The sequence below is a fragment of the Schistocerca americana genome, chromosome 5, assembly GCF_021461395.2.
Source record: "Schistocerca americana isolate TAMUIC-IGC-003095 chromosome 5, iqSchAmer2.1, whole genome shotgun sequence".
NCBI classification, from domain to species: Eukaryota; Metazoa; Arthropoda; class Insecta; order Orthoptera; family Acrididae; genus Schistocerca; species Schistocerca americana.
The window spans coordinates 581,064,920-581,137,008 of NC_060123.1; the positions used below are offsets into that span (position 1 = coordinate 581,064,920).

The 72,089-nt window shown below is 44.2% G+C and overlaps 1 pseudogene; it reads left to right on the forward strand.

Annotated features, from left to right (window-relative positions):
• The first annotated feature begins 26,516 nt into the window (after window positions 1-26,516).
• LOC124617139 lies at window positions 26,517-26,634 on the forward strand (annotated as a pseudogene).
• The last annotated feature ends 45,455 nt before the right edge of the window (window positions 26,635-72,089 follow it).

The window sequence follows — 72,089 nt, forward strand, 5'->3', positions numbered from 1 at the left end:
GTTTTTGGGGCTGTAGACAGGAATTTTCCGGAAAAGCATTTAAAATTTCAACTACCTCTAAAATTTTAAGAAGTGTAGTGCAAAGCTAAATTCAAATGAACAGATCAAATCTAAGAAATCCTTAGCTTTAACAGTGACAGTGGCTTTCCCGAGCTCATGTTCCTGGGAAAACCAAATTAACTCTTTGTTATTCCGGAAAATACTTTCCAACTTACCTATTCTGCAATACAATCTGACAAGGCAAAAAGGCCGAAGAGCTACAGGACGAATTAAGCTACCACCTTGGGCAGCTTTCAGAGACTCAAATATTACTATTGGCTTCGGGGACCCACGTACAAATTTGGTGATTTCTTTCACATTTGTACCTTAGTCTCACACAGTGGTCTCATTATGGGTTGCCTCTTTGACCACTGGGTTTAAAGAATGCGCCAAACAGCGAACATGCAGAAATCGCGGCCCAATTTGTTTGATTTTTGTTTGAAACCCAGAAAAAGCATCTGCCGCTCCATCAGCAGGAAGACTTCTGCATGTCTTGATATCTAGAGAAAAACGAGTTAGAACATCCCTTAACAACGTCATAAGTACTTCATCTGTAGTAGATTCCGTATTGCGGAAACAAAAGCCGGCCGGGGTGGCCGAGCGGTTCTAGGCGCTACAGTCTGGAACCACGCGACCGCTACGGTCGCAGGTTCGAATCTTGCCTCGGGCATGGGTGTCTGTGATGTCCTTAGCTTAGTTAGGTTTAAGTAGTCCTACGTTCTAGGGGACTGATGACCTCAGAAGTTAAGTCCCATAGTGCTCAGAGCCATTTGAACCATTTTTGGAAACTAAAGAATAATGTTAATTAATTTGAAAACTATCACCACTGACGTACGTTGTGCGGAAACCATCTGTGCCTTCTACGCTGGAGGTAGTAGGACAATTCGAAGCTCGTCTGTGTGACAACAGATTGCTAACAGCTGCACCATGACATTTTCAACAGAGTTAGTCTTGCAGCTCTCATTGCGCCCTCCTACCCCTTAGACATTAAACACTGCACGTTCACACCTTTATCCGTTCGGTACCTCTCTTGCTATATCAAGACATATGATGATTCAAATTTTCATGGCAAGCCAACTGTTTAACGCTCTGTTAAAAGAAGAAAACCCGACTTCAAATAACGATTTTGTCATCTCTTCGTCTCGTTTAGTTTTCAGATTGAAATTTACGCTCTGCAGCGGAATGTACGGTTAAATTGTTTTCCGGACCGAGACTCGAAGGCTTCACCTTTGCATTTCGCGGAAGTACTCTGCTGACTGAGCTACCCAAGCAGGAGAGCTTCTATGTAGTTAGGAAGGCAGGAGACGAGGTGCTGGCGGAAGTAAAGCTGTGAGGACGGGTAGCGAGCCGTGCTTCGGTAGCTCAGTAGGAAGAGCAAAGGTCACGCCTTCGAGTCTCGGTCCGGCACACACTTTTAATCTCCCAGGAAGTTTCAAGTTTCGTTCTTTAGTTTTCTTCGAAAGAGGCCTGCTAGAGGAACTCATTTCCTTACATACAGAGCAAAATACTTTACCCCGCTCCTCGTCGTATAACGTCCAATTATATTTGTCTTTTGTTCTAAGGGAACGGCAACCACCAACATGACCAGTTTTCTTTGTTTCATTCCATATGCTACAGCAGTTGATCTTGGGCCACAAAGCTGTATCTGCGTATGTCGTAGCTGAATTACTTTTCCTCGTTGAGAAGCGAAGAATGAATTTATCCGTTACAACAAACTACTAGAACAAAGAAATATACAAAATATATTCTGTAAGCGTACGCTTCCGAGGACATTGTCACAGTCAATCAAAATCTTCTGGGAATGTGTGATCGCATTGTCAATGTCTAAAGACTTCTGACGTTTTGGCCACTACTGTAATATTGTCTGTAAAGCCGGATGTTTTATTCACTAACAATGCGGTTACACACCCGAAAGAATTTTAGTGACTGAAATAAATTCCCGTTAAAAGAATTGTACATCACATGTAATCCACCCCCTCCTTTTTACTTACATCTATAGTCCACACTACACAGTGTCTTTTACGAGATTTGACGGGAGCAAAGATTACAGTAAACATTCTAGTTTACTTAGCTTGTCATGCTGAGGTGGCTCCAGTTCTTCTTGTCTAGAGGTCTTTTTCTTGAAGCTGAAAATTTCACATCTTAGGTCTTCACGGTTGGATTGAACTAAACAAAATTGAAGATTGCTCTCGCAGAATTTTTGTTTTTACGTAAAAGTATTTTCTCACATTTTCGTATAGCGTACAATATTTTGAGTTTACGCATTAACAAAGCCGAAATAACATTCTTCGCACAAAAATACGTCAGATCATACCAGAGGCATGCTTACGAATCCCACACTCTGCGGAAAAAACAATATTCGAAAGGGTTTACAATTTTTCTTAACAAAAGAATTTTCACTAGTTTCAGTTCCATTGTTGATTTGGTAAACTGTACAGGATTACTTAATTAATAATAGAAACTTTCTACACCTGCATGGTTACTATGCAATTCACACTTAAGTGCCTGGCAGAGGGTTCATCGAACCATTTTCATACTGCTTCTCTACCATTCCCTCCTCGAATGGCGCGTGGGAAAAAGGACCACGTAAATCTTTCTGTTCGAACTCTGATTTCTCTTATTTTATTATGATGATCATTTCTGCCTACGTAGGTGGGTGTCAACAGAATATTTTCCCGTTCGGAAGAGAAAGTTGGTCATTGAAATTTCGTAAATAGATCTCGCCGCTAAGAACACCGCCTTTGTTTCAGTGACTGCCACCCCAACTCTCGTATCATATCTGTGACGCTCTCACCCCTATTGCGCGATAACACGAACCGAGCTGTCCTTCTTTGCACTTTTTCGAAGTCCTCCGTCAATCCTACCTGGTAAGGATCCCACACTGCGCAGCAATATTTCAGTAGAGGACGGACAAGTCTAATGTAGGCTGTCTCTTTAGTGGGTTTGTCGCATCTTCTAAGTCTTCTGCCAACAAAGCTCAGTCTTTGTTTCGCCCTCCCCACAATATTATCTATGTGGTCTTTCTAATTTAAGTTGCTAGTAATTGTAATTCCTAGGTATTTAGTCGAACAGGCAGTCCTTAGATTTGTGCGATTTATCGTATACCCTAAATTTATCGGATTTCTTTTAGAACCCGTGTGAGTGACCTCGCACTTTTCTTCGTTTAGTGCCAGTTGCCACTTTTCACCCCATACAGAAATTCTCTGTAGATTATTTTGTAATTGGAATTGATCGTCTGATGATTTTACTAGACGGTAAATTACAGCGTCATCTGCAAACAATGTAAGGGGGCTGCTCAGATTATCACCTAGATCATTTATGTAAATCAGGAACAGCAGAGGGCATATGACACTACCTTGCGGAACGCCAGATATCAATTTTGTTCTACTCGATGATTTACCGTCTATCACTACGAACTGTGACCTCTCTGAGAGGAAATCACGAATTCAGTCAAAGAACTGAGATGATACTCAATATGCACGCAATTTGATTAACAGTCGCTTGTGAGGAACGGTATCAAAAGCCTTCTGGAAATCTAGGGACATGGAATCGATCTGACACAGATCCTTTGCTACAGCACTCATTACTTTTAAGTGTGCAAATATTTCGTAATTTCAAATGTTTCAAAAATATTTTTAACTGTACATTCAGAACTAGTCCCTATCGATTATAACATAGAAACTAAAATATTTTATAAAGTAATTCCTTTTCAAAAATTTTAGTTTGAAATATAACATACTGCATACAAAATTGTATGAAAATTTTCAGAAAAGTAATTGGGCTGATACTGAACTGTTCAAAAATCGAGGTACTGCTAGAGGAGGCTGTCCCGTTTATTACATAAAACAAGTAAAACTAACAATACTGCTCTACAAAGAACGGCACTGAGGGAGTGACTATCTATCGACGCGAAGCAGACGGTTTAAGTTCGTGTCCGCTGTTGCCCGTTGGGCGGAACACAGAGAAACTTTCTTGACGTTTCCGCGGGAGTAACGCTGAGTACATGTCAGTTGAAACTTCTTGGCGGATTAAAACTGTGTGCCGGAGCGAGACCCGAATTCGGGACCTCTGCCTTTCGCGGGCAAGTGCTCTACCAACTGAGCTACCGAATCACGACTCAAGCCCGGTCCTCACAGCTTCACTTCCGCCAGTACCTCGTCTCCTACTTTCCAAACTTCACAGAATCTCTCCTGCGAACCTTGCAGAACTAGCACTCCTGGAAGAAAGGATATAGCGGAGACATGGTTTAGTCACAGCCTGGGGGATGTTTCCAGAATTAGATTTTCACTCTGCAGCTGAGTGTGCGCTGATATGAAACTTCCTGGCAGATAAAAACTGTGTGCCGGACCGAGACTCGAACTCGGGACCTTTGCCTTTCGCGGGCAAGTGCTTTGCAAGGTTCGCAGGAGAGCTTCTGTGAAATTTGGAAAGTAGGAGACGAGGTACTGCCGGAAGTAAAGCTGTGAGGACGGGCCGTGAGTCGTGCTTGGGTAGCTCAGTTGGTAGAGCACTTGCCCGCGAAAGGCAAAGGTCCCGAGTTCGAGTCTCGCTCCGGCACACAGTTTTAATGTGCCAGGAAGTTTCATATCAGCGCACACTCAGCTACAGAGTGAAAATCTCATTCTGGATACATGTCAGTTGTTTCTGGCCGACTGAGAAGCGCTAGGCAACGCTTGCGTGTCTCGACAACAGAAGGTGACGCCAATATTGGCATAATTGACAGCTTTGAAATTTTCCTCTTTTTTTTTTTTTTATTCTGTGTTTTCCTTCCCCATTTTGTGTCGGTGCTGCGCACTCCAACAATTCTGGGGATGCGCGAGCATAGGAGCACCCAAGAAGCGCAGCACCGCTGCATGAACTACTTGCCATCGTGACTTTCACAATAACTTTGGTATCGAAACGGATTTTTACATTGTAAGACGTGTATATTTCTATTGTCTATTGTCAAACCACAATTTATGAAAGATGTTTATATTTTATTAATAGGATTAAGTAGGAATAATTAATATTTGTCATGTTGGAAATGATTGTGGTAGCAGGGAATGTTTGCACCAAAGTATTGTTGCCAGGAGTGACCGCACATTGATATAATTTTAAAAAGGGCGGGAGAGACCGCGTATGGATACATTATAAGAAAAGAGCGGGAAAGACCGCGCATTGATACATTTTATAATGGTAGCAGGGATTGTCTGCACCAGAAAGCATTGTTGGCGGGAGAGACCGCACTTCAGTGTTCGTAGAAGTCAGTAGTAAGCTTGGTGTGAAGCGAGTCGGTAGCAGGTCTGAAGCGAGAGGTTGCCAGCCAGCAGCTACGCTGTACAAGAGATTATAAACGGATGTACACAGACATCAGCTAACTATTATCATAAGAGGAACTAATATTATTGAATAATTTTTTTGAGAGACTCAGGTCTACTGAAGGTATGATTGCGCAATGCTAGTTGTAAGATTATTGTAAAAAGCTAATCCCCTTTTGAACGTTTGTAAAATCATTTCATTCAGGATATAATTAATTTTTGCCAGCAATATTGCATTACTGATTATAATCCATCCTAAACACCATCAACGTAAAACTCTGCAAAATTTTATTGTTTTCAAGAAAAAGTTTAACTATGAATTACGTAACTTCAGTCAAATTAATTAAAGAATAACGGCAGCTTTGCTATTAAAGAATAACGTCAGTTTTGGTAATAAATATGGCCACTTATTATGACTCCCACCAGCAGCTAATAGGGTATAGTAAAACAGAGTAAGTATATTCATGTCGCAGTTCAATGTAGCAGTCAGATGGCGATCCAGTAAGAGTGAAAAAGGTAAGGAACAGTTTTGGGTATGGAATGGGAATGTCGTGTGGCTAGGGCCTCCCGTCGGGTAGGCCGTTCGCCTGGTGCAGGTCTTTCGATTTGACGCCACTTCGGCGACCTGCGCGTCGATGGGGATGAAATGATGATGATTAGGACAACACAACAACCAGTCCCTGAGCGGAGAAAATTCCCGACCCAGCCGGGAATCGAACCCGGGCCCTTAGGATTGAGAGTCTGTCACGCTGACCACTCAGCTACCAGAGCGAACAGTTTTCGGTTATTGAGGGCCACGACGACGACATTTCCTATGTTTCGTCGAAATAATCAGAAAATCACTTTTAATAAGCTGCATTTAAATTTGTATGCGAAGATTGAGAAAGAGAATTAATTTCAAAGGGAAGATTTCATTTGTTATTATTAAGCAGGAGAAAGAAATCCTAAGGGAAGGTTTCATTGGTTATTGTAGAAGGGGAGTTGCGTAACAAAAGAGATATTGAGGAGACTGGAAGGTTTCCACATCTGTCATGGGATTATGGTTCTGAGCTTAATATTTGGGGACATTCATGTTCAAAATTCGGTAGTTTGATTCCTTCAGGGCCAGATTCGTTACACTACCCTCTTCCAGTTTCAGTCACTCCACGGTGCTAGGTACCAAGATGGTGTATAGCGGTCACATTCGCGTCCACGCAGCCGCGATTTGGCAGCTACCTGGCGGTCTGTAAGGCCAGCAGGGGTAGGGTCAAGAGGTCCCAGCGCTGCCGCCGCTGCCGCCGCTGCCGCTGCTGCTGCTGTACAAACGATATCGCGGCCGCATCCCTCGGCGACGCGGCGGCGAGGGCGGCCGCCGCCTTTGATCAGCGGAATTGCTTGTTTCCTGCGACGGGCGGACGCGCGCCGAATTTTAATTAACTTGCAGTCACTCTGTCGTCCGCCGACTAACGAAACTGCGCGCCCAACAGAAACTCGCGCGTCGTGTATTTGAGACCCCCGTGTCGCAGGGGCGGCGAGCGAACACGTTGCGCCCAGATGAACCCTCTGCACGAGCATTTCGTTAGCTGAAATGAGCAGCTGAACATTCTCGTCAGGAATGGGCGAGGGGTTGGGCAAAGAGAAGCAGACGCCCTCTTTCCAGTTCTTCTTTCCTAACAAATTCGTATTTTACCTGGAAGGTGCGAAAGTTTCTGTCTATACAAAACCAATTTTTCCACGTGTTACTCACACGAGTTAACAACGCAACGGCAGCTAGCACTAAGAAATTACGTTAATGGTTCTCGTACTATCTGATAAAACGGAAGAGTGTGATTCAGCGTCCCCTCACTAATGGTAGAGCACAATATCGCAGAGGGGACGGATGTGGTGGGAAATCGACTCCAGACCCTACATTTGACTTAAACCAATTTAGGAAAATGTCAGGAAAACTGAACATGAATGGCCAGACACAGATTTGAACCAACACCCTCATTCATTAGCATAATTATCGAAAAGTTCTTGAACGATTTTTACACAATATTCTAATAAGCATTTGGATGGACATCGGCTACATAATTTTAAATGTATAGTTTACGATTACGTACAAAAATTTATAAAATTTCTACTCATTGTGAAACAGTCTCGATTAGGTCTTGACTAATTCACTTCAAATGGTTATATATACCTTAGTAAAAGATCTGGCAGAGAACCCTAGAAAATTCTGGTCGTATGTCACATCGCTAAGAGGCCTAAGGCTTCCGTTCAGCCGGCTGATGTGGCCGAGCGGTTCTAGGCGCTTCAGTTCGAAACCACGCGGCTGCTGCGGTTGCAGGTCCGAATCCTGCCTCGGGCATGGATGTGTGTACTGTCCTTAGGTTAGTTACGTTTAAGTAGTTCTAAGTTCTAGGGGACTGATGACCTCAGATGTCGAGTCCCATAATGCTTAGAGCCATTTTTTTGGCTTCCGTTCAGTCACTTGTTGACCAGTGTTGTGTGATAGTTGAGGATACCAAAATGAAGGCAACAGTTTTAAATTTCACTTTGAAGGAATCATTCATACGGGAGAACTGACAAACTTATCGCCATTTCACCATAGGGCAGACTCCCGTATGGACGACATAGAAATAAGCATACCTGGCGTAGAGAGACAACTGAAAAATTTGAAAACAGATAAAACATCAGGTCCGAATGGAATGGAATACCAGTTAGATTTTACAAAGAGTACTCTATGGCATTGGCAATTTACCAAGCTTGCATTTATCTTGAATCTCTCACCCAGCACAACGTCCGAAGTGACTGGAAAGAAGGGCAGGTGACTCTTGTGTATAAAAAAGTTAACAGAACGGAACCGCAAAATTACAGTTCAATATCTCTAACTTCTGTTTGCTGCAGAATCCTTGAGGATATTATCAGTTCGAATATGATAAACTTTCATGAGACTAAGTATGTTAAGTCCAAGAATCAACATGGTTTTAGAAAGCATAGCTCGCGAGAAACTCAGCCTATCCTTTCCTCAGATGATATAGTGAGCACTATGGATTAAGAAAACAGGCAGATTCCATATTTCTAGATTTCGGGAAGTCATTTGACACGGTGCCCCATTACAGGCTGTTAGCGAAAGTATCAGAATATGGAATAAGTTCACAGACATGTGAATGGCTCGAAGACTTCTTAAATAACAGAACCCAGTATGTTGTCCTCGACGGCGAGAGTTCATCAGAGACAAGCGTACCGCCTGGAGTTCCCCAGGGAAGTGTGAGAGGACCGCTGTTGTTCTTGAAATTCATAAATGACTCGTCGGACATGGTGGGCAGCAATCCGCGGTTGATTGCTGATGATGCTGTGGTGTACGGTAAGGTGTCAAAGTTGAATGACTGTAGGAAGATACAAGACGACTTAGAAAAAATCTCCAGTTTGTGTGATGAATGGCAGCTAGCCCTAAATGTGGAAATACGTAAGTTAATGCGGAATAACAAACCTGTAAGGTTTGGATACAGTATTACTAGTGTCCTGCTTGACACAGTCGAGTCGTTTAAATATCTGGGCGTAACGCAGAAAAGCGATATGAGCATGTGAGAAATATAGTAGGGAAGGCAAATGGTCGACTTCGGTTTATCGGGAGAATTTTGGGAAACAGTAGTTCACTTTTAAAGGAGACCGCATGTAGGACGCTGGTGCGAGCTGTTCTTAAGTAATGCTCGAGTGTTTGACACCAGTAGCAGGTCGGTTTGAAGGAAGACATCGAAGCAGTTCAGTGGCGGACGGCTAGATTTGTTACCGTAAGTGTTACGGAGATGCTTCGGGTTTTTTCACTTTTAAAGGAGACCGCATGTAGGACGCTGGTGCGAGCTGTTCTTAAGTAATGCTCGAGTGTTTGAGACCAGTAGCAGGTCGGTTTGAAGGAAGACATCGAAGCAGTTCAGTGGCGGACGGCTAGATTTGTTACCGTAAGTGTTACGGAGATGCTTCGGGAATTCAAATGAGAATCCCTGGAGGGAAGGCGACGTTCTTTTCGAGAAACACTATTGAGAAAATTTAGAGAACCGGCATTTGAAGCTGACCGCCAAGCGATTCTACTGCCGTCAACATTCATCACGCGTAAGTACCACAACGATAAGACACGAGAAATTAGGGAGGCATACAGACAGTCGTTTCTCCCTCGCTCTGTTTGAGAGTGTAACAGGAAGGGAAATGACAAGTAGTGGTACAGGGCACCATCCGCCACGCAGCGTAAGGTGGCCTGTGGAGTATGTATGTATATGTAGGTGTAGATGTAGCTGTAGTCGTCTTCTTTCTTATCAACATGTTCTGTTATGAGGATAAACCAAATGAAAACTAAAAAGGTATAACGAAAAGCGAAAACGACTCTCTTTGCCTCTGAATTGGTATATATCTTCCTAACAACTAATGTTGTACTTGCGCTTGTACGTTAAATTATTGAATAGAGCGATGTTATCCTGCAACATCTTCTTCTCGGCGCCTATAACGCGATGCACCATAGCGACCGATACATCTGTGACCGACTCATTGATCATGCTAATGCACATTATTTTTAAGACTGTGAGCGTTACATACAGGGTGCAGGACACATTTCTCACACTTATGGCTGTCCATAGATCCGTAAGAGTACGAGGGGGTCGAGATGTCTTCTGAACAGCACGTTGCAAGGGATCCCACATAAGCTCAATAATGTTCATGTCTGGGGATTTTGAAGGGCAGCAGAAGTTTTTAAACGCGGAAGAGTGTGCCCGGAGCCACTTTGTAGCATTTCTGGACGTGTAGGGTTGTCGCATTGTCCTGCTGGAATTGCCCAAGTTCGTCGGAACGCACAATGGACATGAATGGATGCAGGTGATCGGACGAGATGGTCACGTACGTGACACCTGACAGAGTCGTATCCAGACGTATCAGGGGTCCCACATCACTCAACTGCACACGCCCCACACCATTACAGAGCGTCCACCAGCTTGAACAGTCCCCTGCTGGCACGCAGCGTCCATGGATTCATGATGTTGTCTCCATACCCGTACACGTCCATGTGCTCGATACAATTTGAAATGAGACTCGTCGGACCAGGCTACATGTTTCCTGTCTCCGACAGCCCACTGTCACTACTGCGGGCCCAGGCAAGGCGTAAAGCTTCGTGCCGTGCAGTCAGTGAGAGTACACGAGTGGGCCTTCGACTCCCAAATCCCATATCGATGACGTATGGTTGAACGGTTCTGACGCTAACACTTTTTGACGGCCCAGCATTGAAATCTGCACCTATTTGCCAAAGGGTTGCACTTCTGCCACGTTGAACGATTCTCTCCAGTCGTCGTTGCTCCCATTCTTGCAGAATATTTTTCTGGCCGCAGCGATGTCGGAGATTTGATATTTTACCGAACTGCTGATGTTCGTGGTACACTCGTGAAATCGTCGTTCGGGAGAATCGCCACTTCATCGCTATCTCGGAGATGCTGTGTCCCATCGCTCGTGCGCTGACTTTAACACCAAATTCAAATTCACTTAAATCTTTATTACCTTCCATTGTAGCAGCAGTAACCGATGTAGCAACTGCACCATACACTTTTTGTGAGACTTTGCCGACCACAGCGCCGAATTTTGCCTGTTTACGTTTTTCTGTATTTGAATACACATACCTATACAAGTTTCTTCTTCGCTTCAGTGTATGAGCATGGGTCTGGAAATGCTTTGTTTCCGTGTTACAATTCATTTTCTCCAACACATTTATCATGGGAAACACATACGAACAAAACGCACCAGCATACCACATGCAGCTCTTTCTCACAGAGATGTTCAAAATGCCCTCCGTGACTTTGATACATGCATCAATCCGACGTCATGAATCACGAAAGCGCTGATGTCTCCCTGGAGTATTGCGTGTGGTTTTGCAGCCTTCCATAATTTGGGCAAGGAGACTCTGAACTTCTTGTACTGGAGTTTCATACACAAGAAATTTTAAATGCGCCCACAAACAAAAGTCCTGTGGGTTTAGGTCCGCAGAGCGTGGAGGCCACGCAATTGGTCCGTTTCTATTCATCCATATAAATGTCACCGAATATGTTACTTCTAAGCCAACGGACGTGAATTCTTAAATGAACAGGTGCTCCGTCCTGTATGAAGTAAATGTTTTGTCGCGCATTTATAGGCCATCTGCCAACAGATCATTTGTAGCATTTTCTGCGGAATTATGATAACTTCATCCGTTGAGCCTGGTTGGAAGGAAGTGAGGGCCTACCAAACAGTCACCTACAATACCGGGCCAAACGTTGACAGAAAATCTTTGTTGATGACTTGCTTCAACTACTAGGACTGACAAATCGTTCAAATGCCTCTAAGTACTATGAGACTTAACATCTGAGGTCATCAGTCCCCTAGACTTAGAACTACTTAAACGTAACTAACCTAAGGACATCACACACATCCATGCCCGAGGCAGGATTCGAACCTGCGACCACAGCAGCAGCGCGGTTCCGGACTGAAGCGCCTAGAACCTATCGGCCACAGCGGCCGGCGAGGACTGACATCTGCCCATACATACGGATTGTGAAAATTTACAATATCTCATGATTAATGAGTTGGAGAGAATGCGGTGTAACATGGAAGCAAATCGTTTCAAGACCGGTGTTCATATAACATGATTTCTTTGTCTACGTGTTACACGCTGTATACTAACATGGCTATTTACACAACGACATTTTAAATGTTAATGTTTTATTTTTGACAAACCTCTGCATGATGTGCTACATTTTATTCATTAATATAAGAACATGGCATAATAACGTCGTGTGACTGGGGCCTCCAGTCGGGCAGCAGACCGTTCACCGGGTGCAAGTCTATCGATTTGACGCCACTTGGCGATTTGGGTGTCGATGGCGATGAAATGATGATGATTAGGACAACACAAGACCCAGTCCCTGAGCGGAGAAAATCTGCGACCCAGCTCTTAGGATGAACATTCTGCCGCGCTGACCACTGAGCTACCGGGGGCGGACACAACTTGGCATGAGGTTCCAACTGACTATGGACACACTGCGTAACAAAAATGTTTGAAGATCGGAAGGTCGCCCGCATCTCGTGGTCGTGCGGTAGCGTTCTCGCTTCCCACGCCCGGGTTCCCGGGTTCGATTCCCGGCGGGGTCAGGGATTTTCTCTGCCTCGTGATGGCTGGGTGTTGTGTGCTGTCCTTAGGTTAGTTAGGTTTAAGTAGTTCTACGTTCTAGGGGACTTATGACCACAGCAGTTGAGTCCCATAGTGCTCAGAGCCATTTCGGAAGGTCACAGCAGAGTCTGTCGAAACTGGTGATCAAAATTAAAGAATTATTTATGGGATCGTGGCTAGAAGGTCAGTTTCCGGACGTCTACCAGGTAGCGGCGTCCTCTAGGTCGTAAACATCAGAGCATGACGTGAAAGAACCTGGCTGCCTTACTGGCAATTAGCACCTAGGACAAACAGTTTTCTGGTATTAGATTTCTACTTAGGGAAGATGTGATATCAATTGAAGTCCATAGCAGAACGAAAGTCCAGCATGGTGATATATGTTTGTCACAACCAGTGAACGTATGATTGGAAAGGAATTTCGAAAGTTGTGTGATGTCTACGGCTGATGCTACCGTATGTTTTAGGTCCTAACCGACCACGATATTACGGCACTTAGCCTCCTGTGGCCGCTACCGGGACACGCAATGACGTTACAGTAAACTAGTACAGTGGTGAGTGAGCAAAACGCATCGCACTGTGAATGCTATGTCGACAGTTATGCATATAATATCTACACTCCTGGAAATGTAAAAAAGAACACATTGACACCGGTGTGTCAGACCCAACATACTTGCTCCGGACACTGCGAGAGGGCTGTACAAGCAATGATCACACGCACGGCACAGCGGACACACCAGGAACCGCGGTGTTGGCCGTCGAATGGCGCTAGCTGCGCAGCATTTGTGCACCGCCGCCGTCAGTGTCAGCCAGTTTGCCGTGGCATACGGAGCTCCATCGCAGTCTTTAACACTGGTAGCATGCCGCGACAGCGTGGATGTGAACCGTATGTGCAGTTAACGGACTTTGAGCGAGGGCGTATAGTGGGCATGCGGGAGGCCGGGTGGACGTACCGCCGAATTGCTCAACACGTGGGGCGTGAGGTCTCCACAGTACATCGATGTTATCGCCAGTGGTCGGCGGAAGGTGCACGCGCCCGTCGACCTGGGACCGGACCGCAGCGACGCACAGATGCACGCCAAGACCGTAGGATCCTACGCAGTGCCGTAGGGGACCGCACCGCCACTTCCCAGCAAATTAGGGACACTGTTGCTCCTGGGGTATCGGCGAGGACCATTCGCAACCGTCTCCATGAAGCTGGGCTACGGTCCCGCACACCGTTAGGCCGTCTTCCGCTCACGCCACAACATCGTGCAGCCCGCCTCCAGTGGTGTCGCGACAGGCGTGAATGGAGGGACGAATGGAGACGTGTCGTCTTCAGCGATGAGAGTCGCTTCTGACTTGGTGCCAATGATGGTAGTATGCGTGTTTGGCGCCGTGCAGGTGAGCGCCACAATCAGGACTGCATAAGACCGAGGCACACAGGGCCAACACCCGGCATCATGGCGTGGGAAGCGATCTCCTACACTGGCCGTACACCACTGGTGATCGTCGAGGGGACACTGAATAGTGCACGGTACATCCAAACCGTCATCGAACCCATCGTTCTACCATTCCTAGACCGGCAAGGGAACTTGCTGTTCCAACAGGACAATGCACGTCCGCATGTATCCCGTGCCACCCAACGTGCTCTAGAAGGTGTAAGTCAACTACCCTGGCCAGCAAGATCTCCGGATCTGTCCCCCATTGAGCATGTTTGGGACTGGATGAAGCGTCGTCTCACGCGGTCTGCACGTCCAGCACGAACGCTGGTCCAACTGAGGCGCCAGGTGGAAATGGCATGGCAAGCCGTTCCACAGGACTACATCCAGCATCTCTACGATCATCTCCATGGGAGAATAGCAGCCTGCATTGCTGCGAAAAGTGGATATACACTGTACTAGTGCCGACATTGTGCATGCTCTGTTGCCTGTGTCTATGTGCCTGTGGTTCTGTCAGTGTGATCATGTGATGTATCTAACCCCAGGAATGTATCAATAAAGTTTCCCCTTCCTGGGACAATGAATTCACGGTGTTCTTATTTCAATTTCCAGGAGTGTATTTTCTCATGTAATATCACGAGAAGATATCTCGATAAGCCGAACGAAGTGCCTTCACTAGCAGGTGCCACATAATGTGGTCGACTAATACATACCATTGTGGCTGCAGTAAACATAGCAGCTGTTGAAAACATTGTGACAAGAAACCGAAGATTGACGGAGGATAGCATTGCAGATGTAAATATTGTTGATTGTCTTGCAAACCGCACCACATTGTGGGTGATGGGCCCCGCTTCACAGATGTAAGTACGATAAGGGTCTCTGACACCATAATAGGCTCAGTGACACTATTATACATATAAACAACTCGCGCGACACAGCGAAAAAGGCAGATCTTCCTTCATTCCTAGAATCCCTGAATGTAATCGCAGGTGCCTTGTGTTATTAAATTCTGAATACATGTTTAAAGGTAATTGTCATCATTAAAATTCTCTGTCATAATTTGTATATATCACCTATAAAAATTTTCTGAAACTTTATCTGAGCTTCTATTACGAAAATGTTATACATGCAACATTTACTTTGGGCAATGGTTAATCTGCGGGCATAAACGAACGTTTAAAAATGCATTAATATTCACACGACTTGCGAAATTTGTAAAAGACCCCTAATGTTGACAAAGCATGTGCGATGAGCATACCTAGCTCCTAATTGTTATTTAAATATTTCTCCACACAAAGATTGAAATTATTGAACAATACAATAAAAACTGAATGGGTCCTGAGTTATGGATGTCTGCTATGAAGATTTCGACGCAACTCACCTTCAGAAGCTGAATGAATCAAGCGAAGACTCTAATAATAATACCGTTGCTGAATAAATGAGTGCAGACTGAGCAAACAGCCCATAGAGAATAAACACGTTTGCTGAAGGCAAACAATCTCTTCAGAGGTTTAATTTCCATAGCGTAAGACCACATGGCATAGTCTACTAAACGCAATCGTCTAATTTCAGCTATCAGTTTAATACTGGCAACGAACATTAATAAATTATGAGACAATATGATCAAATTACTGATTATAAAACTCAAAACACAGCTCATAGTACGCGTAATAACAAAGTTACCTCTACATCAACCACCTGGCATATTATAACACTGCATAACAAAAAATTTACCCACTACGTACGTAAGAAAGGTACGAAAATATCAATATCGCTAAATGAATAATGCACTGATTTTTTAGTTCATCTGTAATTCGGATGGGCTATAGAGAAGCCAGTATCGACCCATGTAGATCGAAACTGTGTACATCACTGTTGAATCTTACTACTCGTAATGACTCAGTGCAGATACGAATTCGTTGCACTGAAATTAAGAGATTAGCTGCATTATTCAGTGGATTACCTCATAATAAATCGTAACTCTTAACAAGGGAATCCACGTAGCAAACCTCATTTCAAATTCGCACATCAACACGGCCCACAAGGTACGTGCTAGCACAAAGCATGCACATACAGCCGCAAACATTAACCTTCAACCAGTCTCTCCTTTCGATCTCCGCACTACAACTACGTTCTTTCGAGCAGGCTGTATAAAGACTACTTGTTCCCATTTGAACACAGGCCACGCTGGCCTGCACACATAAAAAAGTTTTGCATCGCCTCAGTTCCGGGAATTCCGGAATCTGTACAGAAGACTGGAATAGAGATTAACATAAACATTATGTCCGCCCTTTTTATTGCTCATGAAAGCCACACATTGCATGCTGTATCACCATACAGCGAGACTTTCAGAGGTGGTGGACCTGACTGCTGTGGACACCGGTACCTCTAATACCCAGCTGCACGTCCTATTGCATTGATGCATGCCTGTATTCGTCGTGGTATACTATCCACAAGTTCATCAAGGCGCTGATGGTCCAGATCGTCCCACTTCTTAACGGTGATTCGGCTTAGATCCCTCAGAGCGGTTGGTGGGTCACGTCGTCCATAAACAGCCCTCTTCAATCCATCCCAGGCATGGTCGATACGGTTCATGTCTGGAGAACATGCTGACCACTCTAGTCGAGCGATGTCGCTATTCTCAAGGAATTCATTCACAATATGTGCACGGTGGGGGCGTGAATTGTCGCCCATGAAGACGAATGCCTCGCCAATATGCTGCCGATATGGTTGCACTATCTGTCGTAGGACGGCATTCACGTATCGTACAGCCGTTACGCCGCCTTCCATGACCACCAGCGGCGTACGTCGGCCCTACATAATGCCGCCCCAAACCAAAAGGGAATCTCCACCTTGATACACTCGCTGGAGAGTGTGTCTAAAACGTTCAGCATGGCTGGGTTGCCTCCAAACACGTCTCCGACGATTGTCTGGTTGAAGGCATACGCGACACTTATCGGTAAAGAGAACGTGATGCCAATCCTTGGCGGTCCATTCGGCATGTTGTAGGGCCCATATGTACCGTGCTGCATGGTGTCGTGGTTGCAAAGATTGACCTCGCCATGGACGTCGGGAATGAAGTTGCGCATCGTGCAGCCTTTTGCACACAGTTTGAGTCGTAACACGACGTCCTGTGGCTGCACGAAAAGCATTATTCAACAAGGTGGCGTTGCTTTCAGGGTTCCTCCGAGCCATAATCTGTAGGTAGCGGTCATCCACTGCAGTAGCGGGCTGAGCGAGGCATGTCATCGACAGTTCCTGTTTCTCTGTATCTCCTCCATGCCAGAACAACATCGCTTTGGTTCACTCAAAGACGCCGGGAGAGTTCCCTTGTTGAGAGCCCTTCCTGGCACAAAGTAACAATGCGGACGCGATCGAACGGCGGTATTAAACGCCTAGGCATGATTCTGTAGATAACACGAGCGGTGTACCTTCTTCCTAGTGGAATGACTGGAACTGATCGCCGGTCGGACCCCTCCGTCTAATAGACGCTGCTCGTGCATGGTTGTTTACATCTTTGGGCGGGTTCAGTGACATTTCGGAACAGCCAAAGGGACTGTGTCTATGATACAGTACCCACAGTAAACGTCTACCTTCAGGAGTTCTGGGAACCGGGGTGATGCAAAACATTTTTTGATGTGTGTACTATTGACCGAGATACTGCTTCGCCAAAGGACGTCGCTCAGACTATCCAGTTCATCTGAGAATAGACGGTCTTCAACAAAGACATCGAATACTGAGCACATAATATGTTAGCAAAATTTCTCTGGTGTTATCAAACGCAGAAAATAGTAAAAGGTGAAAGTATAGATATGTGTCAAGCAACTTTCGAAGTCGTTCGACAAATTACGGAGAAAAACATTTATTGCGGTGATCGGAATTTCGACATTCGGTCTTTGCCAAGCATTGTGTCATATTAAGGCCCACTTTACAACGTTACGTTGTGACATACTGGAACACACCCCCCTGCAATCTGAAATAAATAAATTTGGTGGTACTAGTCTACCGCTGTTCGACCCACCATGTAAGAACACGTCTTGTTAGTACAATAACAGCATTAAGCTAGTAGAAACCCTTTCACAATATACTGATGTGACAAAAGTCACGAGACAGCAATATGCACGTATACAGATAGCGGTAGTATCGCGTACACGTGGTATAAAACGGTAATTCATTGACGGAGCTGTCATCTGTATTCAGATGATTCATATGAGAAGGTTTCCGACGTGATTATGGTCGCACGACTGGTGTTAACTGACTTTGAAGGCCGAATGGTAGATGGAGCAAGACTCATGGGACATTCCATTTCGGAAATCGTTAGGGAATTAAATCTTCGAAAATCCTAAATGTCAAGAGTGTGCCGAGAATACCAAATATCTTTCACTACATCTCACCACAGACAATACAGTGACGGACAGCCTCCACTGCCTAGAGTTGCCAGTGCTACCGGACAAACAGCAGACCGTGAAATGACTGCAGAAATTAACGTGAGATGATCGAGGAACGTGTACATTTGAACACTCATCTTACTATAAGAAAAACCTCGTAATCTACCGAGACGCCTCACAGGTGCCGTCACCCTTAGAAAACTCCAAACCAAAGGAGATATTACTGAATACATGGATGCCATGTTTAAATTATGGCACTGTAGTCTATGGATCAGCCTGTCCTTCCTACCTCAAGATGCTAGACGCTATCGAGCATGAGGGAATTCGGATATCGACTGGAGCCTTTCGCACCAGCCCAGTCTCTGCGTGCAGAGGCTCGTGAACCACCACTCTGGATTTGGCGATATATCCTTTTGGCTTGACAGGCACTGAAAATCTCAGAGTCACCACAGTGATTGTCATTTATTGCAGCGTTGCGACCCACCTTGGAATTGGACCCATGTGACCAATGCATTTGGGATATGTGCTACAGATTGCCTTAAGGATCTGGTTCTACAAGACATCAAAATACACAGCCAGGGATGGAACGCATTGCCGCATTGGTTTCTTCAGAGACCCAAAGTGATTTTAAGCTTGACACAGTAGAAGAAAACTTGCACTCCAGAACACGCTTTTAGAACTTCGTTTTCTTCCATTTTAAGTATATACCACAGTTTCATCGTTGTTTATACCGATGGATCCCACCAAGAAACTCTCCTTGGTTGTTCTGCTGCTTTCCGTCATAGGGTTTTTAAACTGCATCTTCAGGAACAATTTGCAAATTATGATGTGGAATTACATGACACTCTGATGGCACTGGAGAGGATTCACAGACAGCACCATACAAGATTTCTTGTCCGTTCTGACTCGCTCAATGCACTACAGACACTTCACCAAATGTATCCAGTAGACCAGCTGATTCACCTCACCCATGACTCCTTACAGCGGCTCCAACACTGTGGCAAGGAGGTGACCGTTTGCTGGGTACCTGGCCACATGAGGATTCAGGGAAACGTCATAGCCGACAAAGCCGCCCAGGGAAGCATGTTGGGATGGTGCTGTCCATCAGTGTTCCATCCCGTTGCACGCCATCATCTCATTTTCTGACAAACGCATCATGCGTCAGTGGGAGACGGAATGGTTGCAGGTGACAGAAAACAAACGGCAGTCAATCAAATCGACCACACAGGCACTGCAGACTTCATGTCAGCCTCACTGCTGGAAGGAAGTTCTGCTTACCAGACTGCCCTTTAACACATGGTTTCCTCCTACTGCAGGAGGATCCACCACTCTGTGAAGTTTGTGGTGCGCCACTTTCAGCGCAGCATATTTTGCCAACGTAGGTCCTATATACTGATATTAGAGCAGTCCTCAGTCTCGGTGGAGATCTGCTCACCATCCTCAGAGATACTTATTCCAGTGTTGTAAAAGTGGTGAAACTTTGTAAACTGTCAGGCCTCATCCCAAAATTGGTTGGGGATGGAGGAAGGTCTAAACACATTATAAATTGTTCCCCATGTGTGGACAGCCTTCGTCTCCACCCATGAGATTTCCATGCTGACTTCTCGTCAAGGCGCTGATGACCATGACGTTGAGCGCCCCTCACCTCAAATCATCATTATCATCTCATCACTGTCTGCAATCGAGCACATACGGGACATCATCGGATGAGAGCTCCAGTGTGTTGCATAACCAGCATTACCCCACCCTTTTTTGACCGACCAAGAGCAACAGACCTGAAACGCCATCCCGCAAACTGACATCCGTTATGTGTATAATACAACGCATGCACGTATGCATGCTTGCATTCAGCATTCTGGCAGTCACATCAGTTATAAATATACCAGCAGTTCACATTTGCAGTGGCTTATCTCGCACTTACATTAACCTGTGATCTTGCAATGTTAATCACTTAAATACGTTCCCTAGACAAGAGTATTCCCGAAACTTATTGCTCTACATTTATCATTTCTTTGTGTTGGTATTTTTTCCGTCAGTGTACTTTTAATCTTACAAGGCGAGCAGCGTTTGTACTGTCATAACTCTTTCTCGTGTTTTATTGGATGTATGGCTCTATGAATAACCTACAACTAATTTTGGAACTATTTATCATTACAGATGACGCAGATGGAGTCACTTGTCACGGATAAATATTTGGAGTGTTAGGTAACTTACTAAAACAATCAAGAAGGAAATGGACAATACAAAAATAAATTAAAAAGTGTCTCAACCTTCCGTAGCTGTAGCTTGGCAGTGAGAACAACAGTAGCTGGGGAACCGCAAAGAAATATCCCATTTCGGCCTGCGGCATCATCTGAGAAATCGCGGCCACAGATTTACGGCGCGAGAAGAAGCGGCACGGCGGGTGTTTATAAAGCGATCGGCGGCGGGGGCCGGCAGATAGCGGCGGCGCGCCCTCCGCCCCCGCGTCTAATCGGCGCACAGTGGGGGCTGCCGGGGGCGGATTGATTTGCTGGTGTCCGCGCCGGCGCTGGCACGCGGCCAGCAGATAACCGGCGTACGCGGCGGAGGCGGAAGCCGTCCTGCTGGAATAAAAACGTCGCGCCGCCCGGAACGGAACTCACAAGTCTGCGGCCGCCACACCAGCGGAGCGAAAATCCCGCCGGACCGCGTTCCGCGAAACGAGGTCGGCCATCGGCTATTAATTCCTTACGCTCTGTTTTGGCAAACTCAGGTTAACTATACTGTGTTCATCGCAAAAACATTTTGGCTATCCAATGTGCAAATTTGACACAGTTTGGCACGATATACCTTAGGAGGAGAACCTACCAGCTCGAATAACTGCTTGTATAGGGCATGAAGTTGTACCAACGCGTTGTAGACTTTGTCAATTGGTGGATCTCTCTCTCTTGAATAAATCATCCAATTCTGTGAAGTTATGATCATTTATTAGTCTGTACATGTACGTCACATACCGCTTCACGTCCCATTCGGATAACTCTTCGTTGTCTGTCGTTTTCTTTCTTACAGTGTAATCGGGGGGATAGGTTTGTGCACCCTTGTCTCTTTTGGAAAAGGTAACTGATTGTGCAGCTTTCCCGCTATGTGTTTCTGTATGAAATTTAATCCAAATTTACCTCTCACTTTATAAACAGTCTCCGTACTACCAAAACTATGTGCCCACAAACTGTTATACAACTTAGCCTCCTATGCTAAACTTTGACTAAATAAACCTAACATGAATTGAATTCTAACTGGTCCAAATACAGTTTATCTTTATATTAAATGTGCAACTGAAATAAAACAATTATATCGCCCAAATCAATATTTCCACTTACTTCGCTTCTTGGCAATATTGTTGCAGATTCAGGGAAAGCTTAACAGCAAACAGCAAGGAGGCAGCGGCTAACCTAGATTTCTATTTTTAAATAAAATTTCCAAACAATACTCAAACTGTTGCACACCATATGGTGCAGTATGGTAATGCGTTATGACAAACCTTCTTTGAACAGTGGGAACAATAGTTTAAAAAGGGTACAATGTTAACAGAGAATTTCTATAAAAGCCAGACAGCTTAATCAGTTGCTATTTTAATGCATGACTCAGGGAAGTGCGGCTGTCTTTCTGTCAGCTCTGACCAAGAAAACAAAGTTAGCTTGCTGACAATAATCATTCCAACAAAATAGATTCGCAGTGCTGAGTCTTACCTCATCACTTCTGCTTTTCCAAAAAAGTAACATTATTTAAAATTTATATTCTCTTCGCCTTTCAATATATACATCATATTCATGCTTTCTGTCCTTTACTATAACTTATTCTTCACCTAACAGAAGTCAACACAGCGCTAGTGACTACGCTCATCACCTGCCACACATCAACTACGAATGTATTGGACTGCGCAGGGGCAAAGACTGTGCCATAACAAGACCAAAGATTGTTTAACGGTAACATGCTCTCTGTCTCTCTGACGTGCACATCGAAACTTCACAAAAATGCAGTTAACATGCTCACCTTACAATGCTTGTGTGTGTGCCTTGGTTACAAGCTGTTATGCATACCCTTTGAAGAATTGCAAATGACATTCATACCTTTTTATTGTAAATTAAATGCTGGTGTACAGCTGCATCTACATTTATATTCTACAACTCACGTAGTGATGTGTGCCGGAAGGTAAACCATATACTAACGTCACTTTGACATCCGCCTGTACCTTCGCGAATTGTGGTGGAGACAACGGCTCTCTCCTACTTTGCGCTCATAATTATTCTGAGTGATATAGTAATGTAGTGTGACTTGCGGAATTTTAGCAATAAACGTTTTCGTAATTCACAGCACTAGTCTTGTAGAGTCAGTGACTGGATCTGAATGAGAATCTGAGGGACATTCTCACGTTACCCAAACTAACGTGTTACAAAACGATCATGTCTTTCTCCGTTAAGCTGCGACATATAGTGACCACTTGAGATCCACGAAAACTATAATATTATAATGAATACATGTGTGGACAAAAATGTATATTACAAACAATAACAATTTAACTGACATAAGAACAGTGTTTTCCCAAAAATAATAATGATCGAAGCCCAAAAAGCATAACCATACGTGAAAAGAAACAGACTGAATACATTTTAAATAAAATCTAGATTTAAATAAACTAACACTTTACCTATCACAACATTTTATTATTACTACCGGTTTCATTATGAGCTACAGGTAATCTTCAAGCATGGTAGTTCTATGTGCAGTTTGTCAACAACAATGTAAAACTATCCAATAATGCAACGATGCGGTGAGACAAAAGTCTGGGTATGAGAAGAAGTGATGAAGAACATAATGTGATATTTAGACGTTATCGAATGAATTAATTACAGTTTTATTCATATAAAAAATAGCCGAAATAGAAAGATCACACAAAATTGGTGCACATATGTACTTATAATACAAATAACTTCCTTCCAATCACACCTTTACAAAATATTCTCACCTCTGACATGGAGACGAAAAGAATAGTGTTTTCTGCCACTGTTAATCATTGTCAGGTGACAACATTTGCTTTGCATCTGATACATTGAAATAAACGACACTTTCCAAGTTAACACAATAGTTCAAATAGCGCCACATATACTGTAAATTGCAGGTTGTTCGCTTTGATTGGCAATATTTGAAGCTGTGAAACACATCTAACAAGGAAATGGACCAATCCGATATGACGAAACCTATTCTGAATACATGAAGGAAATACCAAAAGAGCACTATGTCTAAATTTTAGCTGCTAAGGCGCTTTGCATGATGTTTTAGAAAAAAAAACGTAAAAGTTTCTTATGACAGCGGTTTTTACAGCCCTTCCTGCGTAAACCTCCAATCAGCAAATACGCAGACGCAGCCATGAGATGAGAACATAGCTCCGCGTGACTCGCAGTTCAAAGTGCACACACACGAATTTTAAGCATTTAAGCCATACCAAAAATGTCTCAGATCATTAATTTTTTTGAATAATTTTCAGTTCATGTCGACAGCTGAGCTGTCTCAGATGTGATTGTTACGTAAATGACCAGCAGAGGTAAGAATATCAAGTGAGAGTATGGCGTTACATTACAGACAGCTTTCATCAATCGTGACTTACAAAATTTGTCGGCATTAAATGTTTTATAACCATTCCTGTAGCATAGTTTTTACGGATGACGGAAACAAACATTTTCCTCACACCGGGCACACCTGATAAAAGAAAAATTAATGCTTTCAGACACTTCACATTTATTACTAGTTTTATTCAGCCAGAATTGGGATGGAGGAAGAAATGGCCGTGACTTTTGTACAGCATGTTGTGCTGAACACCAGGGAAGTTTGTGGTGATTGAAACCGACAGTGTTGAAATGGTTGAAGTTTAACAATGTCGTTCCGTTAATAAACTTGAAATGAGAAAGAGTTATCGGAAATTAAACTAACCGAAATTTTTTTGAAAAATGCTTTACAGTTTTGTTGTTGACTGGTCGAATCGCATTATTAGTTCCGGATCAATTTCGAATTATATTAACAGTCTTTTCATCTCTTCCTAAAGATAGAAGTGTTGCTATGTGCGGGCCAAGAGATCCACAAAAGCTAAGAAATACTTTTTGAAAATGGTAAGAAGACGTTTTTGTTGTAGCATTGAAAATTATTGTCTCACATTTTTCCACATTCTGTTATACTGGCGCTGCAGTCTGGGACTGTGCGGCTGGTCCCTGCGGAGATTCGAGTCCTCCATCGGGCATGGGTGTATGTGTTTGTCATTAGGATAATTTAGGTTAAGTAGTGTGTAAGCTTAGGGACTGATGACCTTAGCAGTTAAGTCCCATAATATTTCACACATTTTTTGTTTGTTATACTGATTACAATATTTTTACAAGTAAACAGCCCATTTTTTTAAAAATTTTTTGTTCTAATCTGCCTTGGGCGTCATGAAGACGGAACGAAATCTGCGGACACAGTAATGCACTGATACTTGTCACTGGCATTGTTGTGTACCATTGTGTTTTAGCATACATCGACTGCGCAAACGGTCCTCTCTTCCGCTCACAATGATGAAGCGCGGTTTGCAGGCAGCTATTCCCCGAACCTGACTGAATGGCTTCATACAAAACATTTTAGCATATAAGAAGAAGCCTCGTTTTCACAACAGATAGGAATTTCTCTGCAATTCGCCTTTTAACGACATCTCCTGTACCCGTTTACATGAGTAAGCTTTATAATTTTCAATCTTCCTTTTCCAGATAGTTTCTTGAATCTGTTTAACAACGTCGAAAAAGCCTGGACATCAGTAATGTTCATCTCACTTGCAATTCAGAATTCCCAGTCTCGTAGATGTCCATCAGTAATGGTGCACTGACTCACGAGCAGTTCCATATTTTTCGAATGGTTCTTGCTTCACACTTTTGCGAGTTTAATTTTGCTGTAAATTTCGTCCTTCGTGTAAATATTTCTTCCATTCATGTAGTTCATGTCAGATTTTATGAAACGACACTGCACACTGCTTAAGTTTAAGCATTTCCTCCCTCCTTCTTTTAGCCAAAAAAAATTTCAGCCTCATCTTTATCACTGAAGACTGTTTCTTGTGGGGTTGGATGGTACCCTGTTTTCGTTCTGGACACTAATTAGCATAAAAAATGGTTCAAATGGCTCTGAGCATTATGGGACTTAACATCTCAGATCATCAGTCCCCTAGAACTTAGAACTACTTAAACCTAACCAACCTAAGGACATCACACACATCCATGCCCGAGGCAGGATTCGAACCCACGACCGTAGCAGCAACGCCGTTCCGGACTGAAGCGCCTAGAACCGCTCGGCTACAGCAGCCGTCCATCATTTAAACCATAATTCAGGTAATCGTCTGAGTCGTTGGCAGTTTATTCTGATGTTTCGACAATATCTAACGAAATATCGACAGTATCCAAATAAAGTTCTCAAGGATTTAAGTAATAAATAACATACATGTAAGTATCTAAGAGAGGTGGGTGATTCTGATCGCATACCACGTTCTTTGTATTTCATCGTTTGAAGGTTGAAAACAATTAACTAGATTCTACATTACTGTGAAACTCAGGAACTTGCATAACTACAAATGATGTTAGCAAGCAATTACGAAGAAACTGTAAAGAAAATTAATGCAGTTTTATCTGCATTCGTAACAGCGATACCATAAAGGCAACTGCTGCTAATTATTATGGGTATAAAATAAGTCCCAAGTCAGAACGAATAGTAACTGTGAACAATCATGCCAGAGAAACTATCAACGGAAATAGAAATTCGCTTTATAAACTACGATCGCACTTTGCCGTGTTATCGGTTTCCCGATGTGCGGTCAGTCAAGAATATGTGCCTGCCATGTTGGGCAGACTCTATCTGTTACAGCTACAGATGTGATGTACATTTCTTCAGTCCCATAGCGAGCTACGAACTTGGCAATCTTCAACATCTTTTCAAAAATATTTGCAGTGCGCCTTACTAAACAAAATTTTTGCTGTGCATTTCTTTCAGTGTATTCTTGCTGTGTAAAAAATTTCAGTGTAGGGATCGACATGACGGATTGGCCATTTCCTCGTCAGTTCATTCATCTGTAATGAACGTTAATTGGAACTCTATGTCGGCCAGTAAGTGTTGTGGCCAGGCTCTCGGCATATTGGCAAGATGTTACCAAAAGTATTGTCCATGTACCTATCCTTTATAGATATTACTCTCTTTACAGTCTAAAACAGGCAACGGCCTTGCCGCAGTGGATACACCGGTTCCCGTGAGATCACCGAAGTTAAGCGCTGTCGGGCAATTTTGGCTCTTGGATGGGTGACCGTCCAGGCGGCCATGCGCTGTTGCCATTGTTCGGGGCGCACTCAGCTTTGTGATGCCAATTGAGGAGCTACTCGACCGATTAGCAGCGGCTTCAGTCAAGAATACCATCATAATGACTGGGAGAGAGGTGTCCTGACTCCATGCCCCTCCTATCCGCATCCTTCACTGAGGATGACACGGCGGTCGAATGGTCCCGGTAGGCCACTCGTGGCCTGACGACGGAGTGCATTTTTTTTTTACAGTCCAATACACTCTTTATTACACACAGTACAGAATAAATGGATACACAGTGTCGGGTGCTACCTACCGATGTGCTTTTGTTGATGCTGAGTGGCTAGGTCATAATTCACCCAACCCCGATACATACTTGGAAGTGCGTTGTTAGACTCATCGATCCAAGTCGACGCTACAGAAAGGGGCATAAAGGCATAGACGCGACAGTGTTGTCTACCTCCACTAACCAGCCCTGAAATATCTGAGGTAGTGACTACTTATCTAAGGTTAGAAAGAAAATTACGACTAATGCCGGTGCTAAAAACTGCAGCCTCCGTGGAACCTATTGTTCTTTCTAAGATTAAACAAATTGTCACTCACGTAATATTTTCTTGCACAGTAGAAAATCTAACTGATCAGCAACAAACTCCAAGGGCAAGTTCAAGTAAATCAGCATTTCAGATAATAATAGTTCCACAAACACTACCTACTAATCACATAGTCACGTAATTCGATGACTTGATATTGATATAGTGATGAACATTAACAACCATATAACTACACAGTGACAATTATTGAACTATATGAAATAAAAGCATCAAAACTTCAGAACGGTTTGCGTTAGGACGTTAAAGCTGCACTGTTGGTCGCTGGGCATGATGGGAATTAGTATGCGCCTGGTTTGGTTTAATCCACCTTCTCAGGGACTGGGAATTTGCATTTCGCAATCGGGAAGTCTCTTCACCCTCAACGGGTGGCTGTGTGGTGTGCCATGTCCAATCACGTAATAATCGGTGCCATATTCCTTATGACACGGTGATTACCGGACGGTACGTGAAGATTTTGTAAGATGATTTCATCCCAGCTATCCAAAGTGACCCCGCTTTCGACCAGATGTAATCATGCAAGACGGAGCTCGACCCCGTCGAAGCAGCAGAGTGTTTGATGTCCTGGAGGAACACTTAGGAGCCGCATTCTGGCTCTGGAGTATCCAGAGGCCACTGGAATGGGCCTCGATCGGCTGCTATATTCTTCGGATCTGAAAACAAACGGCTCCCTTTTGTGGGGCTACATTAAAGACAAGGTGGACAGCAATAACACCAAAATCATTGATTAGCTGAAAACAGCCATTCAGGTCTCGACAGTACCGATGCTCCGACACTTCAGCGGGTCATGCAGAATTTCGCTATTCGTCTGCGCCACATCATCGCCAATGATGGCAGGCATATCGTACATGTCACAACAGAAATCGGAATATCTGTAGTGATGTTTACATGTCGAAAGGTGCGTAAATTTTTGCCATATAGCTCAATAGTAGTCACTCTAAAATAGCCGGTATATCCACCTTTAGCACAGATAACAGCGGCGACGTGTCTTTCCATGGAAGCAATGAGGCTTGGCAGTTCGCACACAAAAGACACCTCATTCCAGTAAATAGTGGGGAGGAGCGTGATAAGCTCTGAGGCCACGTTCAATCACATTCCAGATCTGTTGGGGGTTCAGCACATCAACTGGAACTCACCACTATGTTCCTAGAACCACTCCTTTCACACCTTTGGCCTTTGGACGTGGCGCATTATCTTGTTGAAAAATGCAACTTCCATCGGGAAACTTGATAGTCATGAAGGGGTGTATATGGACTGCGTCCAACTTGGCTGTCATGGTGTCTTGCACAATCTCCACTGAATCCATGGATGCTCACATGAATGTTCCCAAGAGCATAAGGGAGCCGTCGCCAGCGTGTGTCTGTTCTGCAGTTAAAAATGGTTCAAATGGCTCTGAGCACTATGGGACTTAACATCTGTGGTCATCATTCCCCTAGAACTTAGAACTACTTAAACCTAACTAAACTAAGGACATCACACACATTCATGTCCGAGGCAGGATTCGAACCTGCGACCGTAGCGGTCACGCGGTTCGAGACTGAAGCGCCTAGAACCCCATGGCCACACCGGCCGGCTGTAGTTCAAGTGTGAAGGAGCTGTTACCCTGGAAGAGGACGGATTCGTGCGCTCCCACTGGCATAATGATGAAGCTATCGGGGTTCATTAGACCATGGAATGCTTTGCCACTGGGACAGCATCCATTGCCGATGGTCTCGTGCCCATTTCAGTCGTAGTTCCCGATGTCATGGTGTTAACTGTGGCACACGCATGGCTCGTGGGCTGCGGAGGCAAATCTTTAGGAGTGTTTGGTGCACTGTGTGTTTAGACGCACTTGCACTCTGCCTAGCTTTAAACCCTGATGTCAGGTCCGGCGCAGTTGGTCACCGCCTGTCCTGCTTCACCAGTCTGCCCAGCCGACGACGTCAGACATCCGTAATTGGTGGTGACTGCCCAACACCGTGACGTCTGGTCGTGGTTTCACTTTGGTTTCTCCACCTGTTGAAAACTCCCACCATGGCACTCCTAGAACACTCCTGCACTTTCTGAAACACTGTTGCAGAGCCTCCGGGCAATCACAATCTGCCCTCGGTCAAACTCAGATACACTCCTGGAAATGGAAAAAAGAACACATTGACACCGGTGTGTCAGACCCACCACACTTGCTCCGGACACTGCGAGAGGGCTGTACAAGCAATGATCACACGCACGGCACAGCGGACACACCAGGAACCGCGGTGTTGGCCGTCGAATGGCGCTAGCTGCGCAGCATTTGTGCACCGCCGCCGTCAGTGTCAGCCAGTTTGCCGTGGCATGCGGAGCTCCATCGCAGTCTTTAACACTGGTAGCATGCCGCGACAGCGTGGACGTGAACCGTATGTGCAGTTGACGGACTTTGAGCGAGGGCGTATAGTGGGCATGCGGGAGGCCGGGTGGACGTACCGCCGAATTGCTCAACACGTGGGGCGTGAGGTCTCCACAGTACATCGATGTTGTCGCCAGTGGTCGGCGGAAGGTGCACGTGCCCGTCGACCTGGGACCGGACCGCAGCGACGCACGGATGCACGCCAAGACCGTAGGATCCTACGCAGTGCCGTAGGGGACCACACCGCCAGTTCTCAGCAAATTAGGGACACTGTTGCTCCTGGGGTATCGGCGAGGACCATTTGCAACCGTTTCCATGAAGCTGGGCTACGGTCCCGCACACCGTTAGGCCGTCTTCCGCTCACGCCCCAACATCGTGCAGCCCGCCTCCAGTGGTGTCGCGACAGGCGTGAATGGAGGGACGAATGGAGACGTGTCGTCTTCAGCGATGAGAGTCGCTTCTGCCTTGGTGCCAATGATGGTCGTATGCGTGTTTGGCGCCGTGCAGGTGAGCGCCACAATCAGGATTGCATACGACCGAGGCACACAGGGCCAACACCCGGCATCATGGTGTGGGGAGCGATCTCCTACACTGGCCGTACACCACTGGTGATCGTCGAGGGGACACTGAATAGTGCACGGTACATCCAAACCGTCATCGAACCCATCGTTCTACCATTCCTAGACCGGCAAGGGAACTTGCTGTTCCAACAGGACAATGCACGTCCGCGTGTATCCCGTGCCACCCAACGTGCTCTAGAAGGTGTAAGTCAACTACCCTGGCCAGCAAGATCTCCGGATCTGTCCCCCATTGAGCATGTTTGGGACTGGATGAAGCGTCGTCTCACGCGGTCTGCACGTCCAGCGCGAACGCTGGTCCAACTGAGGCGCCAGGTGGAAATGGCATGGCAAGCCGTTCCACAGGACTACATCCAGCATCTCTACGATCGTCTCCATGGGAGAATAGCAGCCTGCATTGCTGCGAAAGGTGGATATACACTGTACTAGTGCCGACATTGTGCATGCTCTGTTGCCTGTGTCTATGTGCCTGTGGTTCTGTCAGTGTGATCATGTGATGTATCTGACCCCAGGAATGTGTCAATAAAGTTTCCCCTTCCTGGGACAATGAATTCACGGTGTTCTTATTTCAGTTTCCAGGAGTGTAGATAGCGCGCCTTCCCCATTCTACACAGGCTCACTGATATACCGTGCGTGTGTCTGACTAGCAATCATTCCTCGCCAGGTGACGCTGCTATCGCCTGGTCGGGTTTATATCGATAGTAGGTCGGTGATTACAATGATCTGGCTGACCAGTGCATATTGTTCATCAAACTACAGATGTTGTGTCGCGCTTATATTATATAAGCCTTTGAGTGACACAATGATGCCTGCCGGGGTGGCCGAGCGGTTCTAGGCCCTACAGTGTTAGGTCCGAATCCTGCCTCGGGCATGGATGTGTGTGATGTTCTTAGGTTAGTTAGGTTTAAGTAGTTCTAAGTTCTAGGGGACTGATGACCTCAGAAGTTAAGTCCCATAGTACTCTGACCCATTTGAACCATTTTTTTGTGACACAATGATCCAAGGTTTGGCACAAGACTGGTTTTTAACTATATAATCCACTTTTTTCAGACACATAAACAGTCTGGAGCTCCTTGGCCACCACTGTGTTTTAGCTGCGCTCTCGTTCAGCTCGCTGCCTCCGACCAGTTATTGTTGTTCCTCCGGTCGCAACAGTGGCAGCGTACCTTGGGCGACTACTACATTCTGAAACAGTTTTAATAATCATATTTTAACACACAGTAAGTCCACCCCTCCTCTGGTAGTTCTTAGGATTCTCTGCAGTCACGTAATCAGATATCAGAAATAGGTCTTTACGGTCGATATAGGCCATTACAGCTGTTATCCCTTTACAGTTCCCAATTCCAGTTCTCGCCGGACCGCTGTAAATTGTAGAATAAACCATGGGAAGAATCCAGATAACCCAAGGTCCAGTAAATAATCCATAAAATAACAGTCCAAAACGTAGTCCTGTTGAAGTTCTGTAAACAAGTGTGTCATTAAAGTATGAATTAAGGGAGGTCGAGACTTCTGCACAGCATGATCCGAAGTTCCTTGTTGCCATGCAGAGGCCAGGTCATCAGCGGTCAGGGCCACATGAAGGTATACTGTCGCCTCTTACCCGTCAACGGAGCAGTGGATGATTGGGAACATAACAGGGAATCGACCTTACTGTCAGACAGTGATACTGAACAAGGTATAGCGAAATGCTCGTGCTGGCTGAACTGATCAAAGGTGACGATGTAACACTGCCTGCAGAGAAGTAGACCAAGCAATAGATCCTTCGACCACATATACGTGTCCACAATAAGAGTAGGTTCCTCTGAAAAGGATGAAATAAAATTGCTGTTCTTCCAGAGCATTTCAAGATATAAGTTATGTCTCTCTCAGAAATCAATTCTCCTAAAGATGGCTGCCCGGCATGTCGCCACGCGTGTTCATTACCAACCAAGTCAATTCGATGGGCCCAATCCTTTAAAGCCTAATCACAGTTTCCAACTGAAGTCGCAAAGATGTAGTAGATTTCTTCTGAAATGAGTTTGCAAATTGAGACCTCTCTTATCCTCGTCCTTTGTCAGAGCTCGGTGTTTCTTTATCCTGTCTCCATGATGTTCAACTCAATCCTAGTTACCGTTAGGAAGTCCCGTTACCTGTAGTCGTAGATAATTCCAGATATTGCTCTCGTCCAACGAATATCCCAAACAGACGGTGGCGGTAGGGTGTTAGTCATTCTTGAGCTGTCTCTCATCGTTGGGCTCCTGAAGAAAAATCCTCTTTTACAGACGGGTGTCTTAAAACCAGATTCATTCAGAAATCTGTTCGGATTCAAGGCCACATAGAGCGTCAATGTACTGATGTTATTTATTGCAAATTCAGAAAAATTTACTCACAGCTCTCCGAATAAACGTCATTACAATACGTTTGTGGGGAGCGTTCATCAAATTCCTACAATATTTTCTCTCTTTGAGGCATTAAACAATAAAATTGTCTTAAAAATTCCACACACGCTTCATGTTATCAGTCAAGGGGGCATTAATTTGTAAATAGCATTTTCCGTCACCGAGCAAAGGTTCCTTCCAACGAGTCTGTGCGTGGCATAACCTGTAACTGCAGTTAGCATTATTTGGTTACTAGCTGTTATCTGTGGTTACAGTCACATATCAAAATTTTGTTGTGAGTGGTCGTGAGTAATGAAGCTTGCAATAACGTCAGCTCCCCCCCCCCCCCCAAGTATCTGCCTCTTCGGATAAGCGTAGCACATGATATGCACCGCTCTCCTCCCCCCTCCCCCCCCCCCCCACCCCCCAAATTCCCCGACACAACTCAACCATCGCAGAACGACACGGCACGTGCGGCATCGCTGCCAGGTTGTACATATGGAAGGGTGTGAGTGGGAATGCGCCGCTGTGCATCGTGCTATTGAAGGAGCTATAGCCGCGCAGGATTACCCGAGCGGTCTAGTTCGCTGCAGTCATGGACTGTACGGCTGGTCCCGGCGGAGTTCCGAGTCCTCCCTCGGGCATGGCTGTGTGTGTTTGTCCTTAGGATCATTTAGATTAAGTAGTGTGTAAGCTTAGGGACTGATGACCTAAGCAATTAAGTCCCATAAGATTGCGCACACATCTGAACATTTTTGAAGGAGCTATACACTATCCAGCGTGTGCAATATGCAACTAAATTAATAATTTTTAACATCGTTTATGTTTGATGATGTAAAAGAAGATGTTCCATCCACTTCACAGTCTTAGGAGACAATTTTTTGAAGTTTTCTTTTTACTTTCTAAAGTAGCCGGTGTCCTTGGTCAGAGTTCGAGCTGTCACCTGGTATTATCACAGTTGTCTCAACCGTTTAGCCGTGAAAATGTAACACACGAAGTTACTTTCCCATTCATAGTATTACTGTGGATTACACTTTAGGTAGCTCGGAAAAGTTACTTCATAGTATTTTACGATAGTTACTCTTTTTCCTATGAATTGTCGCCAACAGCGTAATCGCGTGGTAATGGATCCTGTCCCCTATTTATGGGCGTCACGTACATTTGTTCAAGTTCTTAGACAACTGCCAGTCTCTGCAGCAAAAGGCGATCGTCTGCAGGTCTTCCGTTGTTGCAACCTTCGTCAGCGAAATTCTCACGCACCGTCAAAGGTCTTGCAGTAGATGATTTACATATATCATTTATATATTTTATATATAAAATACTCCTATCATATAATAAAAAAGCGAATATGTCCTGGACCGAGTTAGGGATGTAAAAGGAACGAACTAGCTTTAAGACTTATCTGGCGATTCAAAACCACTTAAATCGAAACGTCTTCACATATTCGTACGTTTTTACTTGATAGTACAGGTACACATGTCATGTAATATAATGCATAGTGTCAAGTAAAGAAATGTGGTACTGGACGAGACGCCTTATAACATGATACATGCCATCATGTCTTGCAACAAGGCCTTCGTCATATCCTGAAATGTGACACAATGCGTCATTAAAGTTTAGGAAGCATGATCCCCACTCCTCGATAGTTCCTCTTATGGATGCACCACCACTCTCGCATACTTCCTATTGTAGGTGCATCCGACTCTCTAGAAGCACATAAATTTGTGTCTGTTTCTTTTTACACCCCTCACCACGCACGTAACAGGCGGTGGGTCTACGAGAGCTCACTGCGCTGGCAATGCAGAGCTAAACGTAAAAGAGCGCGAATACACTCAAATGTTTTGGTTAAAACCTATTTCAATCTTTCAGATAAGTCTAAAAGCTAGTTCCCTTCTTTTACATGCGTAACTCCGCCCAGGACATATTCACCATTTTTATGATACGATAGTAGCAATTTTAATTCTGGTTCCCACCTTTAAGTCTACCATAATTTTAACTTTAGATGGCCATAGCTTGGCAACCGATGTACACTGAAGCGACAAAGACACTGGCGTAGGCATGTGTATTCAAATACAATATGTCCTTATAAGACAACAAGTGTTTGCCGCAGTTGTTAGATCGGTTACTGCTGCTAGAATGGCAGGCTATGAAGATTTAAGTGAGTTTGAACTTGGTGTCGTAGTCGGCGCTCGAGCGATGGAACACAGCAACTCCGAGGTAACGATGAAGTACGGATTTTCCGTACGATGCTGAAAGTTCACTCGTTTACCCTTGATTGCCACACGACACAAAGCTTTACGTCCGCAGCTATTGGTCTAGTGGCCAACGTTGCTGCTTTTGAGTCACGGGGTCCCAGGTTCGATTCACGGCCGGGTTGAGGATTTTCTTTGCCCGGGAACTGGGTGTTTATGTTGTCCTCATCATTTCATCATCATCATCATCAGCAGCATCATTCGTGACTGTGGTTAGACTGAACTGAGAAAAAAAAACAGGACTGTGTAAAAATTGGTTGTAATGACCGCGCAGTTGAATGCCCCACGAACCAAACAAACAAACTTGACGCCTCGCCTGGGTCCGTGAACACCGACATTGGATTGTTAATGGCTGGAAACAAGTTGTCTGGTCGGACGAGTCTCGTTTCAAATTGTGTCCAGCTGATTGACGTGTACGGGTATGGAGACAACCTCATGAACCCATGGGCCCAGCATGACAACAAGGAGTGTTCAAGCTGGTGGAGGCTCTGTAATGGTGTGGGGTGTGTGCAGTTGGAGTGATATGGGACCCCTGATAGGTCTAGATACGACTCTGATAGGTGACACGTACGTATGCGTCCTGTCTGATAGCCTGCATCCATTCACATACATTATGCATTCCGACGCACATGGGCAATTCCAGTAGGACAATGTGATACCCCACGCGTCCAGAACTGTTACATAGTGGCTCCAGAAACACACTTCTGAGTTTAAACTCTTCTGCTGGCCACGTAACTCTCCTGACATTAACAGTATTGAGTATATCTGGGATGCCATGCAACGTGCTTTTCAGAAGAGATCTCCACCCCTCCACCTCCACCCCTTCTACTTTTACTGATTTATGGACAGCCTTACCAGATTAATAGTGTCAATTCCCTTCAGCACTACTTGAGACGTTAGTCGAGTCCATGCCACGTCGAGTTGCGGCACTTCTGCGTGTTCGCGGGGGCCCTACACGGTATTAGGCAGTTTCTTTGGCTGTCCAATGGATACATTTGTGGAGTAAGGGCGACAACAGGTCCGCTACAGGTTTTTTTTTTTTTACTGTCTTAAGAATCTTGTTATATCATGACTAAACGGATAAAGGTATTACAAAGCCACAGAACGACGATTAATTACACGTATTTGTCTAGTTTCTTACAAAATTTGAACCTTTTCCTCCTAGTCTGAAACACAGAAGTGGCGCGTACAAAAAGTGGCACAAAAAATTTGTTTCTCTGGACGCAGAATCCGAATGCAGTTAGATTTCTCAAAGCGAATTTTGAAATCTATATCAAGAAAGCTTTTTTCCTTTATTTGATTCACTTCAAACCGTCTTAGCACATTCAGTTCCGGTAAGAACGAATTTTAAGTGCTACGTTTAGACCGACTTTAAACCATCGTACACAACAACGGATAACGATTATCCGATAAAAAATTTCGGTTTAACTTTATCGATTTATCTCCTTTCATGCAAAGTTTTAACCGATTCTTACAAGTTAAAAGTATAGCGGTGGCGCTGTTCAGAAACAGGCCAGGAAACGTTAAACCCTCGTATCTCCAGAACGTATAAAGGTTAGTGGATGAAAAAATTCATTTAGACTTTATCAATTTGTCTACCTTTGTGCAACGTTTGAAGCGATTAGTACTAGTTTAAAGTATAGAATCTCAAATGGTTATGTAAATGACCTTTGGTATGGGGTCCACCAAAAGCCGTTTGCCCATATTCGTAGCTCATACAGAAACCGAGCACCAAGACCACCCATACCGTTGGCCTGCGCGCCGCTGTTCAGACACATTTGTTACAATGCTTCCGCACTGTAACGATGTATTTCAGGTACCAACGTCTCTGTAACACGCCCCTTATCACGCTCCTTTGGCTACTGCCGAAATTACTCTTATATATCTCGATTTCATCTCTCTAATAACAGAGTGTATCTAATAACAAGCTCATAATTTTTTACTAAAAGGCACTAAGGAACCGTGTCGAACGCCATCGGAATTTCAAAGAACAGGGCAGCAACATGAGAGGCTGTTGCTCGCGTGCAGCACCGCAGCCAACTGGATTTTCAACAAGCCTGTTCGCAGAATATCATTTTACTGCTATTTTGGAATCCGGCTTGAAACAGCTTACTCTCCTGTGCCTATCTCTTCACATCACAGTACCGCATACTTTTAATAACCTGAGATATTGGTCAAATATATTCCAGCCCACGTCCCTTAAATTTTTTCCGCTGTGACTCATTGTAGTACCATGAAAGTTACATGCTGGTATTTGAATAAATGTGTTATCTTCCTCTCCACCTGTCATTGTTGTCCATACAGACTTTCTGCCTCCGATTCTGCGAGAATCTCAATTCTTATCATCCCATTTTTGTCATCCTGCTGTATCACCACATTACAAACGCTGCAAATCCTTCCCTCTCCATTTTTCTGGTAGTCCATGATACAGTTCCATAAAGTATTGTGCTCCTAATGTACAATCTATGCTTGTCGCTTAGGCGATGGCCAACATCATGTACATCACGAAAATTGTGACATATCTGTGAAAATTTTTGTATTTCGATAGATATAACGGTTTGTTCTATTTTTCTTGTTCCGTTTGGCATTGTCACATTCACCACATTTGTAAGTCGTACAGCTACCATTGATGACGGTTTTGAATTGAGACCGGTAGCAGGATAAATAAGACAATCACAGACAGCACAGTGTTATTCATTTTGTAAAATTTGCACATGCTGTTGACCATCACCTGAGCTAGATGATCAGTTTACTGCCAAACACAGCAAAAAAGGGATTTGGCTTATAAGCGTGTAGATGTAACACTTATGAAGCGTAAGCGTGCAGTCAATTTCATAAGACGATGTCTTACTTCATGCATTACACCTGTTTTCGCCCAAGTTAAAATTAAGGCTAGGAATGAGGTTACTAAAAATTAAAAGAACACTGCGAGAAGGGTCACTGAAAGATGAGTTGAAAGCCAAATACAAGAGGAAATAAAATTTCAGGAAAAATGTTTACATGGCGCATATGTTTTTAGGGAAAGTTTTAAATGTTTCATACCTTGACACTGTCTTTGAAGTTGTGGATGAATTTGTTAATTTAGGAGAGACAATCTGTTGCAGAGAGACAAAACAAGAAAATTGATAGTGTTATTTTAAAACAATACTCTGGTTTTACAGATATTGAATTTGATTTAAAATTTTGTGATAGGTTGGTAAATTTAACTGATGTTGTGTTTTCCAATGAGGAGGCTCGAATGCTCTTCAGTGCAATTTAGGTCCTACTGTTAGTGACAAGAATCTGAGCAGACTTATAGTTAGTACAAATCTTGCAATAGATCAAACTGGGAGATCCTTTGCTAAAGGAAAAGAAAAACTTAATTTCTTGAATGTCCTATGGCAAATAAGATTCATTCTAAACTTACAGAAAACAAGGCTTTAGTTCTGTAAGCTGATAAAGGAAATTCTCTTGTTGTCGTGTATACAGATGATTGCATTAGCTAAACATATGGATGCTTTGAAGCTAACAACATTACAAGATTAGGTGGTGATCCCACGACTTTCTCGAAAGAACCCTTAAAGTTAAAATAAATATTCAATTTCTGTTTTCTGAAAAAGATAAAAAGAGAGTTCTCGTAATGAATCCTAAGTGACCAAAGCTTCGATTTCAATCAAAGACACACAAAAACGATGTTCCATTAAGACTCATTGTTAATTTTGTATAGCATGAACAATAGCTATGTATTCCACAAAAGTGCACTATTAGAGTACCATTGAATTAATAGATTTTTGAACAAAATGAAATCCTACACTATGCTCTTTTGATGTGGTTAACTTACGTATTAATGTTACAGTCGAAGAATCTTTTGAGGTAGTCAGGCAAAATATTTTACAGTATAAAAGGCTAAATGAAATTATTGAGCTGTTAACCCTTGTTTTATCGTACTATAATTTTTTTTCAATGTTGAATATTGCTTGCAGTGGGTTGTTGTTTATCTGGCACTCTTCCCAATATCTTCCTTGATAATATCGAGTATAAATTATTTAATAGCAATTCTGAGGTGGTAAATAAAATTATCTATTATAAAAGATATGTTGACGACACCATCATCTTAATACAATTGGATCATAATGATGTTCATAGCCTACACAGTGTTTTTAATGATATGCATCCATCCTCACAATTGACAGTGGAAATTGAAGACAACTTGGGAATAATTTATTTTTTTTTAGATTTAAGAGTGGAAAAGTACAATTGTAGATATCAGTTTAACATAAACAGGAAGCCTGCAACCGGTTATGTAATAATCAATAATAAGTCATGCCACCCAGTCACATACAAATACATCTGTTTCAACTCCATGCTGGGTTCAGTTGTTGGATCGCCACTGTCTGATCAACGCATAAACAACGATTTAAATATCCTAAAATACATTGCAACCAAAAACTGTTATGACCCTGAATTAGTACCCAGTAACGAAACCTGACAACGGGCGGGAGAGCGGTGTGCTGACCACATGCCCCTCCTTATCCGCATCCAGTAACGCCCCTGGGCTAAGAGGATGACACGGCGACCGGTCGGTACCGTTGGGCCTTCCAAGGCCTGTTCGTACGGAGGTTTTAGTGAGTTAGTACAGAAATTATATTTCGAAAAAAATCAAAGCTAAAAGAAGTTTGGTAGACACGAAATCACTTTGAAAAAGATAAAACAAGGCCAAATTTGAGAGTGCCCTATAACAAGTATACGAAATTGGTGCTGCACAAGGTTTATCTATTCCATTTATACACAACAAGTTCGATGTAATGGACGAACACTTTCGAAATCGCAATAATGTCAATAACACTTCAATTGTCCGCAGGTCGTGGTCTAATGGCTAGCACTGTTGCCTTTGATCACGGGGTTCCAGGTTCTATTCCCGGTAGAGTCGGAGAGTTTCTCCATCCGGGGACTGAGTGTTCGTGTTGTACTGATCGTTTCATCAACATTCGGGAAAATGGCGAGACTAGACAGTGAAAAGAATGGAGGGCCCCACAAACGAAGCGCACCATCAGCACCCTTATTCTCATACTGCAATAATATCTTGATTTCATTACATCATTTGTTGTGTTTCTCTGTCAATGTCGTCTGTATACGAGGTGCATTCAAGTTCTAGGGCCTCCGATTTTTTTTCTGAATAAGTACTCATCCGAAATCGATGAAACTGGCGTTACTTCTCGACGTAATCGCCCTGCAGACGTACACATTTTTCACAACGCTGACGCCACGATTTCATGGCAGCGGCGAAGGCTTCTTTAGGCGTCTGTTTTGACCACTGGAAAATCGCTGAGGCAATAGTCGCACGGCTGGTGAATGTGCGGCCGTGGAGAGTGTCTTTCATTGCTGTAAAAAGCCAAAAGACACTAGGAGCCAGGTCAGGTGAGTAGGGAGCATGAGGAATCACTTCAATGTTGTTGTCATGAAGAAACTGTTGCGTAAAGTTAGCTCGATGTGCGGGTGCGTTGTCTTGCTGAAACGGCACACGCGCAGCCCTTCCCGGACGTTTTTGTTGCAGCGCAGGAAGGAATTTGTTCTTCAAAACATTTTCGTAGGATGCACCTGTTACCGTAGTGCCCTTTGGAACGCAATGGGTAAGGATTACGCCCTCGCTGTCCCAGAACATGGACACCATCATTTTTTCAGCACTGGCGGTTACCTGAAATGTTTTTGGTGGCGGTGAATCTGTGTGCTTCCATTGAACTGACTGGCGCTTTGTTTCTGGATTGAAAAATGGCATCCACGTCTCATCCATTGTCGTAACCGACGAAAAGAAGGTCCCATTCATGCTGTCATTGCGCGTCAACATTGCTTGGCAACATGCCACACGGGCAGCCATGTGGTCGTCCTTCAGCATTTGTGGCACCCACCTGGATGACACTTTTCGCATTTTCAGGTCGTCTTGCAGGATTGTGTGCACAGAACCCACAGCAATGCCAACTCTGGACGCGATCTGTTCAACAGTCATTCGGCGATCCCCCAAAACAATTCTCTCCACTTTCTTGATCATGTCATCAGACCGGCTTGTGCGAGCCCGAGGTTGTTTCGGTTTGTTGTCACACGATGTTCTGCCTTCATTAAACTGTCACACCCATGAACGCACTTTCAACACATCCATAACTCCATCACCACATGTCTCCTCCAACTGTCGATGAATTTTAATTGGTTTCACACCACACAAATTCAGAAAACGAATGAGTGCACGCTGTTCAAGTAAGGAAAACGTCGCCATTTTAAGTATTTAAAATAGTTCTCATTCTCGCCGCTGGCGGTAAAATTCCATCTGCCGTACGGTGCTGCCATCTCTGGGACGTATTGACAATGAACGCGGCCTCATTTTAAAACAATTCGCATGTTTCTATCTCTTTCCAGTCCGCAGAACAAAAATCGGAGGCCTTAGAACTTGAATGCACCTCGTACTTCACAGATTTACGTAATCCAATTGCTACATGCGCAGTCTGCTCTCTTAGGCCCCTCTAATAACGTCCGCGAAGATTCGGCACTAACTTATGTTATGACACATTGTTGATGGCTGTTTATTATACTATAAAATGAATACAAGTTTAGTTGCGTTTTGTATCAAATCTTGATGATTCGTATTTTCAGCAGAAATGATTAGGCACTTACTACTGAAATATTGCAGGGTATGGAATTTCCCAGCCTGTCTTCATTTGTTGTTGCTAAATAATAGTAAACTTCATGGTATACTTCCTTACGTCGCACTATCCTTAGTATTGGCATGTAAACAAAAAGCTGAACACTGTCGTTACGCCGGCCGGTGTGACCGAGCGGTTCTAGGCGCTTCAGTCTGGAACCGCGCGACCGCTACGGTCGCAGGTTCGAATCCTGCCTCGGGCATGGATGTGTGTGATGTCCTTATGTTACTTAGGTTTAAGTAGTTCTAAGTTCTAGGGGACTGATGACCTCAGATGTTAAGTCCCATAGTGCTCAGAGCCATTTTTTTGAACTGTCATTACTGTGTATTTTACCCGTTTTTCGATCCCTGTAGCGAGTGGCGACTGAGTTCGTTCAGTCACTTTCTCATTCATCGAGGTATCTAATGTTTTGTTAACACATCACGTCTAGTTCGTACAACGTTGCGAAGGACGTAATCTTTGGTGACAGCTACTAGTCATGTTGTAGAGTGAGGTCTCGTGTTCGTATATGTTAGCATTATGTTTCATGTATCATATTCGACAAACGGTGTAGCAGTACAAGAAACATTGTTATGAATTAATTTGAGCGGAAATAAAGGGAATGTTAGTAGTGAACATCTTGGAAACCGTATTTAGATGTAACACTGCGATGCGGTGTGAAATGACGGATCTTGTGAATTCAGTGCTAGAGAAGGTGGAAGAAGACTTAGGAAGGCAGATTTGATAGTTGGGATCTGGGAGACAGGTAGAAGCTAGTTAGAGTTGTTCCGTCATTTGGAGTCGGTATGAAGTAGACTTGACAATAGACATCGAACGAACTCGGATGCTAGAATTGTGATAGCACAGTATAGCAAAAAAGCAACAAAAATGACGTATTGCCTGTTCACCTCTGTCTCGGGTTCTTCGTCTGATGTTTATTTAACGATTTTCCTGACCTTTCGCCAACAGAGTTGCCGGCAATATCAAAGGTTCACGCTGTTCCGCTGGCGGCGAAAGTTAACTATAGAACCCGGACAGAAGCCAACACGCAATACGCCAACAAGTGGCTACGGTAGATTGAACAATTTGTGAAACAGATGCTAGGGATAGAAGAATGCATAGCTGAGCTCTAGCGGTTGGCCAAGCGCAGGATTGGCTGCATGAAAACGTGGCTGCGGCCCCAAAACTAGTCTCAGAGGTGGAAAGGTACGTATATAAAACGAAAAGAAATGTAACTGGTGGAAGTCTATTTTCGAAACAAAAGAAATTAACCAAACTCGAATTAATTAATTTCACTTTCATATGTAGAATAAGACAATCCTCTACTGAAACTCTGTTCTCATTTGTTCTTTACCGGCACCGTGTGACGCAAAATCAGGTATAGTAGAGTTGGGAACTTCCTTATGGAGGCGTGATGAAATGAGAACCAGTTGTGCGTATACGCGTTAAGTGTGCGCCTCTGAGACAAAGTCTCCAATATTTCCGATCAAACAAAATTGTAGCGGAACCGCACTAATTCAAAATAACGTCTAATAACACACTTAAACTGATCCAAAAAGAAGTTAACAATAAAATGAAGATCGTATGCTGCAATTGTAAACGAAGTTATATCTAGGATTTCTCCTTTTTAGGGATGTCGCAATGAAATACAACGTGCTCTTTCATTCTTTTCTCTGAGACCGGTAACAGGTAATTTTCCGCAACGTCAGTAAAAAAGAGCATTGACTGAAGCAGTGCTTAATGTCTATGAATAAGACTATCCTCTGAGACAATGCGATGAATAACTGTAGGGTGAAAGAAAGTTTTTTGCGAGTGTTTCGGTGGTTGATATAACTTTAAATATGGATCTGTGCACTTCTACCTTGCTAAGCTCCACGGACATATTCTGTCATATCTGTCTGCTTTAGCTTAAAGTTTATATTTCTGGAAATTGTGCACATATTACTTTTTTTCATTTCCTTGCTTGCAAAAGTGGTAGTGAGCATACTCTGGTATTGTACACAATCGTAACTGACGATGTTGATTTGTTTAACACAGTTTTTACGTATATGGCGCAAAAAAGGAAATTAAGAGTTTGCTGAGAGAAAGAAATATAACGGCTGCCTCAACTAAGAGTTGTCAGGCGTATTTTCTCTGGTGTAACTGCAGTCAGTTAAAACAAATACAGCCCGTCATGTCTTTCATGCAACGCCCTGTGTCAGCAGAAACCGTTGGTTTGTTTTCCGTTAACAAAATGCTTTTTAAACCGGAATCTGACGTGTCTGCTTGATAGAGTGGTCCCGAATCACTCTAGTGCGAATGTTATTTGATCGATGTGTAGTAACAGGGATTGAAACACGAAGAATAAAGATCACTCCGGCAGCGACAACACCGTCTCAGTCCGCGATGACTGCAGCCTCCTTGCAGAAACGCTGCTCACTCTAAAATGTTTCATTTTCTTGTTTTACAGTCCCTGTTATTACGTATCGATAAAGCAAATATGAAAGGTGCAGATGTGGTTGAGAGCCAACACGGTGGCTCAGAGAGGCCGGGGGGGGGGGGGGGGGGGCGGGGGGAGGGGGAGCGTATGCGACAACAAGGAAAAAAAGTGAGTACAGTTTGCATCGGTGGGGTTTGAGGGGTGTATTGCGACATCCGCACGGAAGTGCTGACTAGAAATTACGAAAACCGTATGTACAATATAAAAAAAAGGAGAACTAGCGTCTTTCACTAGTAATCAAAACGTCCTGTATCCCGTGCTCCAACCTTGTAATTGCTTAAATTTTGAACAAAATTCATTAGCAATGGTGGCTGAAGGCTCCCTGGCAAGAAGTAACTCTCGTTCTGTTAACGACCCTGTCAAATAGGTCGGGGGAGCGGACAGAGTTTCAGGGCACTCTCTCGCACCGGGGGAGGGAAACTGCCTCTAAAAGGTGGGAGAATTAATAATGATCAACAGCATGAGCATGTATAAGGCAATAGAAACCACTACATTAAAGACTTATAATCTTATCCTCAGGTCATGTGGTCTGTAAGTGAAAAGGTGTGATGATAATTCCTCCATTGGCAAAAGATTCCGGATTAGTCCTGCATTCGGATCTCCGGGAGGGAAACGCTAAAGCGGAGATGACCACGAGAAAAAGATGAATAAGACAAGTCGGAATACTGAAGACCAGAGGTTTGAACATAATAGTCGTGCCAATGTGGTAGGGGAGTTAGAAAATTTAAAACCCGTTGGGAAACGCTCACTGTAGATGCAATGGTGGTACTGAAATGAAATGGAAAGAAGGTAAGGATTTTTGACCAGATGGGTAATATCAACAATAACAGGAAATGATATAACGGGAATACGGTTAGTTGTGGATAGGAAGGTAGGGAGAGTGAGTTAGTGTGTTTAGTGATAGATTCGGTGGCAAACTATGGACGAAATCTATAGTTCAAGCACACATGTCGACGTCGCAAGTAGAAGATGAAGAGACAGAGAAAGCGTAAGGGTAATTAAGTACGAAGAGAGAGATGAAAATCTGATAATAATTCGGGAACAGAATGCAGTTGTAGGGAAAGTTACAGATGAAAGATCTACGGGATAATATGGGCTTGGACTTGGCAAATGGGAGAGGAGAAAGATTAACTGCTTCTAGACGAAATTGACGTAAGTACAAGTCAATACTCTATTCAAAAATCGCAAGAGGAGGAGATACACTGGGCATTAGGCCTGGAGACAGAGGAAGATTCCTGTTGAATTGCATCATGATCAGACATAGATTCCGAAACCACATATTGGATATCCAGGACCTGAGATCACAGCACTGTAATGATGAAGACTATGCTGAAGTATAAGAGAACACTACGGTAGAATGAGTGTTGAAAGAGGTGGGATAGTGAAATACTAAAGAATGGTGAGAGGGGTCTAAAGTTCCCTAAAGAGGTAAATGCTACGATAAGGAATACCAAGCAGGCAGTTCAGGTGAAGTGGAGTGGCCATTCTTAAAAAGGGCAATCACAAATGTTGAAAAGACAAACATAGTTACTGGGAGGGGTAACTGCGAAAAGCCATGTGTAACAGATGAAATATTTCAACTCAATGTCGAAAGAAGGGAGACCCAAAGTGTCCAGGGAAGGATAGGAACACAGTAACATAAATCAGTAGGGAATGAAATAAAAAATTTGTGTACGGAAGTCAAAATGAAATGGCTGCAACAAAACTGCGAAGAAATCGAACAAAAACGACAATTGAAGGAGTGACTCAGCATATAAAACTTGAAAACAATCTTCACTGAAACTGAAAGAGAGATGTTAACAATAAAAGTGAAATGGCAATTCCACGGAGAAGAGAGCGGTTAGGTTGGAAGAGTAGACTGGAAGCTTCTGTGAGGGGGAGGAACTGTCTAATGGCGTGATAAAAGAAGAAATTGTAGAAAACAGCGCACATCCAGTTTTACAGTCAGAATTTAAAAGGGCTCAGAAAGACTTGAGGTAATACAAGGCAGAACGGAGATATAACATTTCACACTGGACTGGCGGCTTATCATCAGACTTTCGGGAAAAAGGTCATAAAAATGGTTCAAATGGCTCTCAGCACTATGGGACGTAACACCTGAGGTCATCAGTCCCTAGAAGTTAGAATTACTTAAACCTAACTAACCTAAGGACATCACACACATACATGCCCGAGGCAGGATTCGAACTTGCGACCATAGCAGCAGCGCGGTTCCAGACTGAAGCATCTAGAACCGCTCGGTCACAGCGGCCGGAAAAAAGGTCATCAGTTTAGTTCCGAAGACAGAAAGAGCAGATTAGAGCGGGAAGTATCTCACCATCAGATTAAAAGCTCATGCACCCAAGCTGCTGGCGTGAATAATATTCAGAAGAATGGTAAAGAAAATTGGGGTATAACTAGAAGATGATCAGTTTTCCTTTAGGAATGCTAAAAGCACAGGGGAGGCAGTCCTGGCGTCGTGCTTGATGATTTTATGCCAGGGTTGTAGAAAAATCAAGACACATTCATCCGATCTGTTAACTTGGAAGAAGCGTTGACAATGGTAAGTGGTACAAGAAGTTTAAAAATTTGAGAAAAATAAGAATAAGCTAGAGTCAAAGAAAAGTAGTATGCAATATGTAGAAGAACCATGCGAGAACACTAAGGCCGAAAGACCAAGAACAAAGTGCTGGGATCGAAAAGGGGGTAAGAGAGGGATGCAGTCTTCCGTAAACTTTCGAGAGTGGTTTTATGACGAGACGAGACTACGATCGTCCAGCCATAGTTGTGGTTTCAACGTTGCTCTGGGAGATGGCTCATCGAACAATGACACATGAAATATTAGTTCGCTTTATAACATGATTGAATAAAAAGATTTTCGTAACTTCATACAGTGCCTTGTACAGGAATGTTTGATAACTGTCATTGACTCTCGACACTAATTAACAAACTGTTTTCTGAAAGTATAATGTTTAACATCTGCAATACCACATTTCCAATTGAACTGTGAATAACTCATTAGTCCTGCTTCAGGATGCTGACTGCTTCATCTGAGGTCGAGAACTGGGGCAGAGTGCTGCCATGCTTGGCTCTTCATTGACCTTTGTGCGACGGTGTTGCGTTGCTGACAGAGAGGGTGTGTATTCTGACTCTCGCATTCGTCGTTGCGGATTGCGGCGAGACATCGCTGATGCCTGTGGTATCGATGTGGTTTGCCGACTTTGGTGTGGCCGCTGACGAGGAGGCAGGAAGGGTAACTGGGTAACTGCAGCCGATGGCCCCTCCTTGCCTGTATCCCGGTGTCCACAGCGTCGGCGGTCGAGAACACCACGCGAAAAAACCAGTCGCAGGGTGAATGCCCTCAACCACAGATGAAAAACTATGGTTAGCCGCACGGCAAGGGGATCTTGTGGAGTTGTATGATGACATTCTGGGGGTGGCAAGTCCATGGACATGTGTTTGGACAGCTGGACGCTAGCCGGCGCCATTGACCTATGTAGCGGGGGAGGCAGGGCGTCGGTCTCCATGGACACTACAGTTGAAGGTGTCGGCCGTGACCGGCAGAGAGATGGCTGCCCCTGAGTCATAATACAGTATTATGTGCGGCGCAGCGGCTCTTGGTGGCGCCGAAATAGCGCAGCAGAACAGTGATCGACATGGGTGTCAGATTCCTTCAGTAATGACTCCCCATTCCCAGTGCTGTTTTCATTCCAAAAACTTCGTCAAAGACGTCATAGGTTGCTGAAACTTTGTCCAACGTGTCGGAGCGAATAGCTTGCGCGGCGACCGCAAAAGATGCAACAGGAAACGCTGCCTTCGGCTGTGTAATGATTCGCTGGTTACTTCCTGTCACGTGGCAAGAAGCGGTAACAGGACAGAAAAATTTTGAATGTCTGCTCCAGTGTGTGAAAGGAATGCAGTTTCTCCACGTGACTCTCGAGTGTTCGAACGAACTGTTCAGTCTCACGACTTGACTGTGGTTACAAAGCTGCAATGGTCACCTGGTGTATACTGTTGGCGGGGCAAAACTGTTGGAAATCGGCTGATGTGAATTGTGGCCCATTGTCAGAGATAATGATATAAAAACCATTTTCTAGAAAAACAACAGAAGAGAAAGCTGTACTGTATTATTTGTAACAACGAAAGGAAACTTACTATGAGCATCTTCCACTAAGAACCATCGCCTGTTCCAAAATGGACCAGTGAAATCAATACGAACATTTTGTCACAGTCTGGATAGACAGGGCCACACAAAAAGGGTAGCATCGGAGCTGGCTGATTTTCGGCACGGAGCGGTCGTGCGTTCCATCTGGACGACCATTCCCTGCCAAGTACAATTACCTTAGTGCAATAAAGACATGCCTTCCCACCGTAGGGATTGAGGTAACCGAGATAACATGTCAATATTCGAATATTTGGCGGTGTGACTGTACAAAAAATCGTTATTAGACAATGTCAGAGTCCGACATCGAAATTGTTGCGCTGTCCGAGGTGGAACAGGCTAGGCAGGATTGAACAAGGCCATCAAAGGCCGATGAACTGTAAATAGTACTTAAAACCGTACAAATACTTGTGGGATTTCGTAATAACATTCATAATGGCGAGAGCCTGTTTCTCAATCTTATTTTAGTTGCATTACGCTTTGTGAAGAGTTTCCGACGTGGAAACAATGGGTCTGTCAGAAGGATCAATGTAGTGGGAGAGCACAGCCACGATCCCAGCGGAAGATGCATACAAAGGTAACACGACAGGCTTAGCTGGATCAAAGTGAATACAAAATCTACGACTTAACAATGCGTCCCTCAATTGCTCAAATGCGTTCTGTCATTCTTTTGACAACAAAAAGGAACGTTTTCTCATCGTAACCAGTTAAGTGGAGCACCAATTTGCACAGCGTTTGGAATAAATTTTATGTAAAGGTAAGATTCCCCATGACTGATTGGACCTCCTTGATGATCTCTAATAATAGCCAACTGACGTGTACTTGGATCTGTACTCTGCGCATTTATTACGTGATCCAAATAGTTCAATTCATCATGGAGGAACGAGCGCTTTTCCTTGTTGCACTTTGGGCAGGAGAAAGGATTTGAAAAGTTCAGTTTAACTTTGCTAAACGTTCAGCAGGTGTTCGACCCACAACAACAATATAAAAAATGGTTCAAATGGCACTATGGTACTTAACTGCTGTGGGCACCAGTCCCCTAGAACTTAGAACTACTTACACCCAAGTAACCTAAGGACATCACAAACATCCATGCCCGAGGCAGGATTCGAACCTGCGACTGTAGTGGTCGCGCGGCTCCAGACTGTAGCGCTTAGAACCGCTCGACCACTCCGGCCGGCAACAACAATATCGTCTAAATAGTTTGTACAAGAAGGGACATTTGCCGTTAACTGTTTAAGAACCGCTGAAAAATTGTAGGGCCTGGAGCACTTTCAAACAGCCTTGAAACTGAAATAAGCCCAAGGAAGCTTTATCACGAAGTACTCCTTGGCCTGGTTGTTCATTTGTCTCTCGGAACTCCATTTTCGAAAAGTATCTGCCCTGTCCCATTGTGTCCATCAGTTCCTCCAGACGTGGAAAAGAATACAGTTTTTGTGTTTACTGTTGTCTTTAAGTCCGTACACAAATGTACACCAGTTGAAGACATGTTCAAAATGATCAGGGGTGATGCCCATCGACTTGCCTTCTTCGCAATTCGCAAGCAGCTTGCTCACGTAGTGCATGGGGAACTGGTCGTGTAAGAAAGAATCGCGGTCATGCATTACCCTTCAAGGGGCGTTTGATTCAAAAAGTATAGCTCTTTCAATAACTGGATCAAATAGTTCCTTGTATTTACTATACAAGTCAGAAATGTTAATGTGAGGCACAGAGACACTGATTTGCAATATATTGGTCTCAATGCACATATTGACTAAATCAAATAAATGTAAATAAAATATGTTTGCGCTGTTCTTAGAAGTGAGTACATGAAATTAAGCACGCTTTGTCACAATCTGAAAAGTTGCTGACAAACTACATGCCTGAAGACTGAAACTTCATATTCATCATAGGCAGACAAAATAGAAGTAAGCTGCTGTAGCGGTGGGCTACCGATTCTGTCGTAAGTGTTTATCTATCAGGGAAATAGAAGCACCAGTGTCCAACTGTAATTTCATTGTTGTTCTAAATGAGCAAGAAATTAGTTCACCTGCCAACATATTGAAGTGGTAGATTTCCACAAAGGTAGGTGCTTGATTTGGTTCGTGCCTGTGTGAATTAGTGTGGCACGTACTGTATGCACCTGTTGAAGGTGTAGCCGTGACTGCCGTTTGCTCGCGCAGCTACAGCTGTTTCCCCTCCCTTCCTTCCAGCATAAACACATGTACTGAATGTGACCTCCGCGTCCACATTGAAAGAAATATGCTGTTACAAAAAGGACAGTCCTGATCATGCCTCGAAAAGAAGTGAGAACGAGATTTTCTCCCAGAATGTCGCAAAACTCTATTTTTGCTGTTCTTACTGTTTATTAGAGTACTATTCTTCATTACTTGAACACTGTTCTGTACATGTGATTGAGTTCTGGGGCACTACATACAACTGAAGTAGATGGAGACTAGCTGCGCGGAGTGACCGCGTGGTTTGAGGCGCCATGTCACGGATTGCGCGGCCCCCTCCGCCGGATGTTCACGTCCTCCCTCGTGTCTGGATGTGTGTGTGTGTGTGTGTGTGTGTGTGTGTGTGTGTGTGTGTGTGTGTGTTGTTTCTAGCATAAGTTAGTTTAAATAGTGTGTAAGTCTAGAGACCGATGACCGTAGCAGTTTGGTGCCTCAAAAATTCACACACACTTTAACATTTGAACATGGAGACCCTAAATGAACCTCTGTTGCGAGTACAGTTGACTGAGATTCCACTTGGACAGTACTGTTTTTAAATTAGGATCTGGCAGTTTTATAACTGCGGCTCAAGTGCTTACGTAATATTTTGAGTGAGAGCATGATGCAACATGATTTCACTATAGTTGATTGTACGTGAACATTTAAACTTGCAAAGGCTATTGAGACCTCAGATTTCTGCTACCCACTGAGCAGGCTGCGGCTTCAGACAAAAGGATTTAAACCATGCAGCTGCTACATGGATTTGACGATTTCAGAAGATCGTCTTACGTGTCTTCCTGGAAACAGTTTTGGCATAGAGGCGATTCACGTCGGGACCAATGTTGGACAGAAAGTGAACTTTGCACTACGTACCTGTTGTTTTATATATGACGAAGTGTGCCTCTTATTGCGTCCTATATTCCGACCATTTTTCGTCTTGCCTGTGGTATAGGCGAAACTTTGGAGCAGCTACCAGCGGCTTGTTCAGTAAAGAGTAAGAGTAAGGTATTCAATCTGCTGCACCTGAAACTTTGAAAGCTGTGGTGGCTCACCTACGGCGAAATGTAGTAGGACAAACTCTAATACAACAGAAAAAAACAAGTCAACAGCCAGAAAGTCATGTGCAGGTTGTACACAGAGTAGGCAGCTGGCATTAAAGAGGAATTGGTTAACTCCAAACTTTCGACACTTCTTGTTGTGACCAGATGAAACTATAGTCTTTCGGCCATACCTCTGGGTTCTTTGATTGCTGCGGGAGATGGCCCATCAAACTACTATGTGTAAAATTTGAGTTTACGGCATTACATTCCTCAGTTCTACTTGATGGTGTTTATGCTTCAAAAGAGATCCCAAACATGGGCAGGACATTTCCACACTCAGGTCGATATTGACCTTTATGTGAGGGTTTCACTGTGCTGAAAATGAAAATAGCAAGAAACTTAATTTATAACTGAGAATCATGAAGTTAGGGAGCTGTGCTACGTTGGAAGCGCAACAGCCTGTGACGGAAGAGTCAAGGAGGACATGAAAAGCGAACTAGTACAGGCAGAGAGGTTATTACGGGCCAAAAGAAGTCCACTATAAATAAACATTGGTCCTAATTTGAGGAAGAGATATCCTACAATGTACGTTTGGAGTACCGCTTGGGTGGTAGTAAATTATGGACAGTAGCAAAACTGGAACAGAAGGGAATAAAAGTGTTTCTTTGTGGTGCTACAGAAGAATGTCAAAAATTAGATCGAGTGGTAAGGTGAGGAATGAGAAGGTTCTCCTTAGAAAGGGCAAAAAAAAAAAAAAAACGTTTGGGAATCAGCGACAAAAAAAAGGGTCGAGATGAATAGCTATGTGATCAGTCATTAAGGAATAATTTTCTTGATGCTAGAAAGGACCGTAGAAGACAGGAACTGTAGGTAAGACAGAGTATGAAATATCTTGATCAACTAACTCAGGACGTAGGGTGCAAGTGGTGCTGTGAGATGAAGAGATCGGCACATGAGAGGAATTCATAGCTGGCCTCATTAAACCAGCCAGGAGGCTGATGAGTAATATTAAAGAGAATGCATATTAAAAATAACGCATCACACTAGACTTATTTCAAAGTGCTCCATTTAATGGGCAGAAATTATGATTGGAAAATCATTTTGTTTGTAGTGGGAAACAAACGAACATTTTGCATCGACAGGTGGCATCGCATGAAAGATGTGATGAACATTATTCGTTTGGGCTAACTCCAGCCACACATTGCAAAAACAAAATTACAGATGTCAGTCGAAACACCTGGAGAAATGCATGTGATGACTCTTAGGAGGGACACCAAGTATATACTAGCATTCTACCTGCAGCTTCACACATGTGCACATACCACATTCTTCTCCTTCCTCTTTCCCTCTCCGTCTCCTCCTGCCCCTGTCTCTGTAAATTTTCTTTTTTCCCCCTTTCTATGAATCTTCTCCTCATATTCTCCTTCTCCACTGTCCCACTGCTGTCTATCCACCTCCTAATCCTTCTGTATTGGCGTAAGCTGTCAACAGCACACCGGTCGGCAATGTTGTAACGTGGAGATTGATAGTAGGCTCTGAATCAAGTGCGCCTATCACGAGAGAGGTCAGAGGCACACCGACAAGCAACACGCTGCCAATGCCCTCTCGACAGTTGGTATTAAGGCTGCCGCCGCTGACTAGGGAGCCTCACTGTTTCACTGGCACTGACTCATTACTAATTCGCACTCCAGTTTCTATCATTCATTCGCAGAACGGGTCACAGGCTACAATAGTACATAGTGACCAGAACTGTGACAATAGCAAGATTACCTATACTGTCCGCGAGAGAACTATTATTGATGAGTTTGTACCATGAGCCTGGACTCTATTCAAGTTAAGTAGTAGCTTCATATAAATAAAGTACCCTATTAATCTATGTGGGAATTTGTTTGTAGAAAGAGGATACTGGCCACTCACAACAACATCCTCTCCCTAGCTTTCTTATGGTACAACAAATTACACCTTCTCTGTTCTTCTGTTACTTTCTCCTCTCTTTGTCCATCCCCTTCTCCTCCTCCATCTTTCCATCTCCTCATCTGTCTCTTTCAGTCTTCTCTTTGTCCTCTTCCTGTCCATCTCCTCCTCCTCCTCCTCCTCCTCCTTCTCTGTGCAATTTTTCATCTCATCTCTTGCTGTCCATCTCATGTTTCTACACCTTCCCATCTTCTCCTTCCTCCTCATGTTGCCCATGTCCGCTCCAGCTGGCTGAGTGATCACTGCGATAGAATGTCAATCCTAAGGGCCCGGGTTCGATTCCTGGCTGGGTCGAAGATTTTCTCCGCTTAGAGATTGGGTGTTGTGTTGTCCTAATCATTATCATTTCATCCCCATCGAGGTGCAAGTCGCCAAAGTGGCGTCAAATCGAAAGACTTGCACCCGGCTAACGGTCTACCCGACGGGAGACCCTAGTCACATGACATTTACATTTATTTATCTTGCCCATCTACGTCTCCCAATTCTCTCTGCCCATCTCATCCTTCCCCCTCTCTCAGTCCAGTTTTCCTCCTTTCTCTCTCTATGCATCTCCTCCTCCCCCTTTCACTATCGATCTCCTCCTTCCCAGCTATTTGGTCAGCAGTGCCCTTCTGCACATATATTGCACGGAACACTTTCTGATACTACCCACACCAAGAGGAAACCGTTGTCTCAGAGATGATGGTCTGCAGCTCGTGATCTAGTGGCTAGCTTTGTTGCCTCGGGATCACGGGGTCCCGGGTTCGATTCCCGGCCAGGTTGGGGATTTTCTCTGCCCGTGGACTGGATGTCAGTGGTGTCCTCATCATTTCATCATCATCATTCGTGACTGTGACCAGACCGGACAGCGTAAAAATTGGGGTCTTTGTATTGGTGCTGATGACCGCACAGTTAAGCAACCCACAAAACAAACATCATCATTAGAGGTGATGGTTTATGAAAGAGTGCTTTGTAATGTTGACGCAAACGAACTTAATTTCCTAAGTCTTCTCCTAGTGCATGAAAAATACACTGCTCTAAAATGTGCTTATGTTCTCCCACACTTAACATTTTCTCAAGCGAATTAAGGGCACCGTACAAACCAGAAAACATACCCCTGTACCTTAACACCATCTCCGTAATGTCTTCTGGCACACCAAATTCTAGTAATGTTTTATAAGCAACCGCCACACCCAAAGCCTTTCATCAGATAGTCATAGGGTATCGTGTCATTCATCATTCCAAATCACTCGTTCTCAATCATCCACTGTACAGTGGATTCTCTCGTTACACCGCATCAAGCGTCGCTGAGCACTGACAAAAGAATTATGGAATTTACGAGGTGCCGCTGGACCACTAGAACCGATTCTTATTAACTCCTTACGCACAGTCATTGTGACAGGTGGACCACCGGTGGAACTTTGGAACTCACTAGTGTTTCGCACCCCTGTTTGACGTGATTCTTTGCAGCCACGTTCCGTAATGCTCGACGGTCTCTGTCCGTCACTACGTGAAATCTAGTTGGTTTTGATTTAGCTGCTGCTGTCCCATCGCGTTTCCATTCACGAAAATATCACCAACAGTCGGCTTGGACAGCTTTAGAGTGGTTGAAACGTCCCTGGTGCGTTTGTTACTCAGGTTACATCAAATTGATAGTCAATTTTTGGAGACACAGCACTCCTCGGACCGACCCATTTCGCTGCTACTGTTGATACTGGAGAGTCAGTCTGTCGTGACATCCAGAAGTCAGTTGTTCATTACATAATGTGTCCAGATGCATTTTATGAGATAGTTTACACATATCTTCACCTTGAAATAATATAGCTGTTTAATTATTCTTATCAGTCTTTTGACTATTTTCATGTTCGTGTCTGCAGTAGGCTTAAAATTGAAAGAAGGACACTACGGTACTGTAACACTACGTTAGACATTTTTATCATGGTGTTCGCTATTTCATAGGTTCTGTCACCTCTAATGGGCGCGGCAGTTTCGCTGTGTTCCACGACTACAGACAAGTACGTGCAAACAGAGAAAATGTTTCCAGAGTGAAATTTTCACTCTGCAGTGGAGTGTGCGCTCATATGGAACCTCCTAGCAGATTAAAACTGTGTCCACTCGAAGCTGGAAGTAGGTCCATTTTCCTTTCTACTGACTGAGACCAACTGAGCTACCCAAGAACGACTCGCGACTCTTCCTCACAGCTTTAGTTTCGTCAGTACCTCATCTCCTACCTTCCAAACTTAACAAAGGTTAAACGAAACAACAAGTTTACTGTTACCATTCACTGTTTATTTATCTCCACGACACGTTTCAAAGGTTTAGACCGTCATCATCAGGTGGATTTACATCTGTTAATATGACATTTGTGTGTGTGTTGTGTTAAGATTTTTTGGAGGAACTTGTGGCACTGTCTAGTGGAGAAACAAACACTATTACAGAACAGAAGTTCCCTCAGGATTTGTGCAGTACTAGCACTCCCAGAAGAAAGGATACTGTGGAGACATGCTTAGCCACAGGCTGGGGGGATATTTCTAGACTGAATATTTATTTCACTTTAGACGCTTATATGAAACTTTCTGGTACATTAAAAGTTCGAGGAGTGGTAGTTCTGCTCGTTTTGCAATAGAACGTCTGCGAAATTTGGTAGGTGGGAGGTACTGGCGGAAGTAAAGCTGTGAGGAGAGGTCGCTGGCTTTCTGGATGGGCCCATACAGCCAACTCAGTGGAATGTCGACACTAGCGATACGAACGTAAGGACAACACAATATCCACTTCGCGAGCAAAGAAAATTTTAACCCGACCAGGAATCGAACCTGACCCCTCGGCTCACCCTCCACCTTGCTGACCGCACAGCTACGGCGATGGACACGGCGAACTCTGGAAGGTTGGAGATGAAATCAAGCAGTGTGGTCGTGTCGTGAGTCGTGGTTGCATAGCTCAGCCGGTAGAGCACTTGTCCGCGAAAGGCGAAAGACCCGAGTTCGAGTCTGGGTCTAGCATATAGTTTTAATCTGCTAGGTAGTTATAAAAATGTTAATTAAATAATTTCACTTTTTAAAGTGCTGAATGTTGTAAGTTCTCCTCTTAATGTAGATCCAGTTTGAAATCTGGGTTCCTGTTTCCAAATGAAATAGTTGCGTCTCTTTCAACTAGACCTTGCGTATGAAGAATTGAGTTGGGTCTCTGTACTGTGGGACCACGGGTGAATCTGCCAGCACGCCTGTTCAACATAACAGACTTAGGCGGAGCCAGCTCGGGCGAGATGCCTGGGACGGCGAGCAGCGAGCACCGGACACGGCAGTAATCCGCGGCGCTCTGACAGGTTTCGCCGGTTGCTGCGAGTCGCAGTAAACGCGAGCCAGCTCCGCCGCTAAGCAGCCTCTAGGGCCGGCAATAAGAGCGGCCGTTTAATTTTGATCGCCGCAGTTTTGACGCGGGGGCGGGCCGGGCCGGAGTGCGGGTTTACTGCGAGCACGCGGCTTTAATTACGGCGCCCGGCGCGCGACGCCATTGTTGGCGGGGGCCCGCAGGAGCGGCTGTAATATTCGGGGATTAGCCCCGGCCGGCGCGGACACAAAAGATGTGCTGAGGCCACTCTGCAAGCCCGGCGGAACCGCGGCCGCCGCCTCCGCCTCCGCCGCCGCCTCCTCCTCCTCCTCCTCCTCCGCCCCCACTCCACTGTCGAGGCTCTGCTTGGCCCGCGGAAAGGCCCACCCGTTGGGTAGGCCGCGGGCTGCCAGACCGCGGGCGGACGAATGGAGTCCATCGCGACGGAAATGAGGATCCTTCCATTGTGCGCCGTCTAATACCACACGTGTTCTGTAATCATCTCTGTGTAACTACATCTCCAACTCACGATTTATCACTTTAAGCAGTACTAGTAATCTGACTTTTATATCTTCAGTACTTGAATAGGGTGTTGTCTGTTTACCGGTTGGCATGATTCTGCGAATCGACTGGCGTTTTTCCTCAGGGACGGAGTCATCGTGTGCTAACAGCAGAAAGCGTACTTGCCGCACTGTGGCACGCAACGGTGAACTGGGAAAAGCTGATCAGCTCGCCGACAAGAAACCCCTTGAGTGCGATGTGGCAAAAGGCCACTGACGTTTATGGCACTCGACGCCACACACATTGTCTACCATGCAACCTCAATATTGGCTGCTAATGGCAACAGGGGGCGGGACTGGAGGTATCCAATGGTGAGCGCAGCATGAGGCTACGGAGCGTAGTTGAACTACTTGGTCGACGAGTAACTCTCAACAGTGCTACAGTGGTAGGGGTGTTGATACAAAGCAGAGCAGTAGCAATGATTAACAAAGCAACATAGCATTGTATCTACAATAAAAATTGCCGAAGTTAACATTTTGGTGTCACCGCCAGACACCACACTTGCTAGGTGGTAGCCTTGAAATCGGCCGCGGTCCGTTGGTATACGTCGGACCCGCGTGTCACCACTGTCAGTGATTGCAGACCGAGCGCCGCCACACGGCAGGTCTAGAGAGACTCCCTAGCACATGCCCCAGTTGGACAGCCGACTTTGCTAGCGATGGTTCACTGCCTAAATACGCTCTCATTTGCAGAGACGATAGTTTAGCATAGCCTTCAGCTACGTCATTTGCTACGACCTAGCAAGGAGCCATATTCAGTAATTAGAATGAATTCTGAACAGACAATATTGTGGATCATGTACCGTCAAGAGCGACGTTCATCACTAATGGATTAAAGTTAAGTATCAAACTAATTATGCCCGCTTTCTGAATTCTAATTCCTTGTTGTGTTCCAGACCTCACGTCAGTATAGTCCTTCCCTCCTCACACCAGCCTGCGTGAGCTAAAACGCGTGCATTTCGGCGTCCTCTAGTAACACGGTGTTGGCTCTCCTGCCAACACTACAAACATTTCGTCAGAAAGGAACCCAAGGAACTTCACAGAGTGAGAAAGAGGTGGCAGATGCAATATTAGCGTTTCTTCAAGATGACTCAGTGGAATGTGTTGTGTCACATACGCTCGACTGTGCGCACGACGCGCATAAGGAGTACAGTGATGACGTTACATGCTTAATAAGTGAAAGTGATATTGAAAGAGTTGTCAACTCATGTAGTTCATCATCTTTGTCGGACAGGAAGCCACAAATCCCGTCTCAAAAAATGGCTCTGAGCACTATGGGACTCAACTGCTGTGGTCATAAGTCCCCTAGAACTTAGAACTACTTAAACCTAACTAACCTAAGGACATCACACACATCCATGCCCGAGGCAGGATTCGAACCCGCGACCGTAGCGGTCGTGGGGTTCCAGACTGAAGCGCCTTTAACCGCGCGGCCACTCCGGCCGGCCAAATCCCGTCTCGATTGAAACTTAGTAAAGGGCAATCGTTGACCATCCAGGGGGTACTAAACGTAATTACGTACATGGAACATCATGCACGACATAGTACAAAAAGAAAAATTGTGAACAGATTTCGAATGGGTCCGCAGCAATACGACCGTGTAGTGCATAAGAGAAACTGCGGATATCCAAGGGAGGGCAAGGCGCATTTGTTGCCAAAACTGGCGTTTGTGCGTTTCAGGGATGCTCTATACTACTTACAGGATGAGCATGATAGTGACCTACTACGATATGCACATCAAATTACGCGCTACATAGATTGCAGTGATTTTAAGGGAAACAGTGGATGGTTCCACAAATTCAAACAGGGCTACTGAATTTGAAGACGTTAGATAACGAAATATGAAACCAAACGTCAACTTGACGCTACATTACAAACTGCGGAATCGGTCCGAAAATATGGAGAAGACATAAACAAACTTATCCCATTTTTCAGTAAGGAATTCGTTTTCAACTTCAACCAGTCGGGATTTGAAGAGGAAATGCATATGAAAGGAACCCTACAATTAGTGGTACCAAGAGAGCTGTATCAAGATCAACTAACATCAATGGCTTAACGTGTTCGTTCTGTTAACCTTGATGATAAACCTAGATTTCTAGTGCTGTGGTAAGTTGGAAATGCTCTGCCTCCTACGATTATTTCTCGTGTGTATGGTCTTGCTAGAGCAGTACGAAATATTTATGTCACAGCTGTAAATTAACTTAAGGTTCTCTGAGTAACTTTGCCCGTTGTTTGAAAAGACGTTTAGGCCGATATAAATTTTAGGGAACAATCCCTTCACAGATTAAGTTTATAAAGGTCGCAACGAGTAAGTCAATGAATTATTAAGGGGCAGTCAGAGAAAACTAATTCCCCTTAGCTACACTTGTGCCATGAACTACATATTTTAGTAGCATAATCATCAATGAAATAAATGTGACTCTGTTTTCAGACATATTGAAAAGGTATAAATTAAATGAGCACAGAAATAGCTTCAAATAATGAAATATTTATTTTGGCTTCACATGATAACAGTAGTCTTTTGTATTTAACAGATAGACAAAACTTTCTTAACCTAAGGGTTCACGTTCGCCTTAATCTGGCGAGCCCTGTGGGGTGGAAGAGATCTGCAGAGCACGTGGTTACTGCTCAGTTTCGAAACACAAACACTCACGTGCACTAAATCCACATTCCGAACAAAATGCTGACAGCATTTTTTGTAAGAAATGTTGTATGTACTTCGTGGTTGACATCGAGCAGGATTTTGGGTGGCTGCATGCATTTGCGTGAAGCGCTTCGAATCAAATCGATTCATTCTTTGCCAAATGTACGATCGATACAATTTTACTGATAATTTAAAATCCACCACAAATAAAATAATATGGCAAGCCGAAATTGTTAAGGCTTGGGCTTTGAATCTAGGGACCGCGTGGTCGCGACTATGGGAAATCATCTTATTATGCCACTGATTAACTGAACCGAAATTGTAACCAGAACCTAAATGGTAATTCAGAAATAGCTAGGTGAAGCAATTGTTGAGATTAAAAATTATTAACACATTCAAATACCATTTTGTCCTTCGTTCGATGCAGACGTTCTGAAGGAAGTAGAAGATTAGGTTACCCACCACTTCTCTGGTCCGTCTGCTAGTTCATTTAATTCATTCACACTTGACCAGACAATCTTTCAGGAAGGGTGAGGAATGGAAATCAGGACACAGGAAATGTGTCGACCTATATTGTTTTTACAGGTACGCAATTGTCGGAGCAGAGATTAATTAGTTGCATAAAGATTGATTTAATTTTACAATATTATATGTCAGGTAGTATGGAGATTTGTTTTTGCACTCATTTTTAGTCACGTAACGACACCTATTGTGGTGTTGCACAGCAAGCTCGAGTGGGAAAATTGGCATAAAGGAACTACAGCTAAGGTATGAGCATTGCTTTTGCTTGATCCCTGGCCTGCATATAAAAATCACGTTCCTTTAGAGAAAACCATCCCTCGTGAAGTGTGACGTTGCAGCTCATACCACACAGCGCCACTCGACAAATTCAGCCTCTGGATGTTTGTTTTTCCCATGCTTATAAAACATGCTATCACACTATCTTCAGCTATGCCTTAAGGGATAACCAATTTCACTATAATCTCCACGACAGACTGTTTCGCATTCAGTTGCATGCCATCACATTCCATCGGTTATCTCCCATAACCCCCTTGCTCCAATATGATTCTATACGCATTATTTAAGTGTGGGTACCTACCAGTACGTCCCGCATTGTTTGTAACTCCCAAGGACTTCTCCTTCGATGTTGATGATGCGAAGATTTGTAATCACTGGGTCGCGCTGTTTTTCGTTCGCTTTCCACGGCTAAAGGAATGGTTTGTTTGAACATTTATAGAATGCCGACGACTTCATTTTGTGAAGTGTTTTACATATATTCCATAGACGGTCGATCTCTGTACCTCCCGAACACTCATTTTCTGCGTCCTGATGAACACGGTGAGTCATTAGCAGCTAATTTCTTTTCTGTCACAATTGTTAACACTTCCAAAAAAGCCTTACTAAAGAACTTCCAGCCTCGCACTCAACTGGTTCCTTGTGAGTAAATCGTGATTTGATACTGCCGACAGCTATTGAGAGTCACCATACGTTCTGATGTTACAGAACCGAAATCGCTTGAAATCATGTGATATGTCGATTTTAGACAAGGAATACGAAGGAGAACTGACAGTCGTATGGATACTTTCTTTGGTTATGGTACAACGTTTTCTCCTGTCCCGGAGGGTCTGGGCAAAGTACGGTCATTAATTCTGAGCGTGACTCGCTAACATCAAATAGGATGGCCGTGCACCGTCGTTCTTTAGCACACATCACATTATAATGTCAATACTAAAGCCTTATATTGGCAGTGAGACAGCGAATAATTTAACGAAACATGTATCTGAGGTTGGATATGTTGGTCGAAATGCCGAAGGTTAATGAAATTGACCGAAATTGGTCGAAATCCCGAAGGTCAATGATATTGCTCAAAACACATTGAATTTAAGTTTCATATGAACCACTTTTTATTATTTTTGAAAGAAGCGCAATGTATGTAAATGCTGACCACAAACAAATAACTCACTGAATAACTGAACAGTGTCTATCACCAGTGCAAATTTTCATATTACTTTATGCAGGCTCAGCATTATATTCAGCAGCATGCGCTAAATCACAGAGTACAAGTCTCGGTACACGAAAATAACATTCACGACATACAGACCGTCCATAGAACTACTGGCTACAGAGTAAATACCTCACCAATTCTCCAGGCACAAGACGACAGGCTAAAGAGCGCGATGGGACTTAACTTCTGAGGTCATCAGTCACCTAGAACTTAGAACTACTTAAACCTAACTAACCTAAGGACATCACACACGTCCATGCCCGAGGCAGGATTCAAACCTGCGACCGTAGCGGCCACGTGGTTCCAGACTGTAGCACCTAGAACCGCTCGGCCACCTAGGCCGGCTGAGCTGGGATTACAAAGGTCTCAATATTACATGTGAAGTACTACTGGTTCTTGATCAGTTGGCTGCATGGCATGGTTTGAAATGTCCTCACTCAAAGACATGGTCATGGAATTCTACAGGACGCACCATTTTATCAATTTAAGATGCGTTCAGTAAATCACAGTCTCTTACATTGCTGTATTTGTAAACACTGGTTAATAGACGTTTTAGTAAAGAGAAATAAAATTAATGTTGACTCTTTTATTACAGAATCACGTCTGGTAGTTTATTAACATTAACTTGGGGAAGCGGGTTTCGAAATTTATGGTAAGGAGGATTTTATGTTTTTGGTTTTAATGTGCTGGATTAGTTGTTCTCAGGAATGGTTGTGTAACATTTTCTTGCCCTTTATTGGCTGCTTGTTACTCTAGAGGAATAGATTATCTTAATATTCAGCTTTTGATCATACAAGCAACGTTCAATAAATAAAGCAACAATTTCTTTCTGAAAGCAGGTTGGTTTATTCAGGATTCAGATACTCCATATTATTCGCCAGTCAGCTGGCTACAAAACCCTCTTTTTTTTTTAGATAATCCCAGTACTATGTGACAGTCCTACGCCAACTTACTGGAAGGGCTTGTTTGGCCACATGTTACCACTGTACTGGTCAACGTCGGTGCTAACGTCTCGTTGTATCAATAATCCCTTCATCACTCACGTACTGCTTCCAGCGGAGTGCATCCTTCTTTGGGCCAAACAGATGGAAGGGGGAAGGAGGAAAGTCGTGTGGTCTGATGCCACTCCATGAATTGTCGTTTGATTTGCGATTCGAAACGATGGGCCCATATTTTATCGCCTGTGACGATAGTCGACAAAATCCGTCACGATCAGCCTTGTAAGGAGTGAGGAATTCCTCAAGGATGGTCCTTCGTTGCTCTTTATGGTCTTCTTTTAGGCGGAGGGGGACGGGGGGGGGGGGGGGGCAACCCAGCGGGCATAAAAATTTCACTACGCCAGCTGGTGGACAAGTATATGAGCAATACTATTTGAGACGTTCTGTAGTACAGTGAGGCGTTCGATTGTGATTCGTCGATCACCTCGAATGAGAGTGTCCGCACGTTCTAACACTGTGGGAGTCACAGCTGTGCAGTGTGCGGCTGGCCGGCACACTGGAAATAGGACAGGTTTGAGAGACATCATTGTGATGATTATGGACGCCTCACCCAACGACTCAGTGTGATTTTGTTCTCTATCAGGTCTCGGTAGACTTTCTGCAAGCACTTATTGTAACACCCCACCCATCACTTATCTGGTTTTGACGAGTGATCACCCCAGCTAATTGACTAACAGATCAATAGAGAGTGCAAAACTGCCACAGTATCTGATAATGCAAGGAAAGTAATAAGGCCCTGTGACTCCTGATTGAACTATGGTGGCAGTGCTGACATTAATTGATTCAGATGCACATTGGTGTTATGTTCAGCTATTGAACACCAGATGCAAATGTTGAACATAAAAGTAATTAAGAAAATGACTTGGGATTTCAACTACTTGATTGAAAACAGATGCAGTCGATTAGGAAAAATTTATTTTAACTCCCGACCTTCCATCATCACATTACATGACTCTCCTATAAGGCAGTGGTAATAAATTGCGTTTACATGGAGTAAAGCGCGATAAATCAAAATTAATTCCTATCGACTGACACAGGCGTAATGCGAAGTGCGAGAAGAATTCCCCAATAGACGGCCCATGAATTCCTCGTGGAAACTTTGCCGGTGTGATCCAACAAATTAATGTGGCATAACTCAAGCTGAAGCGGGTGCAATATAACTGAATTCAGCGTGGCGGGGCTGCATCATTGTGAGGACGTCGGCCGGCCTCGTGGTGCTGCAAGGCTGCACTCGACTATTCACTCCTAGCTATCTTGTTCAGTACATAGCTGAACCAAAACTTTCTGTCTTCAAGCTCAATCATTCCATTTGCTAAGTCCTAAACTGCAGAGATGCTCACTCTTTCTCAGGCAAGCTGAGTCAAGAACGCCACGTCCACACTCTAGGCAAGCTGGGAACAGAAGACCACTACAGAGACTTCTCCCAGTCCGCTCTTCGCCTCGGTTTCCCCTCCAGCAAAATCACTTACGCCAATTGCAGCGCAAGTCGCGTTAATTATGCGTTGCTTTCCAGCGTCAACCAATGCCTGCTCTAGGAAGTGAACAAATTCCCACAAAATTTCCCTTCCTCTCAACTTCTGCTGTTTAGCTCCTCCCAGGCCACCCATCAAGATTAGCGTCTGCAAAAAACACCAATTTTTTTCCGGTATTCTGACTCCCAGGAGAGTACTTCAAATTCCTTGGTCCTACATTTCCATCTGAGGCCGGCGTATTTCACTCTGTCGCTCTTCACCTGATTTACTTCAGACTCTGTAGACTGTGAATTCAGTGTGAAGTGGCTATAGTCACGAACACGCATATTTTGGCCTATGTTGACCGCTCCACCATAGTTTTGCATGGCTTTCTCACATGTTTCACTGAAAACGGGACAGCAGGCATTTATCAACTGGCATACAAATTCTCCGTCTGCTTCCCCGTACACCAGCATGGGGTCAACCACCTACTCACTGTCACTCATCTTAAGGCAGCTGGAGGCCACGCCCCATTACCGCTTTCTCAGAGCTTGAGCTGCCCTAAGCTTCCTATTGTCGCTTCCCTTCGCCGCTCCTCAGCCGGCTACGGTCAACTCTGAATACTTCCTTGGGATAAACTAGCCTCCAGTAAATCGACGCGTTTCCACAAAGTTTTCATGTCGTGTGAATTACTTTAAAACCATCACCCGACATTACTTATTCCAGTACGTCCATACTGTACCCTCTACAAGATGCATTGTGCCTTGTCAGTCATTTTTGTTCAGCCCTACTCTTCGCTCAACGTGAGTTAGGTGATCTTTAATGACTTCATGTAAGGGCCATAGTTCTTGCCATCTTACACTATGAGTATCTGCGATGCTGTGGTTTTCCATTAAAAGAGACTCAATGACATCTATCTGACAGAGGCGCTAGCTTGACGGCTACGCACAGCGCCACCACCAATCCAAACTTCCTGAAACTACAGGGGCTGAAGTGGGAATGTTCCACAATGTCTCACAATAGATTCCGCATTCTTTCGACCGAAACTGGCCCAGAAAAGAAATGTGATGCATCACTTATTGAACGCACCTTGTGTCTGCATTTTCGGATTTCAGTCTGAGATTTCAGTACATCCAATGAATGTCGATGTGAGCTTTATTCTGGTTAATTCAGGAGTACCTTAAATTTCAGACCAGGGTTTGATAATATTTGCGCATTATGATTTCAGTTTGTGGTTTCAATGAATTAAATGAATGTCACTATGACTACTCTGTTAATTCAAGAGTACCATAAATTTTCACGGCACACCTGGTGTGCCTACATAAGTTCATCGGAGAAACTATTAGTCATGCTCTTAATCAATGGGCATCCAGGAAAATTTGACTGTCCACTGTGTAATTAAGTCTGGGCAGTACAATGAAGAGTATATTGTAAGTAGCCTGTTTGTATGTTTGTATGTTGGCAGCGCTATAGACTGTATTAATATCGCTGACAGCGCTCTGTACTGTCGGCAAGAGTTTCTGTGGTTGGATGGAATAGCAGTTAGAGAGCAGACAGAGAAGGGCTTGGACATTATTTCTTAATGCAGACTCAGTGTCAGGACATGCATTGTAAAATGGGGATGATGTAGTCGGTAATGTTTGAGTAGTGGAATTATTAAGAACTATATAATTTTTGTAACTGGATGTCATATGAATAAGATAAAATATTCTAAATACATTATTGCTCTTCAGTAAAATCTTTCTTTTAATAACCACTGCAATTTAGTCTGGAAATCATTCATGTAAAGCTCTCGTATTGACTGAACCTACCGATAACTAAACTAGCAACAGAATGTGTGTGCTTCGTCCTAATTCCTTCAATCAGATTTGGTGGGTATCCAAAACAGTCGTCTTCCTGAATAGATTGCGGTCTTTCCACATATACAGAAAGCGGTTGTATCGCGTACAAAAGGTATAAAACCTCTTTCCTTCTTCATTTCTACTTCTGCTCCCAGCTCATTTTTACACTTTTGTCTTTCACTCCCTATATGTGCTTTCATGTCTCACTTGACTATTATCCTTTTTAAGGTCAAATGCTTTTGTGGTTCTTCCTCAAAGTCATCTTTCTCTTGAGATACAGAGCCCTCTTTAGCGGAATGCATCTGAACAACCTGCATAGTCCTTCCCTTTGTCACTATTCTGATCTTCATTACCCTCCCGCTTATCTTCTGCACCTCTTCCTTTAGACCATCCCTCACAAAACTCCCATTCCGTTTGTCTTCCTTGTTCTACTCCATTACAATCTGTGTGCTTTCCGTAGTCCCCTACTGCCTTTCGCTTTCAATCTTGTCCATCCCATGCCTACAATATCCGGCATCCACCTTTACAAAATATCCACTGTCTCCTCCACTTTTCCCGTCAGTGTTCCAATGTTCGAAGTTTCAATTCATAGTCCATTTGTCTTGCTGAGTCGTTGTCTCTTATATCCATCCCTTCGTGGCTAGTTCCCTTCTTGAAAGCTGGTCGCTGATCCTCCGTTGGCTAGCTAGGCCTATGAGAGTTAGCAGCCAATTTTCGGATTTTCTATAGGGCATTCTGCATTGAACTTCCCCCTTGCGGGTCATCCCCTAATAAAGCACATGCTATAGGCATCCCGGAAGACGTGATTTAGGTGGACAGTTTATTGCGCCAAAGCTATTTTCTACATAAGCGCTACATCTGTTGAAACATTACGAAAAGGGTGGTCAACAACTGTGGTTAGTGTCTTTTATTTAATATTTCAATGATTTTGTCCACAGATCTGTAACTTGGAACTATTTGTGAATTCAGTACTTCACACTAAAAACGTGCTAGTGTAGTTCAGCATCAAGAACAAAGATTTTAGCTTCATCTTTGGGAAAAAGTTTCGTTATTGCTTTCCTAGTTATTATAGAGATGAATGTTGTTTATTACATTGTAGTCAATAAAACGATAGCTACTGGACAGTATCGAAGTGTTCTGCATGACCTGGGTGAAAAATACACATAAATATGCGTGGCTGGCAAAAGTTACTTTCTTCTTCCAAGGGTAGTACACCAGCTCTCAATCGCATTTCGGAAATGGGAAAAGTGAGGTATGGTAAATACTAATTATATGCGTAACTGTCCTGCTCATCAGGTTTTCCAATCTCTGACGCCATTCTGTTACAAATCCGGTTGAATTTGTTGCTGGAGTCCTTTCCGTTCTTGACGTAGCGATTATAGCAGCAGTGCATGTTTACCTTTCGCAATTTTCGGAGTCTTCCTTTAACGAGAAGCTATAGTTAATGGAGTAACATTAGACAAAATACATTTCCACTGAATAAAACAGATACGTGACCTACTAAACGAAGGCTTGTATTGCAAGAATGAGAACTTTTCACCTTGTCCTATGCCATAGAAGCAAGTGACAGGAGCCCAAATACTGGTAACTATGAATAAGCAATTTTTTGTCTCTAAAATTTTTTATAATAGTATGGAAAAAGATAATTCACACAGACATAAGTAAAACGTTTCTCACAAACTTTTTTTGTTTTTGAAATTCAGAAACCTAATGGGGAAGTATAATCGAATAACTTTCATCCTCGGTAAGTCTTAATAACTGGTTTTTCACCTCGTGTACTTATAAGCAGCCGTTAACATACTTCCGTTGTGCCCAAAGATGGCTCCACGGAATCCAGGACTGGCCTACAAATCTGTGTTATTTCGTTACATGTAAGGGCTCTTCCTTTTCTAACTCTTCACCTCTTTTGTGAAACATCATTATTTCAATTGTAGTGACTGACTGATGAATAGGATGTCTATCGAAATGGACATTCATTGGTGCGGAGAGGAATTCACGGAAGGGCCAAGCCCCAGGTTCGACACCACCTGTGGTTGAAAAACATCTAAATTTATTTCCTGAAAACAATTAAAATTCTCCTATACAGCGTAATGGAGCAAAAAGCCAGTTAAGAACAAGCAGTAACCACCGAATGTTAAAGGGCTTAAAAATTTGCTCTGAAATACATCCTGTTAAAAGAAAATTTTCAGGAACATCAAAATTAATAATCATGAAGCGCCAGAAGGCTTGCCTTGAAATTTTTAAGTCTCACAACAAAGTGAAGATCAAAACAGAGCCTCAGAAGGTTCAGAAAAATTCGCATTAAAAAAACAGATCAAGATTTTTACAGTTCTTCCAATACAGTTTAAGGCAATAAAGACCCCCTTCCACGGTGGTAGTTACCAGGAATACAACAAATGTAAAAACAGTGACAGTAAGGAGATCTCTACGAGTATAAATCTTTGGTAAATTGGCAACACTTGAACTGAGCTTGCAATATTATTTAACTTGGTGAAATCGAGTAAGTGTCTGAGGGCTTGAAACATTCCTATTTGCACAATTTTGAGGCTTGATTCCGGATGGGAAAGGCAGGCAAGGAAAATTTGACGAGGAACGGAAAGTTAAGATCCCTACGACAGAGCATTGCATTAACAGGGCATAACTTAAGTGACCAACGAACCGCAAGCGCACTCGGCAAGGAATAGCCGTCCCAATGAGGTTCTAGTCAGGCCTTCTCCCACAACCACCTCTCAGGTCGACAAGTCGGCTGGCTGGTGAAGCATGCCAAACAACTTGTTGGCCGGTAGGCTACCAGGAGCTGTGTCAGCATACAATCTTACTAACTAGCCCAGCTTGCAAACCGACAACCTGATATTGGTGATAGATCACTTTAGACAATAACAACGTAAAACAGAAGAATAATTCACCACTTGAACCTTCTGCAAATTTCTTACACTTTATTTTAAGAAAAAAGAAAGACAGACATTTAAATAAGGTTATAACAGTCAACTTAAGCCCAAGAAATAATCATAAATAACTACGATAAAACTATTATTTGTCCTCAGAACTCTGGAAATATACATACATACTGACAAACATTCAAACGAGAGGGTAATATTTAGACGCAATATTAATCCAAGGTAATCGCAACACGTAGCCTCCAGAAATCCAGAACTCGGGCAGAGTTAGGATTGCCTTCTCATTCAAAACCTTCACTAGGTACAAACACTACACCTTACCAACATAGAGCATTCATCAACAGTCCACAGCGTCCTCTAGGTGACAACTGTCTCCCTGTGTGGCTGGGGCTAACGAACACCGGATTGGATGGCCAATGTACTATGGCCAATGCACTTCTAAACCACAGTTAGTTCTTAAAAGCTCGGTGCAGTACTTGATCCGTGTATCCCAGTAGGACTACTATTAGTTGGCCCCCTTCACAGATCCACCAAATAACAATATCACAAGATACTCAAACAATACTAAAATCAGTCACTGTGCAGCAACAGGGACGAATTGCAAGGAATCAGATGCACACAGAACCCAGAAGCGGCCAAACGACCCAATACATATCGTCCGCTGAGATTACCGACTAACCAATCAACGCTCGTTCCCGATGAAATCACAGGCAGCAGAAAAGTTGCAAGTGAACAACAAAACCGACAGCTTGTTAGCAAGAGGTCACTTCGACAGGCAGCAACACATTGGTCGGCTGCGGCAACACCCCTCCAATGGAAGACCAGTAGCCACCAACCATTGTCCCTACACCTCAGCTCGGAGCCCTAACTTCCTCCCAGCGCTGTCGAAACGCGACTCTCACGCTGTGAAAATTCGGCCCACCGGTCGTGGCGTGGCGGAAGCGCCACCGGACGACCAGACGAGAAACCAACAGAGGAAGTCGCCCGGAAGAGAAATCGATGCTAGAGAACGCCGCTCAGTTGTTCGTAGCCTCTTTGTTTTGTATGTTGGTTTTCCGGTTGTTATGGGTTTTGAGCTGGTGCGTCTCTGGCGCCAATTTCCATCGATCGTCATTTTGATCTTTGAGTCGACTTCGATGCTTATTGTCTTCTGCTCATCTTCGGAGGCGCGGATTTAACGGCAGCGCGTGCGCTCTGCTGGGGAGGTGTGTCGGGATCGGCGGTGAGCGAGAGTCACGTGGGACTGTGAAGGTAAGCAGAACTGCAAGAGGACGAGTCGGACAACGAAGGAGCGGGGCCAGCGGCTACGGCGTGTTGAGTCGTGAGGGCAGATCCACCGCCCATGGTGATTTGGTTTTCCTAGAGGTCGGAAGGACAAGCTCCTTCAAGTCTCTTATAAGCTACGCCGGCCGATTGAATTGGAGTCGCCGAGTTGCTTCGGTGGGTTGCGTGCGGCTTAATTGAATATGCCAGTGTACTAAAAATCCTTTGGAATTTTTTTTTAGTTTTTTATCACTTACCTCGGTGTCGTGACTAACTATCTTGACAGCAGTTGAGGAAGTGTGGTTATGCCCAACCAACCGACATGAAGCGTGGTTAAAGACGTAACTTAAGTGCAACGAGTAGTGAGTAAGTCCGGCTCCGTTTCAAGGCACGCCGAGATACGTCCTCTATTCTACCTTGTAGTTCATTTGATAGTTTGGCGTGTAAATGTGCACCGAGATAATTTCTTGTCGTCTGAACTTATTAATCAAAGTTTAAGGGCTGGCACTGGCCAAGTAACTCACGGAGGCTAATTTGTTTCTATTCAGTTGTATTGATCACCTGTTCTCTAGATAAGATTGTGTAGTTTATGTCTCAGAATATTATCTGCTGTTGATGTGTTACAGATAATTGGCAGTGGTAGACACGAGCATACTGGGAGCAGAGCACCACGGGGGCAAAGAGATATTTAAGACCCGGTCCTCTACTTTATATCTTGGGTTACACTCCTGGAAATGGAAAAAAGAACACATTGACACCGGTGTGTCAGACCCACCATACTTGCTCCGGACACTGCGAGAGGGCTGTACAAGCAATGATCACACGCACGGCACAGCGGACACACCAGGAACCGCGGTGTTGGCCGTCGAATGGCGCTAGCTGCGCAGCATTTCTGCACCGCCGCCGTCAGTGTCAGCCAGTTTGCCGTGGCATACGGAGCTCCATCGCAGTCTTTAACACTGGTAGCATGCCGCGACAGCGTGGACGTGAACCGTATGTGCAGTTGACGGACTTTGAGCGAGGGCGTATAGTGGGCATGCGGGAGGCCGGGTGGACGTACCGCCGAATTGCTCAACACGTGGGGCGTGAGGTCTCCACAGTACATCGATGTTGTCGCCAGTGGTCGGCGGAAGGTGCACGTGCCCGTCGACCTGGGACCGGACCGCAGCGACGCACGGATGCACGCCAAGACCGTAGGATCCTACGCAGTGCCGTAGGGGACCGCACCGCCACTTCCCAGCAAATTAGGGACACTGTTGCTCCTGGGGTATCGGCGAGGACCATTCGCAACCGTCTCCATGAAGCTGGGCTACGGTCCCGCACACCGTTAGGCCGTCTTCTGCTCACGCCCCAACATCGTGCAGCCCGCCTCCAGTGGTGTCGCGACAGGCGTGAATGGAGGGACGAATGGAGACGTGTCGTCTTCAGCGATGAGAGTCGCTTCTGCCTTGGTGCCAATGATGGTCGTATGCGTGTTTGGCGCCGTGCAGGTGAGCGCCACAATCAGGACTGCATACGACCGAGGCACACAGGGCCAACACCCGGCATCATGGTGTGGGGAGCGATCTCCTACACTGGCCGTACACCACTGGTGATCGTCGAGGGGACACTGAATAGTGCACGGTACATCCAAACCGTCATCGAACCCATCGTTCTACCATTCCTAGACCGGCAAGGGAACTTGCTGTTCCAACAGAACAATGCACGTCCGCATGTATCCCGTGCCACCCAACGTGCTCTAGAAGGTGTACGTCAACTACCCTGGCCAGCAAGATCTCCGGATCTGTCCCCCATTGAGCATGTTTGGGACTGGATGAAGCGTCGTCTCACGCGGTCTGCACGTCCAGCACGAACGCTGGTCCAACTGAGGCGCCAGGTGGAAATGGCAT